We start from the raw sequence: 72,089 nt of genomic DNA on the forward strand, positions 1-72,089 counted from the left end.
GGGTTGGGAAGGCTGAGAAAGGAAAGTGGGTCTGTCTCCTGCAGGACTTCTCAGGGCCTTTAATAAGGTAGTGACAGACATCTGTATCAAAAAGTGTTGGAAGCTTTCCCTCAGTAGCACACATGAGAAGGGGCGTTGAGGCTTGGAGGTACAACTCAGGAGGCCCAGGTGGCTCCCGGCCTTCACCTTGGCCCTGTCTGTTCCAGCCACACTGTCCACTGGTGGCTCAGGAGGCCAAGGCAGAACCAAACCTCCAAACTCCCGGAAATCAAAGGTGGGACCTCTGAATGGCAGAGTGTTTTCCAATCCTGGGAGATGATTCGCTGAGGTGTCCTCTCTGTCTTAGGGTGACTGCGGCCTTGCACCAGTTAAGAGGTTATAGGTAAATTTGTAGCTCTGTAGCTGTGTGACTTTGGAAATTGTATTCAGACTTTCTGCGCCTGAGCATCATCCAGACTCACAGCCTAATATTGAGTACAGTTTCAGTTAATAGATACAAAGTTTGGGAAAATCTTAAGACTTTGGGCCAAGTTATAAATGGTTCCCTTACACATATGTAGAGTTTAGGGTGTGTTCCATTTGACTATCTTGAGGGACGGGTCAGATCGGTGACCCTGTGGTACACACAGAGAACCTGATATCTCTGTCTCTCTGTCTCTCTGTCTCTGTCTCTCTGTCTCTCTCTCTGTCTCTCTGTCTCTCTCTCTGTCTCTCTCTCTGTCTCTCTCTGTGTCTCTCTCTCTCTCTCTCTCACACACACACACACACACACACACACACACACACACACACACACACACACACACACAGAGCTGAGATGCCCATTTCTCCAGTGCACTTTAATCAGTGGCCAGCAGATGGCAGAAGCAAGCCAGGAACGAGCCGGCCCTGCCCAGCTGGTAGGAGAAATTGGGAGGTTTTCTGATTGTTAGCTTTATCAACTCGATACATCCTAAACACTCCTGGGAAGAGAGTCCCAGTGAAGAATGGATCGGGCTGGCCTGTGGCGAGTCTATGAGGGATTTCCTGATTGTATTAATTGATGTGGGAAGACCCCACTGCGTGGGCCGCACCATTTTCCAGGCAGGGCTCGAGGCAGGGAAGAGCACCACCAGCAAGCGTCCCTTTTGTTTCTCTCTAAGGGCGACTGTGGGCGCGATGTGAGCAGCTGCTTCACGTTTCCGCTCTGACTTCCCCACGACGATGGAATGTAACCTGAAATTGGGAGGGGAAATGAGCACTTTCCCCCTAGTTGGTTTTTAAAAGATTTACTTACTTTATGCGCACGGTTGCTTCTCCTGAATTGTGTCGGTGTGTCATGTTTGCCTGGTGCTGTGGGGGCCAGAAGAGGGCGCTGGATTCCCTGGGACCCGAGTCACCGGCAGGAACCTGCGAGTGTGAGCTGGGAATCAAACCCAAGTGCCCGGAAGAGCAGCCCGTGCTCCTAACCACTGAGCCATTTTTCTGAAGCCCCCCACCCCAGGTTGCTTTTGGGCCGCAGTCTTATCCCGGAAACAGAAATCCCACGAGAGCAGCTGTGTGGAGACCTCGCGTGGAAGAGCCAGGCCCCGGCCCCAAGGGCCCATGACCGGGTGTGTCCTCAGCCGGCACCGACGCGCGTGTCAGTCATGGCTCTGCGTGGGCCCGAGCGCAGACCTGTGCTTCTCACACTGATGAGCCTGGGTAGAGGAAGAGCCTGGAAATGTGACCGAGAAGGAACACAGGGGTGTGTGTGTGTGTGTGTGTCTGTATGTGTGTGTGTGTGTGTGTGTGTGTGTGTGTGTGTGTGTGTGTGTGTGTGTGCGCGCGCCAGGCTCACCCAAGGCAGAGCAGGTGAGAGAACCCTGTCTGGAGGGAAAAGGAAATCACTCGACAGTCACACAGAGCCTGTCACTGAGGGTTTGTTCCTGAGCCCGGAGGATTTCCCAGAGGCCTTTGCGGGGTGGATCGGCAGCTGGAGCACTGACGTCACGTTCCCTGCACATGCCCGGCCCTCGTGAAGTTGCACTCCTGCCTCCGCGTGTCCTGGCTCCTCCCAGGCAGACTTGACGTGTTCTCGACGTCCCAGCAAACAGTTGTGAGGACGATTCCTCCCAGGCTCAGGTTCAAGTCCTTGGTGAGTGGGGGGTGGGGGGAGATGTCACGTGAGCAGCTGTCATCGGTTCCATCTGAAGCCTTTTGGGGGTAGGTGGGGAGGCATGAAGAAGGCATGTGAGGGCAGAAGTGAGGTGGGGTGAGTCTGGTCGGAGTGGGGGTGGGGACGGGGACCAAGTGTCCAGACCAGGATTGCTATAGACCCTGGTTTCCTGCTTGAGTGACTCGGACCATTAGTGCATACACACAAACACATGCACACACAAAAGTGCACACATTTAGACACATAGACAGGTACATGAGCATATACACTGATATACATATGTATGTACACTCGTGCCTGCATATGTACACAACACATATATACACATAGATATGTGTACAGGCACACACCAATGTCATATATGGATACACATGCATACACATGCACAGGTACAAGCCTGGAGCTATTGCTCAGTAGTGAAGCACCTACTTGCCTATATCCGTGATACCTTAGGTTCCATCTCCAGCACAACAAACAAACCTATGTGTGTGATCATGTAGATCTAATATTTACAGATACGCCTGCCACATACATGTGTGTGCACACAGGTCTGTGTGTGTACGGATGTGCATACTTATATCACATGCTCTCATCTACTGCTGCACTGTGTCACATACACATATATAGTGCAGACTTGGCATTCCTGCAATGTGTATGCACATAGCTGTACATATCCACAAAGATACATGCATGCACGTGGGCATGTATGCTTTAGTACATACATTTTCATGCTTACACACGCTGCTACAGTTTGGATGTGTATGTCCCTCCACAATTGAACCCTGATATGATGGTGTTACAAAGTAAGGCCTGAGAAGGGGATTGAGTCAGAAGTCGGGAGGGCAGAGCCCACAATGATGGGGTCAATGATCCCACGTGAGCTGAAACATCTTGTGGCTACCTGACATGTGCGGACACGGCACTGGCCACTGAGGAGGAAGCAGAAGCAAAGGCCATCTTGGATGATGGCTGCTCTGGCTTCAGCGTCCAACACTCAGAACTGTGACATGTAGGTTTCTACATCCATTATGTGTCTATTGTGTTACAGCAGTGGGAAAATACCCCAGCGATCATATTGGGGTTCAGTTGCATACAAAAAAAGCATGATTCTCACCTAATTCTGTTCTACACACCCCGTCCCTGTGAATTTGCTCGATGCAGATGAAAGGCGTTTTAAAGGCCTGCATTTCACAGAACTTTTCTGTGTGTTACCAATGAGTGTTCCGGAATGCTTTGGTGACAGTTGGGAGTCTGGCGTGGCCTGGGAAAGTGTCATTGTTCTACCACACTGCAAAATGGAGCCGGCTGTCTGCTTTCTGAGAATTTGTTCTCTGAAGGGTTTCTAGGAACTGGAGCGCTTATGTAACAGAGGTATCTTGGCCTTGCTAGCAGCTAACTCTAAACTCTCCTACAAGCTAAATCTAGAAGAATTTGAAGCCACATAACTCTGCAGGCACTAACAAAAAAGACAGACAAGTCCCAGGATGCAGCCTAGTGAAAGGGTGGAGAAGACCCTGGCTGGGAGCTCTGGGCTGGAATGCAGCAGGCTGCCTCTTGTGTGACACTAGCCCTGGTGAGTACAACTTGTGATTAATTAAAACCACGGCTGATGGGCTTTCTCAGGGCTGGTGCTGGAGCAGTGGCTGGGAGGCCTGTGGATGTGTCTTGCCAGCGTGCTGGCTGGCCTGTGTGGATTTCTCTGCAGTCTTTCCTGAAGCAGGCAGAATGTGTGTATCACTCATCTGTCCAACTCCACAGAGCTGAACCTGCCAGCTTTAGCCCAAGTTCTGCCAGAGGATGGGAGGATGCTTCAGCGCTGCTGGCCGAAGCCGTGTGCATTCTCCACTGAGCGGCAGGCAGCTTCTGCTGGCAGAATCAAGGCAAACACAATCTGCTGGCTGCCTCCTCGGTGATCCTCCTTAGGCCTGCCCCGTGCGGCTGCCAGGAGAGGAGCTGGCGAGGCTGTTAATTAAAACTGTGGCACTCTGGGCAGGGAAAAAGTTTAAAAGTCTGAAATCATTTTCCCTAATAGAAATTGTGTTTGGGAGGGACTCAGGAAGGTTAGGCCAACCAGGAAAACCCGAGTGAGTCAGGTTTATTTAATTTGTTTAACTTTGTGCCTGTAGGCAGGGTGGAGAGCAGGATCTGCCATCAGCCTCAGGCTGCAGCTGCTGTCCTCATCTCCTGGGCCCAGGGGTTGGGGAGAGAGAACTGGACTTTTAGAGAAGCATCTGAACTGCTGAATAGATGCTCTGAGATTTGCTGAGCAGGCAAGGGTGAGCACAGCTCTGAAGGCAGTCACCTTATCTAGCGATCTACAGTCTCATGGCTATTTTGGGTTAGCAATACAGCGGGGTGTGTGTGTGTGTGTGTGTGTGTGTGTGTGTGTGTGTGTGTGTGTGTCCCTGAAATCCATCAGTACGGAGAGTCCCCTTCCTCTTGCTGGCTTTCCTGGCCAGAGCTGCTTCTCAGGCCACACCACACAGACTCCCAGAGAGAGGGTGTAGGAACTGAAAAAAGGCATCATGAACATCACCAGGGTGAGAGCAAGGCTGCAGCTGTGAAGCCCCATGCCAGCTTCCCTCAGATATCCAGGCTTTGCTGTGGTGGAGCTGATGCTCTTAGGGTCCTGGGATGATCTGTGAAATTATAGTTTCCCACAGGGCAGAGAGCAGAAGCAGGGTAGTTCCTTGGCTTGTGGATCGACTCTGTGTAACCCAAATTGCATCCTCTCTCCTTTCGTGGCCACTGGAAGCTTAAGGGGCGGGGGTGAGACATGAGAAGGGCCTGCAGTTGCTGTGCAGACATGCTACCTGGCCTCTGCTACAGTGCCCTGGTTGTTGGTATTCCTATTGACCTACAGGATCTGGAATCGTCTTGGAGATGAATCCCTCAGCATGTCTGTGATGGCGTGTCTGGATTGGGTCCATTTTAAATGTGGGCAGCACTGTCCCATGGGCTGAGATCCCAGATTGGGAAAAAAGGAGAAAAGAGTTGAATACCATTGTCTAGCTCTCTGCTTTCTGACTGGAGGCAACCAGCTGCCTCAGGCTCCTGCTGCCTGGACATCCCCAAACTGTTCCTTGTTTACATCGCTGTTTGCCAGGTAACAATCATAGACACCACAAGCAACCAACACTGGGTTTCCAGAGTTAGGGGTTTGGAGTAGACCCTACTCCCTATGCTGGTTCAAGGCCTTGTCCCACTCCTTTGCCTTTGAGCTCATGCCTGCCTTTGGTCCTGAAGTCAGGTCTGCCCCATAGAAACCCAGGAAGTATCTGGATACTTGGTTGTCATGTAAGCATGTCATGTAAGCATGAACTCATATATATCTCCTAGAATGTTCCCCAGTTCTGCAATTCAGCTTCCATCATGTCCATATTGACTTTGTTTTACTCCTGGAATCTTGGACCTCTGGCCCGGAGGGGGCTTCTCATATGCCTGGTATAGTTTGTACCTGGAGTGCCCCCAAATCTCAAGTGCTGAAGGCTTGCTTGGCCTCCAGCTGTGGTGCTGGCAGGGCATAGAAACTTCAGGAGGGGGCTGTGCTGAGGAAGGCGGGTTACAAGGGGTGTCCTTGGCTGGGGGTGTTAAGACCCCTGCCATTTTTCTTCTCTGGTTTTTGCTTGCTGGAACCATGAGATGTGCAACTCTGCTTTGCCACATACTTCTTGACATGATGTTCTGCCTTGATATAGACCCAAGGTGACAGGGCTAAGTGATCCTGGACGGGAGGCTCAGAAAAGCTGATGGACATGGTATTGATGGGCCGCCTGGAGTTGATCCTGCTGTAGCTCAGGGTCCATTGTTACCAGCATGGGTCTGCTTCCAAGTCTCCCAGGACCTGGCTGGTCTTTGCCCCTGGCTTCTGAAGCCTCTGTCCCCTAGATCTTCTCTGGGGACTAGAGTGTCATTGTTATTTCCAGTGGTTACTCAGAAACCACGCCTGCATGTATACCAATGGGTTAACTTCAGATGGGAGTGTGAGCTGAAGTTCCCACGCGTGCATCAAAGGTTCCCGAAGGCTGAGTGGCTGCTTAGTGCTGTGGCTGTGGAGAGTTGGAAAGTTGCAGGACAGGAGGCAGTGTCCTGGGGCTGTCTGTATCCTCCTTAATAGCCGTTTTTCCTCACAGCTGTGCTTTACCGCTTCACCTATCATCCCTGTGGTTATCACATAAACCCTAACAGATCTCCTGGTTCCCACGGACTCAGTGTCTAAGAACGGCATCACAGCACACGAATCTTAGGGCAGAAGTCCCCTGCTAGCTATAACTCATATCTCTGATGTGCCTTGATTTATAACTTTTCTTTGTTCTGTAACCATAAAAATTCCGAGAAACCATTACCTGTTGGAGCATGGCATGTAGGCGACCTGAATTTACGTTCCTGGGCCACTCATGTCTGGCTCCCTATGAGGTCAGAACTGCTTTTGTGTGAACCTGAACTGGTCAGGGCAAAAAGTCTCAAGCAGGCCACTAGGGGGTTGATGCTTTGATACGGGGTGGTAGGTGGTAGGAGAGGGAATGGAGGAGGGATTTTATCTCAATGGACAGCTCTGGGTTCCAGGCTCAGGAGTTTCAGGTTAGTGAGTGAGTGAACATACCAGAGGGGTGGTGGGGAAGAGAAGGCATGAAGATGATGTAGGGGTAGGCGCATTGGGTTGAGGTAGGGGTAGTGGGGTATGAGGGGGAGGTAGGGGTGGGATGTGAGGGTGGGAGCTTCTGACCCAGGAGCCGTGAAGCCCTGTGGTTGGCCCCATATAACCCCTTTCATGGTCCTCTTTACCAAGTAATCTGGCAGATTACTTAACCCAAGGGGATTGTGGGGCTTTAAGCCAGATGGCCTGGGAACCCTGAATTGAGGCATCTTGGGAAGACCATGCCCCAGCTGTGGCTACTGAGCCGATCACCTGGCTTCAAGCATGACAGGATAGCACCCTGAGCAGCATGTGATGGAGAGGCAGCTGGTATTTTTGCAGGCCTGCACCCTGACTCAGAAGTGTCCTCCATGTTGCAGGGTCAACTCGGGGGGGCCCTAGAAACAAGAGATGCTAGGACTCTTCTTGAGAAGCTCCAATGCCACGGGCCCCTTCTCTCCCCTCCTCACTTCTCTCCCTCCTCTCCCGTTCCCTCTTCCTTCTATCCATCCCCATCTCCTCTTCCCAGTTGCCCACCCTCTTCCCCCACCCTCCATTCCTTTCCTTCCCTCCTCTCCTCTTTCCTCCTCTGCCCTCCCCTTTCCTTATCTTGGTGGCACTGGAGATTGAATCTAGTACCTCCTGCACGCCAAGCAAGCACTCTACCCTGGAGCTACATCCCCAACCACCTTTTTAATTTTGAGATAGATTGACTCTGAATTGCCCAAGCTAGTCTTAAATTTACCCTGCAGCTCAGGCAAGCTTTGAGCTGGCAAGCCCCTGCCTCAGCCTCTCAAGTCGCTGTGATTCTAGGCTTGTGCCTCCCTGCTCAGTGGGCTTCTGTATCTACAAGAAGCAGATCTGAGGACGAATCATGTTTGAGACTCATTTTCTCATACACACATCCCAGGCAGAGAAAACAGGCGAGGAGGGAAGAGGCGGGGTATTGACAGTGTCCATAGAGCAGGGAGCAGGGAGCCAGCAGGAAGACCGCTGGGACCTGGGGAGATGTACCAATAAAGGAATTACGCGGCTTCCCCTCCCTTGCTGGGAGAGCCAGGAAACTAACTACTCTGAGGAGACATCAAGCATAAGCTGCTAATTACTCAGGCACCATGCTGCTGGTGGCTGTGTGTGTGTGGTGGTGGTGGTGGGGGCGGACTGTAGCCCCTAAAACACACCAGACACTAAACAGAATCTCTGCTCCTCCCATGTTGTCTTAGAAACCCAGATGTTATAGGCACAGCCACAACCACTCCACAAACAGTACCCAGCTGCAGGGACTGGCTTCCCTAATTGTCCCCTCAAGGGTTGTCCTGGACCGGGCTTCCACTGCTGCTGCTGCTCTTCTGGGTCAGCAGAGGGAGGTGACAGGCAGATCAGGCCAGCAGAACTTCCTGATGGGAACACACCTGACCACAGGTCTGTGGAAACCTTTGCCTGAGGACTTGTCCCGTCAAAGGTCTCTGGTCCTGCAGGGCTTGTGAGCAAGAGGTGAGGACACAAAAGGACTGAAGTGTTGAGCTCCCACACAGTGAGCTGCTGTGAGAGAATTCAGGCCAGTCAGCATGAAAAGTAAGCCGGCTACTGTCTGCTGCCCACACCCTGAACCAGCCCTGAGATGGGTCTTGGCATGGACTATGACTCAAAGAGGGGGGGGTTCCACTTTCCTCATGAAGCACATGCTACTGTGGTCCCCATTAGCTCATAGTGCTCAGCCCCCAGCTCCTGGTGTGGGTCTGAAGATGGTAGGGACTTTAGGGGACAGAAGTGGAACACAGGTGTGGTTATTCCTGTCTCTGCCTCTGCCTGTGGCCTCTGAGTCCTGCCTACTGCCCTATGCGAGTCTCCTCACGGGCACTCAGTCACCATGGCCGTGCCCTCCCCCTAGCCAGGCCTCCCTACCATGGTGGACTCAGATCTCTCTGAAACCCTGAGCCACACAAGCCTTCCCCTGTCTTAAACAGTTTCTTCGAGGTGGTCAGACACGGCACAGGCAGGATGTGAGTTTGGAAATGCCTGTCACTATTTCCTTCACACTTCAGGCTGGTCTTTCCTCTTCACCAACCCATTTAAACTCAGTTTTGGAAAACAAAGCCGTGTTTGCATTTCAACTACTACCAAGATTTTGGCGTTTATTCTTCTAACTTAGAAATGACTACAGGCTTATAAGTACCACTCACCCGCTGTAAGCATTTCAAGCAACACAAAGGATGGAACCATTCCACAGCTCACAGGGACTTCTTTGAATTCCATCCCAGGAGAGGGCATCTTAGTGATGCTTAGGAGTGGAGAACTTAGGAACTCTCAGAGAACGACTTAGTCACTTGTCTCCTTGGTGTAACAGAACTCCTGACAAAATCAAGTGGGTTTGTTTTGGCTTACAGCCATGGAGATGGAGGAGGGGGGCAGGAGGGCAGGACAGTGAGGCAGCTGGTCACACCCCATCAGGAAGCAGGGGGAGATAAGGCTGCAGCTCACTTTCTCCTTCTTATTCAGTTCAGGAACCTAGCCTTTGAGATGGTGTCACTAAAGATAAGGAGGGTCTTCCCACATCATCGAAGTAATCTAGACTCCTCTTGACATGCGTGCACAGTATTATTTCCATGGCGATTCTAGAGCCTATAGAAGTGACTGTGAAATGTGTGTGTGTGTGGGGGGGGGTGTTCTTAGCTCCCGGGGGCCCTGCAGCCCTTTGACAGGATGGGGACTCAAATTTCTCCAGTGGCCTGGCTTCTGTTACATTCCAGAACACCTCTTTCCATTTTTTCCCCAGAGTTCTGAGGGGTGCTGTTTTTTTAAGACTGCATTTTCCAAGTGGCATTTCCGAAGCATGAATTTTGAATTTGCTTGATCAAATACCCTGGAAGCTCAAAGGTGGAAATACTGGTGGTGGCCACCAAGAAAGAAGGGAGGCCTGTGTGGATACTTCCAGAGAAGGTCCTTGTGGTAGTGAATCTGAGCCATCCAGGTCAAGATGGAACCCCCTGACATACAGACACAGATCAAGGTGTCCATGTACAATTTTACATCTTCGAGGTCGTAGCCAAGGGAAGCTATATAAACCCTCCACCTTCATTTGCTCTGAGCTGACTCAAAGATCACCCATGTGGGGTCACAGTAACTTGTTAGCTGGAAGCCTGGAAGCCTCTGCCTCTGGCTTACAATAACAGTTGCCTGGGGTATTGGGGGGACTCTGACTCTTCCCTGGTGGCTTCAGGTGTGGCCTGGCATATCTGTCTTCACATCAGGTCCCCTTTGCTGCCTTGCTGGTCTGCATGTAGACATGTCCTCAGTTGGGGAACGTTTGTCCAAGGCCGCACACATGTTCTCACAGCCCACTGCTTGTAGAGCAGATGACTTCTCCTCACACCCTGCTCTGTCTCACTTCAGCAGCTTCCTCACACCCTTCAGCCTGTCATCGGGTCCAGACTACCCCCAAGCCCAGCATTTTGTGCAGGGTTACTCAGCAGTTTCCCGGACAGCCTGGCCGTCTGCCTCAATTGACCCACCTGTCACTCAGGAGGCAAAGCATCTTTTGAAACTGCTCTCAGCCAGTGGAAATAAGCAAACTTCAGCCCGTGCAAGTCAGTCAAGGCTTTTCTCTGCCGAGAGCGGCCAGATCTCTGACTGCTGCCTCCTTCCGGTTCTACCTGAAGATGGACCACTTGGGCCAAAGTCGCAGTAAACCCTTTCCTGAATTCACAGCTCTTGACTCTGTCTTGTTATTGTTCAGCCAATCAGTTAGGAAGAAAATACTTAATTTTGAGATATTCGTTGAATCTTTGGCTTAAAGATGGGCCACTGTCTTTCATATTCTGTCTTTTGGAAATGGCTGTTCAGAACCTTTACCAACTTCTTCATTGACATATTATTTTCTCATTGATTTACAAAAGCTCTTTTGTATATTGACAATACTAGCTATCTGCGATAGAACCATGAAACTGTTATTTTTTGACTCTGTGAATGGCATTTGAAAACATTCTAGTGGTGTATTTTGTATCATTCTATTTATAGCTCTGCCTTGTGTTTTCTGATTCCTGTGTGTTCAAAATGGCAAATGTATCTCACACTGTCAGGAGTGCAGATATTCTCCTGTTTTCTTTAGACTTTCACTATGTAGTGAAAGATGGATTTGCATCCAACTTTATATTTTAGACATCTCATTCCTGGTGCTTACACACTAGGAATGGTCACCGTATGGTACGCTAAATATCTCTGTTTGGGGGACCAATCCTAGCTGGTATGATTTCTTTTCCTCCGGCTATTTTTTGATTATTTTGTCAAACCATACTGCTTTACTGAACTGTCACCAACTAATACGTTTTTAACGTCTGGCAAAACAAGTTCCTCAAAATTACTAATCAAAGAACTTTCTTGACTGTGGTCAGTGGTTTATTTTTCACATAAATTAAATTGTATAAATTACATTGGTTTATGTGTGTGTGTGTGTGTGTGTGTGTGTGTATGTGTGTGTGTCTATGTGTGTATGTGTGTGTGTGTCTATGTGTGTCTATGTGTGTGTGTCTCTACGTGTGTGTGTGTGTGTCTATGTGTGTGTCTGTGTGTGTGAGTGCGTGTGTGTGTGTGTATGTGTGTGTGTGTGTGTGTGTGTGTGTACGTGTGTAGGTGCATGCGCGCACCATGGCATGCTTCCAGAGGTCAGAGAACAACTTGCAGAAGTCAATTTTCTCCTTCCATCATGTAGGTTCTCGAGTCAGGTCCTCAGCCTTTGAGGAAAGCACCGTTACCTGCTGAGCCATCTTTCCATCCCTCCACATATGTTTAGATTCTCTCCCTGTTTCCCCAAGTTAAAATATATTCCACAATAGGATTTTATTGAATTCATAGACCAATAAGAAAAATTATATTTTTATAATTTTAGTCTTTGGATACAATAAAGTAGACAGACATTTTTATTTATTGAAATACTTAAAATATTATTATTAATATTATTTATGTCGATGTGTGTGAGCGCGCTTTGTGTTCGTGAGCACACCCATGCATGTATGTGTGGAGGTTTGAGGTCAAATGTCTGCCCTCTCCACTTTATTTTTGAGACAGAGTCTCATTGACTCTGCAAAGTGGCTTTTGTAGAAAGACTGGCTGTCCAACAATGTCCCAGCCTGTCCCTGTCTCTGTGCAACCAGCCCTGGGCTACAGTTATGCACTACTGGCCAACTTGTACATGGCTTCTGGGAATTCAAATTCAGGTTCTCACTCCTGCATAACAAGTGCTTACTGTGGAATCCATTCAGACTTATCTTTGGCCTCATACATGTCCTGAGTTTTATTGTTACGTTTATTTCTAGGTGTTTTAGGGCTCGAGCTATTGCAACTGATTTTCAAAATAATGTTTTCCCCAACTTCTTATATTATGTATGAGAAAGCCATTGATTGTTGCAAATTACTTAAAACTGATTAGACTTCTGTGTATTTATTGTTTTAATATTTTCTGTTATTTTGGTTTTCTCTGGGAAAGCAGCCTTATTATATATAAATTACGATTGTCCCATCTCTTCTCATATCCTCAGCAGCTTTTACACTCCTGTCTAATTGCTTCCCACACTGCTCTATTTCACAATGGTGGCAAGACGCTCTCTTAAACTGTTTCTAATGGGATGCCGCTAGTATTTTTACAATTAATTATGAAGGTAATTTTTGGATGGAAATGTGTATTTTTTAAAAATCCTACAAGGAGGTAACCACCCATTTGCAAGCCTCAGAAGTGGATATTAAATTTTTATTAAATGTCTTTATGGCCCATAAAAGAGACTTAACGGCATGGCTCGCCTTCCCTCCTGTGCTTGCCGTGAAGGTGGTTTTTAGCTCCTAGACTGGAGCTCTTACAGCTTGTGAATTCGAACTCCTCATCATCCATCTCAGTGTGAATTGGCTTCTAGCTGCCAGCATTTCACTTGTGCATTTGCATAACCCTTTTCTCTAATTATTGTTTCCTAGGGCCTGTCAGGCGCTGGCACCTGGTTTGTGGTGACATCATAGAAACAGTCAAGAGCTTTTGTCTTTCTCCTGGCACCAGAGCTGTTTCCATTTCTGTGGTACAGGAGTGATCAGTGCCTCGAAGATTCCAAAAATTAAGACTCTGGGAGCCTGGCGCTCTGTACCTGGGGAGAGTAAATGCTCTTTATCGCGAGAGGACACAGCCCAGCTCCTCCCTCTCCTCACCATGCACAAGGAGGCCAGGGGTAGAATTTTCACTATCATGCTCATTTTACTGGTTAGCAATTCAGAATTGACCAGAATGTTCTTTAGTGGGGGAAGGGATGAGGTGATTTATGCACCTCCCTACTTTACAGCCTTTTTAATTAGTCCCATCCTACAGCACCTAGTCAGCTTCAGCTATCAACTGGACACAGCCTAGAGTTATCTGAGGGAGCTTTAACAGGGGGATTGCCTTGATTGGATTAGCTTGTTGACAACGTCTACGCAACATTTTCCTGATTTCCAGTTGACATAGGAGGGCCCAGAATAACATGATGATATATACCCAAACAGACGGTTCTGGACTATGTAAAAATGTGGAGCATGAGCCTGGGAATAAGCCAGTCAGCAGATCCGCCATTGTTCCTCCTTCAAGCTTCTGCCTTGGCTTCTCTTGTTGATAGACTGTGAATCAAGTAACTCTTTTCTACCCTGAATTCCTCTTGTTTATGGTGTTTATTACAGCACCAGATGGCAAGCTAGAACTCCCCATCAACCTGGAAAATTCCTAACAACTTAAACTAGGGGTGCTGATAAGAAAGTGAATGATTGACTTGACTGCATGCTGCCACGTGTGATGACCTGAGTTCAATTTCCAGAATCCACACGGTGGAAGGAATCCTGCAAGTTGTCCTCTGTTTTCCACACATGCTCTGTTCCAGGTATTCTGACTTCCAAGCACACAGAGATAAACAGACAAATGTAATAAATTTTTTTAGAATAATATGAATGAGAACATTTTTATCATGAAAGGATGAAAATTTTTATGAACCAACATGTCCCTCATCCATACACATACTTGAGCAGAAGCACACTAGGGAAGGTGCTTACCACCATCAAGGGTCAGCAATGAGGATCAGCATCCCACAAGCACCGAGGTGGGGAAGAGAGGGAGAAAGGGAAACAATTATAGTCACCGGATGTGGTGTCTTAAATGGCTCTGATAGGCTCATATATTTGAATACTTGGTCCCAGTTGGTGGACCTGTTTGAGAAGGATTAGGAGGTGTGGCATGTTGGAGGAGGTGTGTCACTTGGGGTGGGGCGTCTTTGAGGTTTCTAAAGCCTAGGCCATTCCCAGTTAGCACTCCATACCCCTACCCACCCACTATGGCTTCTACTTACAGATAAGAATGTAAGCTCTTCACTGGTGCTGTAGCACCATGGCTGCCTGCCTGCTGCCATGCTCCCCACCACAATGGGCATGGACTCATTCTCTCAAACTGGAAGCCCCAATAAACTCTTCTATTAGTTGCATTGGTCATGTATCTTTTCTCAGCAATTAGAAAGTAACTAAGGTCGGGCAGCGCAGTAAGTAACTCAGGAGGCAGAGGCAGGTGGATCTCTGTAAGTTTGAGGCCAGCCTAGTCTACAGAGCAAGTTCCAGGACATATGGGACTATAGAGAGAAACCCTGTCTAGAAAAAAGAAAGAGAAAGAAAGAAAGGGAGGAAGGAAGGAAGAGAAGAAAAATAAGTAAGTAGGACAGAAGGCAAAGGCCTGCTGTAAATGGAGGTAGGGTGTGGTGCTTTTAAAGACCTGGGTGCAGGCATTCCATTTCTTCAGCCAACCACTTGCCACACCCTCTGCAGCCTGTGCTAACTTTGATCTGGGTCCTCACTCAGGGACTCAGTGGCGGGTTCTCGAGTCTTTTACTTCTTTCTACCATGTCTGTTTATCTTGTGTAGTGGAGGTGGATGCTGGGTCTCTTGGCTCAGGCAGCACAGTGCCTGGCACACAGCAGGTGGTCAGTATTCTGGGGTGGCATCTGCAGGATTCCCATCTGAGTGGCACAATGGGCATGCTTGTCACCTGACTCAAGGAACCCACGTTTACCTGTAGATGTTTGGATTTCTTTAGCTGTGGTTCTGGACTAGGGATATTTGGGGACATTTTGCTGTCATACCTGGACCTGGACAGAGATAGAGTGGGAAGCTGCTCTTCAGTCTGCAGGACCCAGCACAACCTCCCTCCCCCAGTGGAGAATAATGCTGCTTTATCCTGTCATTCGTTAACATGTACTATAGAAACATTTTCTTGAAATCAAGAGATGGGCTTGGGTCTTTGTCCTGATATCTTCTGTGGTGGTTTGAAAGAAAATGGACCCCAAAGTGAGGGGTACTAGGGTGAAGAGTGGCCTTGTTAGAGTAGGTATGGTCTTGTCAGAGGAAGTGTGTCACTGTGGAGGTGGACATTGAGGTCTTATATATGCTCCAGCCATGTTCATGAGCCTGACCACTTCCTGTTGCCTGTGATGTAAGAACTCTCAGTTCCTTCTCTAGCACCATGGCTGCCTGCATGCTGCCATGTCCCGCCATGATGATAACGGACTAAACAAACCTCTGAGCTGTAAGCCACCCCAGTTAAATGTTTTCCTGTATAAGAATTGTCATGGTCATGTGTTCATGGTGTCTCTTCACAGCAATAGAAACACTAAGATGTCTTCCTTCATCTAAGCCTTCATATTTAGTCATTATTATAGAGAACCTGCTATGAGCCAGTGATGGTCCTCTTGGTCACAGGAACTCAGTAAGGAAACATGTAAGCACACGTGCCTCAGGGTTGCCACCTCAACTGTCTTACCTCTGTTTCTCTTTTCATTTTTCTTTTTGTCTAAAAGAGCAGTTGTGAAGCTGGAATGGCTTCAGAAACTTCACCCCAGCTGTAGGCTGACAGGAGCATTTGAGGAAGCCCCCCCCCACACACACACCATAGTGCTCACTCTGAGGGTCTGGAGGCCACAAGCTCAGTGTTTCTGGACCTTATTCCTGCTCCTGGAATGTCTCCTCAGCTTCCTCCTCAAGGCTGTGGCATTTACTGTAGAACTTTCTGTTTGGTGCAAACAGATGGTGCGTCCACCGTTTGATTTCCTAGAACCTAACAGGATGGCGCACATGAATGGTGCTTATCAGCTTTTGGAAGACTAGAAATGCCCAGGAAAGCCGTGGTTAAGGCTCCTTAATCCTACTAGTGTGTCTGGCCTCATCCCTCTCAGGAAGTGCAGCCTCCATGTGCTGAGGGTCTCAGTGGTATCTCTGCCCTCTGCTCAGTGGGTGATGGCAGCACTTTCCCCATGGTATTGCAGTGTCTCTGGAAGGCTAGATGACAGCTGGAGGTACACTTGCCTAGGAGAGACACTTTAGAAAGAGGATAGCCAGAGCAGGGTCTTCCCACAGCCTGTCTCTGTGTGGGGTGGTTAGCCTAGCAAGAACCAAGGTGAAGGTTGAGACCTTCTGAAGGCCATGATTACAGATGACCCAGAGCAGGACTCCTGCCCTGAGCTATTCCCTCAGTGATGGGTAGTCTAATTCAGGGCCTGTACACTTTCCTGATTGTAGATTGTCATAGCAGAAGGTTCTGAAGGTGGGTCACATGGGGCCAAGGGCCCTGATGGAGGGTCACCTGGGGCAGAGGGCCCTGATGGAGAGTCTCCTGGGGCTGAGGGCCCTGATGGAGGGTCACCTGGGGCAGAGGGCCCTGATGGTGGGTCCCCTGAGACAGAGGGCCCTGATGGAGGGTCACCTAAGACAGAGGGTCCTGATGGTGGGTCCCCTGAGACAGAGGGTCCTGATGGTGGGTCCCCTGAGACAGAGGGCCCTGATGGAGGGTCACCTGGGGCAGAGGGCCCTGATGGAGGGTCACCTGAGACAGAGGGCCCTGATGGAGGGTCACCTGGGGCAGAGGGCCCTGATGGAGGGTCACCTGGGGCAGAGGGCCCTGATGGAGGGTCACCTGGGGCAGAGGGCCCTGATGGAGGGTCACCTGGGGCAGAGGGTCCTGATGGTGGGTCACCTGGGGCAGAGGGTCCTGATGGTGGGTCACCTGAGACAGAGGGTCCTGATGGTGGGTCCCCTGAGACAGAGGGTCCTGATGGTGGGTCACCTGGGGCAAAGGGCCCTAATAGTGGGTCACTTGGGATAAGGGTCACCATTCATAGATGGCCATCCTCTGCCACATCATCATGCCCTGAGATCCTTGAGGCCCTGAACTCCTTTAAGGAAAGGGTGTGGCCTCAGCAGATGCTTCTCTCCTATTGACCAGAGGCTTCTGTATAATTTCCTTTTTATTGTCTTGTCTCTCTGGAGGCATTGATGGCATTGGGATGGTAAGATAAAGTCTTTGAAAGCCAGCTGCATGAGCAGCCCTCCCCTATGCAGGGGGCTGTACAGGTGACATGCTTTTGATCAGCACATGACAACGGTCTGACTCTTCCCCAGAATTATCATTTAGATCAGTTTAACTGATCTGTCCCCATTTGTTCCCCGTGCCTTCGGGTCGCTGTTTGCAGGGAGGAGAACACCCATGCCTAAGGTGCACAATCAATCAAGAACAAGCAATAATGACCCAAGGGACAGGTGGACTTGGCCTAGACAGCTAGCTGCCTCTGAAAGAGGCCCTCATTACGCAGTCACCTGTGAGCAGGCCCAGAGCCATAATTGGCACATTTGACTGAGTATTTCTGGGTCCTTTCTAATATCTCCTCTGATGTGATAAAATTAGCTTCAACCACAAAAGAGAAATGAATAGACTTTTTAAGCAAATGTGTAGAGAAGGCCCCTATTTGTCTGGATCAGTTGAAAGTGGCCCCATCTGAAGTCAAGGGTGCACACTGGGTGACCTTTCAAGGCGGCATCCAGACTTAAGATGTTACATTGTCTCCCTTTAGATTGGAGGGAAAGGAATAAAGACATTGCACATCAGAGTGAATTGAGCACAAAGGGATGGGTGGAGGAGGGGAACTGAGCTGAGCTCTGACCCATGGGGCTAAGGCGCCCAGGATGGGAAGGGGCAAGTAAATGGATTGTGGTACATAAGAGACCCCATTTTATCTAGTGAACCTCACCTTTCTCATCTCCACCTGGGCACCACCTGAGAGGCTCACCCTGGTTTCCCCTGAGAGTCTTTACTGCCTCATCACGGAGGAAGTGGCTGCCTGGGGTCCCTCAGGGTGCAAGGGAAAGAGACCCTGGCTTCCCCACAGCCATGTTCGCTAAGCTGTACCCAGACCATGAGGCCAAGGCAAGATGACTCTTGTTTTTCCTTCTCCATCAAAGCACACCCCAGAGACTACATGATCTGTTGGAGGCTACAGAAGTGAACTAAAGGAGGCGCTTCGGAGTGGACCTGGACTCAGTCACTGGTGGAAGTGTTGCCCTGTTTCACTTGCTGGGACAGGCCCTGCCCTGACAGACAGGTGTGACAAGACCACAGAGGACATGTTTATGGACTCCACTAATATTTCAGTGGTGAGCTCTGTGCTCAAAGCAGCACACAGAGAAGTGAGACAGTGGACAGCACTTGACTGTATCCTACTTGACTGTACCATGAGCCACCAGTGAAGGGGTCAACCATGTGGTGCTCACAGTTAATCAGGTCCAGTGAAAGACCTGCCCACTCCTGGGACAGTCCTTACCCCATTCTCAGGTTCAGCGGCTCACCAGTGAGGGAGCTGGCCTTCAGAGCCCTGACCAGATGCTGTGCTGTTTGCTATTACAGTGGGATGGCTGCTGGGTCATCTCAACTTCCAAGCTCCAGTTTCCTCATCCAGAAAACAATCGAAAATAAAAATCAAGCTCAGTAGGGTGAGGAACTTGCCACCACCTCACCACCAAGCCCAATGACCTGAGCTTGATCTGTGGGACCCAAAGTAGATGGAGAGAACTGGCTACCAAAGGAGCACCAAGGCATGTATGGGTGTGCACATACAAATAAATACTAAAAGTAGAACAGGCGAGGGCAGGATTCATTCTCGCTGTGAGGTTGGCAGGGACACAGAGGACCAACAGGTGACTCCTTCAAGCAGGCCAGTGAGCTCGGCTCCTGATGGCTGAGCTTCCTCAGACTGAGCCTCCTCAGGCTCCCTCCACGCCGGCCCTCCAGCTGTAGGAAGGCGTTGTCACAGTGATCACCTTCTGCTCCCCAAGGCTCTAGGACAGAGTTGTGACAGTAAAGATAAATAAACGAAACCAGTCAGTGAGGGAGGCATGCTAACAGGCGGCCTACAGAGCAGTTTAATTAACTGTTTCCATGCCGTTGGCTCGTTCAATCATAATCTAATGTGTATGCGATCCAGACTCCTTTAGAGTTAAGCAAAAGTCATCTGTGGTTCCCCTCCAATGAGAGGTCAGCTGGAAATAGAAATTAGTCTGACAGAAGCTAGCCCTGGCAAGTCGCATACAGGGGCTGTGGAAAGGGGCTGTCTTCCCCAGCCTGGTGGCCTCTTGCCCTGCAGTCTATGGTCCCAGTCTGCCACTCACACCATGAAGGGTGTGTATAGAGGGACCCTTGGAGGACTGAGCATTATGCAAAGTTGATCTTCCTGTCTGGCTGTTGGTATCGGCAGCCATCTTGAGTTGCAGTTTGGGACTGAGTGTGGTGGGTAGCACTTGGGATTTGGGCTAAGACTCCTCTTTCACATTTGCAGGGAGTAAGTGAGGTGGGGGTAGGGGGTCAGAACCTTGGAATATGTCACAGTCAGGAAGTGGGGAGTATTCTCTGGGGTCTGCAGCAAACTCACTTGGACCCTGCCTTTATCAACGAAGAAAGGTTCTGTAGCATAAAGGTCATCGAGAATGACCACAGGGTCAATGATACTGAGACTTTCTGGGGCAGCAGCTATCCATGTCCACTCATCTCTGGAGCCCTCATGTCCTGTACAGAGCTCAGCACTAAGCAGGTGCTGACTCTACTAGAACTCTCTCAGGATTTCCATGGCTGATGTGTTGTGTCAGCCATGCCCAAGACTTGAAATTCCAGTATCCGGAGCCATCAAAATGGCCCAGAGGGTAAAGGAGCTTGCCACTAAGCCTTACCACCTGAATTCAATCCCTTGCGACCCCCATGGTAGAAGGAGAGAACTGATTCTCAGACTCCCACACTCTAAGTAATAAATCCATGAGCAGATGTAATTTTTATTTTATATATTCTATTCTTTTAAAGTGTGAGTATGTGTGTCTGTGGGGACCAGAGGAGGTTGTTGGATTACTTGGGATGGCACATGGTTGTGAGCCGCTGGTGGGGTGTTGTTCCAAACTCAGCAAACTATGAATCCGTTCACATTAAAAGAAGAGTGAACAGGCTCAGGGACCCCCAAGCCAGTCTTTGAGGTTCTGAAGAACGTTTAGGTTTAAAGGGCAAGAGGCCTGCACAGCTAAGGCATCCTGGTCTAGGTGTGGTCCTGCCCATCCCTGACCCATTATTGTCTGAGCTCCACTCTCTCCTGCAAGGGGATCTGACAAGATGTCAGACTGTGTGGATTCTTTCCAGGAGGCAAGTTCCCTCTCTGGCTGACACAGGCTCCAGCCTTTTCCTTCTCCCAGCATGAGGCACCTAGAGGGATTTTAATTTCTTTGGGATCCCTTGTCTCAGTGGGTGGACACAAGTGTCTGTAGAATATCTTCACTCCTGCTGGGACAGTGGCAGGTTGTCCATCCCTTGGCTGGCCTGGTGCTGGCCCGAGGCTGCAGTTTTGGTTTGCTGGACCCACAAAGCTTTTACTGTCATGTGACTCCTGTTTTCCAGGCCCCCTCATGACCACAGTGAAATCTGAAACCCTCTTGCCAAGGTTCATATTTTCTCTGCCCACCTCCAGCTCCATATGGCTCCTCATCGCATCCTCCCCTGGGTCCTGCCGCAGGCTCTTGGCACATGTCACTTCTTCCATCTGAGATGCTCACATCAGGTAGTTGTGAGGATCTTCATTTCCTTGGGGTCCAGCTGAGGGTAGCTCTTGGTCAAGACCCTCACCATCCTGGTGGATCACTAGGGAAGCTTAGGGAGGCATGTGGGGGGGGGGGGTTCCTGCCTACTCTTCTCTGGCCCTCAAGTTTGGAGGCTGACAGAGGGCACTGGCTTCTCCTCCTCGAGGGCATCTCCCTGGTACCATTGGCATCTGTCCCTGGTGTCAACATCTCTGTGACCTTCACTATGGCTGGGACGGACACTTACTGCTTTTGGGTCACTTGCTCTAAGAAGAAAGTCAGATGGCACGTGTGCCCTACGCCAGGCCAGTATAGGGAGGCTGCTTGGTGACATGGAGGAGGAAGGGTGAAGATCCAACACTGATGGCACGCACGAGCTATCTTTGTAATAGAGAAGTTATCCTGTATTTATAGGCTTATAGTTACAGCCCAGAATTTTGTTAGTAATGAAGTTATATAGAATTCTGAAACCTGCTTATAAAGCCACTGTGTGTTTATAATTCTTCTGATGCTAAAAAGGTGGCTTTTATGGAAAATTTAGAAAATACATTTTGTGTAATGAAAATAAGAATCACCTGTAATATTTTTTAAACATTTTCATTTACCTCATTTAAGTGAGGCAGGTTTCTGACCTCTGGTGTGTTTTTTATAACACAGAACATGATCTGCACCATCTCCACTCACTTGAACTGGGGCTAGACGGCAGGCAGGAGGAACAGCCCCACTGCTGTTTCATAGATTTCTCACCCTTTCATGTTTCCATCTCATTGGAGCACAGCGCAGCCTCCATAGAGAGAGGGGGTACATAGACTCCTAGCTGACTTGAGCCTGGCCACAGCAAGATGAGACACAAAGTGGGACTGGGCCAGCAGGCATGACTGGGGGGGTCTTCTAGAGGCTACTGGTGTGGAAGAGGCTGCCTCCCTTTGATCTCTCCATGCTCCAAAGGCCTGGCCTCAGGGCTAGCTTCTGTTTGTCTGTTTTTTGCAACCTGTCTTCCCAGCAAAGCAGACAGCCCCTGTGGTGTCAACCATGAGAGCAGGCTGGGAGTCTGATCTGGTTAAACACAAGGGTCAGGTTGGTGCTGTGAACTTACCTGAATAGTGAGTCAGTGGGGACAGTGCAGGAAGAATAGGGGTCCTGTCCATCTTACTTCAGCTATCCATGTCTGAGTTGAGGAGTAGGCATGAAACACTAGCTTTTCCGGCGACTGGCTGTGGTGTTCTAAAGAAAAAAAAAAAAACCAAAGGGAGTGGCATTATTAAGAGGTGTGGCTTTGTGGAGTAGGTGTGGTTTTGGAGGAAGTGTGTTACTGTGGAAGTGGGCTTTAAGGTCTTGTATGCACTCAAGATACTGCCTAGTGTCTCAGTTCACTTCCTGTTGCCTGCTCCAGCACCATGTCTGTCTGCATGCCTCCGTGTCCCACCATCATGATAATGGACTGAACCTCTGAACTGTTAAGGGAGCCACCCCAATTAAATGTTTTCCTTTATAAGAGTTGCTGTGGTCTTGGTGTCTCTTCACAGCAGTAGAAACCCTAACTAGGATAGTAATCCTCCTTGTGTTCACAAAGTCATGTGACACCTCTCCTCATCCTTGTTCTTCCCTCCAGGGAAGACTGAGAAAGAATTCTGGTCTCAGTGATGTCACCTTGCACCACTGACATCAAATCCCTTGCTGAGGAGGTGGCACTCATACCGTGAGAACAAGAAGGGGGCAGCAGGGTGAAAGCCGGAGCAAGACCCAGCTAGGACAGACATGTGATGGAGAATGACGAGAACAAATGCCGGTGTTGGGGCCAGGGTCCAGTGTCACCTACTGGAACATGCCCCTGGGGTACCAGGCTGCATTTTCATCTAGAATGGCCCAAAGCAGATGAGCAAGAGGATGTGCTGATCAGGCAGTGATGTCTCTGGAGGCTGGCCTGGCCCCAGGTCACCTTGGTGCTCTGACCAGGGTGGTTCCTCTGGTGTAGGTGGAGTCATGTTTGCCCTGCTGCTACCACCTTGCTCAGCAGAGGGGTAGGAGCCCTTGGCCCCTTCACACGAGAGGACACATGCTCGATGTCTCCTTTTGAATCTCCCTTCTCTTGTTTTATATGATGCCATCCAGTACTGTCTATTTTCTGCAAATGGCATGATTTAATTTCTCTCTCTCTCTGAATTATACTCCATTGTGTACACTTAACACATTTGCTTTATGTAGATGAATTTCTAAATGTTCTTATTAAATAACAAACACACAGAAATTTGGGTTAAAGTCTGAGAGAAAGATCAGAGGACTAGCACAAACCACACCAGCTCCACAGTTTCCAAAGAGCGTGACTTCCTGTCTACTCAGGCTCATATGCCTGGCTGTTCTGCCATCTGATTTGCTCTGTGTCTAACTACATTATTTCCTCTTCCTGGCCAGCTCTGTCACTTCCTGTCTGTACAGGCCTCCAGGACTCTATGGTTGGTACTGGGATTAAAGGCGTGTGTCACCACACTTGGCTCTGTTCCTTAGTGTGGTCTTGAACACACAGAAATCTTGCCTGCTAAGTGGTAGGATTAAGGGCAAGTGCTACCACTACTTGAATTCTCTGTGTACTTAAAAAAGCTTGCTATGTCCTCTGATCTCCAGGCAAACTTTATTTATCAAAACACAAATAAAATATCATCACATTTCAGCACAAATAAAATATCACCATAGCTCCACCCATTCTTCTGTACTTGGGCATCTCAGCTGACTCTATGACTTGGTTCCTGTGGGTGTTGCTGAGATGAACAGGATGTACATTGTCTCCACTAGATGTCCATTATAGACCACGGGCACAGGCCACAGGCAGAGGCAAGCCAAGCAGGACCTCTGAACCCACAGGCCGCACACACAGACACAGCAGGCTTCCCAGCATTGTCTTGAAATGAAGAAACTGATGTAACAATCTCTGTCTTTTGTCCATGTAATTCTTTAAGTCATACTCTTCCACTCTGTTCCATCCAGAGCCTAAGAGAGGCACTAGCCACAGGGGTGGGGCATGGAGGAAACGGCATGGTGCCAGGACTGACCACCTCACAAGGCAGGGTGAGTGGGTATCACATTGCTGCAGGACAAATGCCAAATCTCAGGGGTGAATCTGTTCCTTGATAGACAGTTTTTTTTTTTCTTTCTCAGTTATTTTCCTAGGATGTCAATGCCTATCACCATTCCGTTTATTTTTTGCTTCTGTCTGGATCCTCAGAGGGGCTGATGCTCTGGCCAGTGGTGGCTTTTGTATTTCAATTCACCAGTTTCTCCTTGCAAGATAGTCAGGTGGCAAGTGGAAAATGCTCTCAGAAGGCTGAGGCCAGTATCTACCCTCACAACTACCTCAAAAGCCTTCCAGCCTGCAAACTCCTGCCCTTGGTGCCAGGGAACTAACTTGATCTCATGAAGAACAGGGTTGGAGGGAGCTTGCTGAGTCTCAGGAAGTCAACTGGATCTATGGGCTCCCTGGAGACCATAGGTTACCCTGGTTCCCAAGCCCTTTGCAACACTGAGCATGTGATGTGAAAGGAAACGAGGCACTCCCAAGGATTTAGAAGCCCTTCACAAATCCTTCCCTGCTGAGGTGGCCATGGTGGGACCAAGAGTGTCACTTCACTTTCTTATGACAGAAACCATCACAATCATGATTGCAAGTTTCTTCACCTTGTCATGCCTCCTTGGTGTGAGGCTCAAGGGTCCTGGAGCATGGCCATGGCTAGCAGATGGACCATGAGTGGCACAGCAGGTGCAGTCCATGCTGCTGGAATTGCTGCTGCAGCAGCCAAGGGTTATTTATAGAAGCTGGACCCTATCAGCAACAAGGTATATAATGGGATTTGAAGCTCTCGTTGCTATCAGTCTTTCAGTTATCCCCAGGAGATTAGTGAGGGAGTTGTGCTGTGGCATATTAGTTTAAGATACGTTACATGTATTTATGCTGTGGAATAATTAATGATGCAAAGATGTGTTGCTTTCTTTTATATTGCATTTGTTTAACTCTGTAAAGGTGTGTTACTTTGCCTGTCTAAAACACCTGATTGGCCTAATAAAAAGCTGCCAATAGCAAGGCAGGAGAGAGAAATGGGTGGGGCTGGCAGGCAGAGAGAATAAATAGGAGGAGAAATCTAGAAAAGGGGGGGGGGGGGAGAGGAAGGGAGAAGAAGGGGAGGAGAGAGAAAAGGAGTCAAGGAGAGAAGGACACCTGGGGCCAGCCACACAGCCACATAGCCACAGAGTAAGAAGGAAAGAAAGATATATAGAATAAATAGAGGTAAAAGCTCAGAGGCAAAACATAGAAAGGGAAATGGGATAATTTAATTTAAGTTAGAAAAACTGGCTAGAAACAAGTCAAGCTAAGGCTGGGCATTCATAAGTAAGAATAAGTCTCTGTGTATTTATTTGGGTACTGGGTGGTGGGCCTCCAAAGAGTGGAAAAAAAAAAAAAAACTACAGAGGTGTGGAATTCTAATCGGGGCAAGTACAGCCACTGTGAAGAGATGCAAGGCTGGCAGTGTGCTTCAGGAATGGGGTTCAAGGCTCTTCCTCCCCAGAAGCCCCTTAGGGAGGAATTTCCCAGAAGCCTTTTAGAAAGGAATTTCCCAGAAGTCCCTTAGGAAGAAATTTCCCAGAATCCTCTTGGGTCTAGAGTAACAGTGCCAGTTCCCCTGATCCTGGTTGTGGAGAGTGTCAGTAGCTCAGTTCCCTTTAATGGTAATTTTGGCATGAGCTTTGGTAGTGTTCTGGAACTTTCTGACCTATGCTTGGTTTCCATGAGATACAGAAAAGCTGTGCCTACTGCTATGTGTCTTCTCTCCTCAGCTGGGTCTCCAGAGCGCTCAGGACCCATCCGCATGTCATTCTGTCCTCCTGGCTGTTTGTAGACTGGTTCTCAGGACCGTTCTTCCTCCTTCCTTCCTGCTGGCACCTGTGTCGTGGAACTACATTTGCCAGCCTCCTTTGCAGCTAGCTGCAACCACAGGGCTGCAGCAGTGGAAGGAGGAGAGAGAAAGAACAGAAGACTGGTGTTTCACTCTTCTTCACGTGTCCTTGAAAGGGGATCTTCTGCCCAAGGTGTGTTTCCATGATGGTGCAGGTTCTCTGTTTCTTCTCAGTTGCAGCTGGCATATCCTGGCCATGGGTCGTGCTGCAGGAGCATAGTCTTATCCACTTACCTCCCCTAGTACTGCCTGATGATGGGAGGACAAAGAGGAGACCAGAACAGTGGGATAGTGGAGCAGCTCAGAGTTTACAAGTGCAGGTGATGGGTCTGTCTTCAGGACTGACCTGACCCTCTCCGTGGCAGTGGTAGGAGGGTGACAGTTCCTCACTGTCCCTATGGACCAAACACCTAGGTGTACTAGGTATCTAGTTACATATTAACAGGCTTGGAGATTGCTGTTGATGGACCCTTCCTCATTATCAGCAGCTAATAGAGCTGAGAACCACAAACCACAGAACTCTGGCATCTGATCAAAAGAAAGGAACCTCAGTTATGTCTTTGTCCCTGGGTAGAGACACAGCATTCTGAGACTCCCCGAAGATCATCAGTAGACAACTATCTAACCCTACAAGATCACTACCTTGCTGGGCTTTCTAGTGAAAAGCAGAGACAGAGCACCATCTTCTCCCAAAGAGTCAGTTCAAATGGGCCTGTCAATCATCTGGACAGGAAACTGCCCTTCAGTAAGGCTGTTCTAGAGAGGCAGGTTAAAGTAGGGGCCCCTCCAGCCACCGTCCAGCCTCAGCCCTTGGAGAATGTTCCGCTTAGCTCTGTCACAAGCCCTGCTTATATAGTATATGATTCTCTGTGTATCTCATCTCAAAAGATCCAGGAAGCAAGAGTGAGATTCCCAAGGAGCACAACAGCTGACTAGCACCACAGCCCTGGTGTGGTGATATATTGTACACCCCAATATATTGTGAACCCTAATAAACGTATTTGGAGATCAGAGGACAGAGACAGCCACTAAATTAGACATAGAGGTCAAACAGTGGTGGCACACACGCCTTCAATCCTGGCTTTGGGAGTCAGAGATCTGGATCTCTGTGAGTTCAAGGCCACACTGGGAACAGAACCAGGTATGCATTTAATTCCAGAATTTGAGATCTCATGTCTTTGCCTGGGAAGGACACAGGTCTTTAATCCCAGGAAGTGATGGCAGGAAAGCAGAAAGGTATATAAGGCCTGAGGACCAGGAACTAGAGGCTTTTAAGCAGTTCAGCTGAGACCCTCAGGGGTGAGGACTCAGAGGCTTTCAGTCTGAGGAAACAAGATCAGCTGAGGAGTTGGCAAGATGAGGTTGACTGTGGCTGTTTCTCTGGTCTTTCAGCGTTCACCCCAATATCTGGCTTTTTTTTTTTAATGAGACCATTTAGCAATTTGTGTGTTACACCCTGGGATCTGGAGACAGGCTAAAAGCTGTTAAAATGATCACCAGGTTGACCAGCAGCAAAACCTGAACAAAGAAAAAAACACAAAACAACAAAAAGTCATTAACAGAAGATGAAGTACCCAGGACCTGTGGGCTGCCTCTTTAGTGAGAGCATGGGCACGTGTGCGGAGCATCTTATGTATGTTTTTTTGTTTTCTCTTGCCGGCATCCCATGTTTATTACTATTTACAGTTTTAAGAGCCACATGACAAAGCATGCATAAATTTCAATGTGAGGCAGGTAACCAGCCTTTCACTGGGGTAGGGGCCCTGGTTCCAAGTTGCCTCACTTCTCTGTTACAGAGACAAGGTTTCAGCCAAGCTTCAGCTGTGGAAAATGGGTCCTCCCATAGTTCCCATTTGGGAAGAGTAAAGAATCAAGTTTCGTGGGATTTAAGGTTTTCCCCTGGGCCTGGTAGAGTTCTTATTTGTAAGTCCATTTCTTTGATAGGTAGAACACAGCCTGTTGTGTCTTCTCTTTGAAGGTCAGCTCCAGCTTCAGTCCCCTTAAGCGCACAGAATTTTCTTAAGGGAAGAGTTATACCGACTCACACTCGAGAATTCAGCCCATCATGGTGGGAGGATGTGGCAGTGTGAGGCTGCTGGTCACTCAGAGTCCTGAGGATGTGGAGAGATGAATGCTGGAGTCCACCTGCCTTCCCTCTTGTCTTTTTTTATCCAGTCCAGGCTCCATCACCGTGAGTGCCCGCCATCCCTCCTCAGTTAACCCTCTCTAGAAACACCCTCACAGACATGTACAGGCATGAAGCATATTAATTTTGAAAGTGTAAATAATTAAATCATTTTGGTGGGGTGAGACACAGGTACTCCTCTTTAGAATTCCTCTCCTGTCAGAGCTCCAGTGTGAGGTGGGGAAAGCAGGGGATTCAGGTCAGGGTCTGATTCTCGGGCCCCGAAAAAGTGAGTGTCGCCTTGGGGCATGCCCATTGTCCTGTCAGAGGTGGCCTTGGGGCATGCCCATTGTCCTGTCTGAGGGGTTATCTTCGTTACCTTGATATGGGAAGATTCATCTTAGTGGTGAGTGGGACCATTCCTGGGCAGGGATCTTGCAGGACAGAGATGAGAAGTGGAACTGAGGCATGCACCCGCCCCTCTGTCTCCTGAGGGTGGCTGGCTATGACGTGACTAATCTTCATGCTCCCATTTCCTTGACTTCTCTTCTGTAGCGGATGGTGCCTCGAACTAATACATTGTGTTTATCACAGTAAAGGAAAAGACATGAAGACCATATTCCAGACCCATGCTTGCTGCTGGAATGTGACCCCACTGGACCTCTCTGGCAATGTTGAGCCAAGAATCAGGAGGTGGGTTCTGGTGACTGCCCTTGGTTCTGAATGCAGAGGGGGCAAGACAATTCTGAGTCTGGCAGGGACAGGTTTACTTCCTGCCTCCCTGGCTGATGAGTTGAGACTTTCCTGAGAGTCTTATGTTGCCCCTTTGTCTCCCAGGAACAACAAAGCCGTGGGCTGATGGCCTTCAGCAGAGCCCAGTGCCTCAAGTGCTCTGTGAACAGCATGGATATTGTTTCTGTTATTCTTACTGTTGTTACTTTTATTAAGAATTTGCTGTTCTGCCAATGTCCTCTTCTGTCCCCCTGGCCTACAAGCAGCCCTTCAGCAAGCACTATTCAAGGGATGCAGACTTCGAGGCAGGCCCCATTCTCCTCTGTTCCCTTTCAATTGCCTTTTAATGGGCAAGAGATAAAATGAAATTACAGCCTTGGGTAGCAGCTTGCCTGGGCGGTTGGAACGATCTGGCCCTTTGTATCATATACTATGGCTGCATTTATGGTCCCCAGAGCAAAGACAGAGCACAAATCAGACCCTTTATTGTTTCTGCTAACTCAGCGAGGAAAACAGTCCCATGGGGAAAGAGGTGGAGGCCCTGGCTGTAGCGTAGCACTTTGCTCCCAGGACTGCAAGACTCAGACCCAGCTCTCCAGTGACAATCGGCTCACACAAGCAATAAATGATGACCAACATGTACACTATTGGTCTCTCTCTGCTATATCTCTATTCGTTCTGCCTAATCAATTAGCCTGTGTGTAAGTTTGGAAGGGTCTTTAACCAATAATCTATAAAAATAAAATTCATCTTGCAAATCAAACAAGCAAACAAAACTGGTTGGAAACACAGGGAGAAAACTAGGGCCTTGCTCATTGTCTGCAATGCAGAGGGTTTCCTCATTTGCTTTTTAGGGACACTTTAAAGTCTTTGTCATAAAACAACAGCTACACCACACCAACATTGGCCTCTGTGAGTGACTCCCCTAGGTGACTGCATACTGGTCATCAGCCTCTGAGTCCTGTTTCCATCTTATGGGGAATAATGATATTTGAACTGATGAGATTTAGGCCACTGCTGTTATGGCACTTTTTCTTGTGAGGCTCTTGATACCAGACAGAGGGGGGCACCTACAGACCAAAGGAAGGCTTCTGTCCATGTCCAGCTCAGGTTTACTGGGCTTAGCTGCAGGTGTGTAGAAGGCTCAAAGGCAGCTACACCTCCCAGGAGACTTCCACTATGGAAGAGTTCTAGAGCATGGATGATCAGAAACACCCCACACTGAAGAGACTCCTGGGTGGCATACCAGCACCCATGCTACTGAAGTCCACCTGAGTCTACTGTTCACTCCTTATACAGCTTTGGCTAGGAGAGGTGGCCCATGATCATTTCATCCCCTCCACAAGGGAAAGTTAATAGGCCAGGTCTCATGAGGGGCTCCAGTGAGTCCAGTGAGTGATCACAGCTTTGCTGCTGAGATGGTCTTATCCAACTGGAAGGAAACAGCTGCATAACATAGAGACCCACAACAATTGTGGCCTAAATCTCATAGGTTCAATTGTCAATACCCATTACACATAATACCATATTATATTTCATATATCCTATAACATATATCTTATTAGCATTATGTGTGTATATTCATTAAATGTGTAATGTGTGTAGCATGAATCTTAAAGGTACTTATTAATAAAATCAAACCTGAGGTCAGTAATTGGGGTGAATGCTAAAGATCAGAGAAGCAGAACAAGCCACAGCTTCCTCACCTCGCCAGTTCCTCAGCTGATCCTGTGTCCTCAGACTGCAAGCTTCTGAGTCCTCATCCAAATGAATCTCAGCTGAACTGTGCTGCTCAAAGCCTAAAAGCTTAACCAGCCAAATGCTGCTAATTCCTGGTCCTTTATATATCTTTCTCTTTCTTCTGTCACTCCCTGGGATTAAAGGCTCACTTCTTGGGATTAAAGTCGTGTGTCACCACGCCTGGATGTTTCCAATGTGGCCTTGAACTCAGAGATCCAGAGGGATTTCTGCCTCTGGAATGCTAGGATTGAAGGCATGTGCTACCACTGCCTATCCTCTATGTTTAATATTGTGGCTGTTCTGTCTCTGACCCCAGATAAGTTTATTAGGGTGCACAATATTTTGGGGAACACAATACCACCACAAATGTGCATGTAATATTTTATATATATATATACACACACATACCATAACCTGTGGCTCCTAACACCTGTGAACAAGAAAACATGATTCTGAATCAGGCCCAATAACAGTAATTCCATCAAGACACCTCATAAGCACGAGTTACCTGAGGCTACCACGCATGTAACATGGCTGGATGTTTTATAGTAAACTTCTTTTTATATAGGTACAAGAAAAGTCCTCTAAAATGATGGCAAGGTACAAATAATAACAGGCGTTTATGGTCACTATCAGTATTACACTTTCTGTGCCTCATAGGGCAGTCACTGGACCAGCTTCACAGCAGGTATATTAACCAGGACCACCACAGACACTGAAGGTGTGTGCAGGGCTGCAATGCTGAACTGGATACAGGGTCACTGGGTCACGGGACTTCTTCAGATGTTTGAGCATAGTCTCATGTGACCAGTGTCTCGTGTGTTCCCTCATCTGCTCAAATGTTGTAGGTGTGGTTGCAAATAAGACCTTTTGATGCTGTGGTGTGATGCTGTCATCGGCAAAGTTCATGGTACAGAATCATGCAGTTGAGGGCTGGCAAGATGCAGGATAACCACAAAAGCCTGACCCTGTAAGTTCCATCCTCAGAACCCACATGGTAGAAGGAGAGAACAGACTCCTGAAAGTTGCCCTTCAACCTCCTCAGGTGCAACATAGAAGTATGAGCACTCGCATGCCTCTGCGCATGCACACACACATACACTAAATAAATAAAAATTTTAAAAATGTTTAAAGAGAATCATTCAATCAAATTACAAAATATCTAATGTTTTAAGTTTATGGTTTTTAAGTTTTTAAATGATTTTTATGTGACTGTGTTGGGCCACATTTAAGCTATCCAGGACACATGTGACTTTTGGCCACATTTTAGATGGACCTGGATATCACTCAGTGTGGCAGAGCTGCAGATGCCTGCTTCTCTCGTATATTGCTGTGGCCATCTCTCATGGTTGCTGTGGAAATCTCTCATGGTTGCTGTGGTCATCTCTCATGATTGCTGTGGCCATCTCTCGTGGTTGCTGTGGCCATCTCTCGTGGTTGCTGTGGCCATCTCTCGTGGTTGCTGTGGCCATCTCTCGTGGTTGCTGTGGCCATCTCTCGTGGTTGCTGTGGCCATCTCTCATGATTGCTGTGGCCATCTCTCGTGGTTGCTGTGGCCATCTCTCGTGGTTGCTGTGGCCATCTCTCATGGTTGCTGTGGCCATCTCTCATGGTAGCTGTGGCCATTTCTCATGATTGCTGTGGCCCACCTCTCATGATTGCTGTGGTCGTCTCTCATGATTGCTGTGGTCATCTCTCATGATTGCTGTGGTCGTCTCTCATGATTGCTGTGGTCGTCTCTCATGATTGCTGTGGTCATCTCTCATGATTGCTGTGGTCGTCTCTCATGATTGCTGTGGTCGTCTCTCATGATTGCTGTGGTCATCTCTCATGATTGCTGTGGCCATCTCTCATGATTGCTGTGGACATCTCTCATGATAACTGTGGACATCTCTCGTGGTTGCTGTGCCATCTCTCGTGGTTGCTGTGGCCATCTCTCGGTTGCTGTGGCCATCTCTCATGATAACTGTGGACATCTCTCATGGTAGCAGACTCTGCTCTCCTTTACTTTTTGGCTCAGTTCCACAGCTGAGCAGTAACTTCAGAAACCACCTACCTCAAGACCATGCTCCATGTGACAGGAGAGCAGTCCCCACACTGTGTCACATGCTCCATAAACAGTGGCCAATCCTGACGGAACTGCAGGAGACTACAGTCCCAGCACCTCCCGAGAGGGGATCTGCCACCTTCTGTTCTAATCCGTCCTGCTTAGATGAGGGACTCATTAATGAGCATATTAAGCACTCCAAGATTTGTGTGCTACATAAACAGCAGGGCAGGTATCGATCTTCCTGTTTCCAGAAGGGTGGCCCTTCGCCTTTCCTGATGGATGAGAAATGGCTCCCTTAGAACTGTTCTTGCTCATTCCAAAAAGTGGAGCCTCCCTTGCCGCCCTGTCTGAGGGTCACTGGAAGTGTCGCTTGTGCAGACACTGAGCCTTGCTCTTAGGTCTGCCCAGGCTTGAGCACCTAGAGTCTCACTCTGGTGCCAACACCTCTTCCAGACCTGTTTAGTCTGGATGGCTTCTCCTTGAACAGGAAGTTCAGACCGGAGGACCAGGGTCTTTGGCAAGCCATGGTATTCAGGATGAATTTACTGATTTCTTTTTATTTTCTTAGTATTCATTTGAAAGGATTGCTATTTGTGAGTTGTGTTTTTTAAGTTTAACTCTGAGAAGTGAAATAAGTTGAAGGAAAATATGGCTAAGCTTTGTGGTGCAGATGGGGTGTGGTGTCCAGACAGTACACTTGAGAGACACTGAACTCTGCATGACAAGAGTGTGGGTTTCCTGTTAGGCAGAGAGCAGGGCTGGGAGTAAGCTTTAGGGCAAGAGACTGTGCTGGGTGCCAGATGTCCAGAGCTGGGTGAAGTATGGCTGTCAGGGATTGCCTGAGCCTCAATCTCCCCATAGTCTAGGCTCCCTGATAATTCGGGATGTGGAAGGCAGCAGGCCAGGAAAGGAGGAGGAGTGGTCCATAGGCTGTGGTCTTCTGAAAGGAAGAGGAAGTTGGGCTTCCCCGGGCAGACCAAACCCCTTGTGCCTGACTTCTACTATTTGATTTCCTCCTTTCTGGACAACGAGCCTCCATCTTATCTTGTGGAAATATCTCCACTGGTGTCACATGGACACACTGAGCCAGGCTAAGTGTTCTGTTGTTCCCATGTCTGGGTCAAGGCTGGGCTCTGAATCCAAGGCAGTTCAACAGGGAAGTCAAAATGCAGGCACTGGCTTCCTGCCTGCCAAGTTTGTGGGGCTGGCAAGGAGCTTGCTCTGGGCTCTTTCTGAGAAGAGAGGACCTGACATGGACATCATCTAGGACTGTGAAACTGAGGGGCTGGGGAAGGGGTAATCATACCCAGGGACCAGGTGTGAACCCAGGTCTAGCCAAGACTGAATCTTTCACCTGTGGGACCCTGTGAACCCTCTTCTCTTACTCTCTTTTTTGGAGCCCATTTGAGTTGAGCCTTTATTCTCTGCAGCTCAGAGTCCTAATGTAACTAACTACTCACCTACATGCAAATCTCCTGGGCTCTGGATTTCCGGACTCAGAGAGTCTTAGGCACCTAGGCCTAAACCTGTGGTCTAGTTCCATGTGAGCTGCAGGGCTCTGAGCAAGTCATTGTTCTAGTTAACTGGCATAAGGCAGTAGAATTACATACACTAAGGCCTTAGCTAAATGCTGGCACAGAGGTCCTGTGTCAACAGGACCTGCTGCTAATGGCAAGGGTGGCTGAAGTCAACTTATCTCCAGTGGCAGCTGCAGCGTTGTTCTGGGTGGAAAGATGACCTTGACTGTCTCTGTCTGGGGGGTCCCAAGGCTAGAGTGGCAGCTGAAAAACAAAGATTTAGTCCGTATCTACACCACAGAGCATGCCTTAATACTATGAGCTCCCAAGCCTGCAACCAATCCTGTTCCAAACAGAGGCCAGCACACAGGTTACAGAGACCCACAGAATCACTAGTGCCAGAAGACTGAGGGATCAAAGTGCCTCGAGGCCATCTTGCCTTCTCTACACTGCTGGGTAAGTTTAGTAGATCAAACTTGGAGAAAGAATTCACCTATCAGCCATTCTTCTCACTCAGCTGCCCCGCGGCCTGGCAGCCTAGCTGTAAAATGTCTGCTGAATATTCCATTTTTGGAGGATGCGCAGCCCAGATTCATGCGCACCAAGCCACCTGTCAAGAGCAACCTGGAGGGAATAACAAAGGAAGCCAGCAAGAGCCACCAATCAAATGTCCCACACTGTCACCTGCCAGAAGTCACTTGGCAGAGAGCATCCTCACGCTGCACCCCATGCAGGGCTTTCTGAGCTGCTAAGATGCCCAAGTAGTCTACACTCTGATCCAGAGAGCCCCAGGGCTCCTCTGCCCTGTTAAGTTTGGTGATTTTGTTAATTCTTAGCCCCAGGACTGAAGCCAGACATGGAGGGGCAGCTGTCTGTGAATACCAGGCAGACATATCTGATCACACGGACTGCTAACCTCGGCTGAAGAGTAAGATGAAAACAACTTACCTGTGACCACTGAGACACCATCAAAAACAAGTTGTGGAAGCCCGTTCTGCTCACCTGGAAGAGGTTCTGAAGGAAGAGTGGACTGTGACACCCCTCGTAGGCTTCTGTGTGTTGCTTGTTACCCAGCTCAAGAGCCGTGACTGACTGCTACAGTGTTTGCTAATGATCAGTAACCACAAGCCCATGTCATGCAGCAGCTCACTGTGGCAGGAGCCATCCATTGTTGGCTGTTCAGTGTGGGTCCCATGTGGGTGATGCACAGGTGGATATAAATGACATGGAGGTCCCTTTTCATCTCATCCCCAGACACTGGCGATGACCTTGTATGACATCTCCCTGGGCACTGGGCTTCACTTCCAAACAGCAAGGCTCAGAGGCAATGTCTCTGGTGATTGACCCAAGACCTGAGTGACACTGACCATAGAGCTCCATCTACTTTAAAAATAGTGTTAGAACACCCCTAGGGGTGGAAACCGCAGAATGTTTCCTTCCTTTGTTTCCACTGTCTCCACCAGAACGGTGTGTTTGTTACATGGATGGACCTAGGCCAAGTCATCCCCAGGACTAGAAGTGTGGAGTTTGTACATGACACTGTCAGTTTCTAACCCTAGAGGCTGGAACAAAAGCACCACAATATGTGGTCCCGGTGTCACACAGGGACCCTCTATTGTCACGAATGCCCTCTGCTCTCCCCTCCCCACGCCCACCCCTGCCAGGCTGGACACCTTTGCTGTCTCCCCTGCTTAGCCTTTTCTGGGCTGTGGCAGAGCTGGAAGAGATGGCCACAGCCCTCCAACTGGCCTTGATCGTTCAGTCACATGTCCCTTTGTCCTTTTGGAATCTCTTTTCTTCGATTTATCTACATGTTTGAAGGACATGATAGCCCACTTCGTGTTGTCTTTTCAAGTGTGGTTTCCTCGGCTCCTGTGTTTCAGGATGTGTGGCAGTCCTGTAGCAAATGCTACAGGAGTTGAAGCATTCTTTAAATCCCACTAAGTTCGGAAGGGAGGAGCCTTAAGACCAGGAAGTAAACCAGCCTCTAAGAAACAGATCATATACATAGCCCCTTCTTTCCCCAGGTGACATACCTGCAATTCCTATGCCCTCCACCTCTGCTGGTCACAGTTGTAAAAATTAAAGTCTCAAACTTGTCTTTGTTCCCTTTTTAGAGAAACATCTGGGCACAGGGTCCATGTGTGTGTGTGTGTGTGTGTGTGTGTGTGTGTGTGTGTGTGTGTGTGTGGTGTGTAAGCATATTTGAATGTGTATGGGTACACACGTGTATGCAGGTACATGTGGGGATCCAAGGTTAGTGCTCCAAATCTCTCCCATATCTCTCACCTTATTCATTAAGGCAGGATCTCTCTATTGAACCCAGAGTTCATTGATGTGGCTGTCTCCCTAGGAGGTTGCTCTGCCTTCTGAGGCTGGAATTACAGGCAGGCCACCACATCCACCTGGCAGTTACAAGGGTCCTGAGGATCTGAACTCTGTCCCCTCTCTGTGTGATCACAACTTTCACTGCTGGGCAGAGCCAACTTTCTAGTCCCAGGGTGTACTTTTTGTGGCCTCCTTTATGACATTTCTGATGTCGAGGGTTAAGAATTTCTCATGGGGGGGCAGGGGAATTCATGGCTGATATGTAATTATAAAATAAAAAAAGAATTTCTCATGAGCAGACAGGGGAAAGGACTTTTACAAACAGGTTTCTGGTGGAGATAAGGAAGGCTCAGCTGGTGCAAGTGGCGTCCAGTCAGCCTTTCATCCAGCTAGACCACCACAGCAAGGGCGTGGGTCCCCTGGGAGCCTCACGCCAGCAATTCATTTTCCACAAAAGATGCAAAGCCCATCTTCCTTTTCTGTTTTTCTTTTAGTAAAGAAAGGGTATGATTAGTTGGCCAGAGCTTAGCAAAGGATTAGGAGCTGGTTGACTTTAGAAAATCCCTAGGAGCTTCCTGTGCATACACTTGAATTAACAATGGTAAATAGTTAGAAGGGCACCCTGGGTCTATCTTTGTGTGGTCCCGGTGCTCCGTGGCTTCCTTGGAACCCGTGATTTGGGTCTAGCTTCCAGGAAGCAAGGATTCTTGGCTCTGGAATTTGCCTAGGTGCTATGCAGACAGCTAGAATTTGGGGTAATTTTCCCTAATGACAGAGTTGAATAAGGGCCCCGTTCATTTTAACTGCTACACTGTTATCTCCAGCTACACAGTCATGGGCAAGACAGACTGAAAGAACACAAAGGTTGGAGGACAGGGAGGAAGCAAGCCCTCTGCCATCAGGTGCACCTGTCAGAAGGGGCCACTCACAGGGAACAGCGCCACTACTGTGGCTTTTCACCTGCGTAGTTAAATCTAACTCATAAAGGCTGGGAGGACTTTGAGGTTGATTCTGCATCACAGCAGAAGTCTGAGCTCCTTAGAAGGTCAAGGCCTTAGAATTCTCCCAGGGGACATGGCGCAGCAGCCCAGCTCACAGAAATGCCTGTGTGTCAAGTGAGCACCAAAACTTTCGCTCTTGAGGTTGTTTACAAGTGTTCGCAGGTTGTTGAAAATAATTAGTCTGAAATTGTTTCCTAAACTGTGGGCTGCAGTGGTTTGTGCCTTGTCAAGATCAAAGGACATCTACTGGCTTCTTGTAAATCCAAACAAAGTTCCTCTGAAAGGAATTCTTAAGTAAACTCTGGGAATTATCTGTGGCTTTGTGGAGCACCTGGAGCACTGATAGCAGGGTAAGGGAGCACCAATGGCGGGGTAAGGGAGCACCGATGGCGGGGGTAAGGGAGCACCGATGGCGGGGGTAAGGGAGCACTGATGGTGGGGTAAGAAAGCAGAAGGGATATAAGGCGTGAAATCCAGAAACTAGAAGCTTTTGGCTGGTTAAGCTTTTAGGCTTTTGACCAGCAGTTCAGCTGAGATCCATTTGGATGAGGACTCAGAAGCTTCCAGTCTGAGGAAACAGCATCAACTGAGGAATTGGCAAGGTGAGGTAGCTGTGGCTTGTTCTGCTTCTCTGATCTTCCAGCATTCACCCCAATACCTGGCTCCAGGTTTGTTTTTTATTAATAAGACCTAAGATCCCTGCTACACACACAAATAACTCTTTCCTTTGGTGACATACCAATTCTCTTCCCCGTGTTTACTGCTGCCATCTTGGCCAGAGCAGTGAAACCTGAAGACTCAGCCTGCCCTTCTCTTTGGAGTCTCCTTCTCCTCCTCACCGCCTTCCATCCCTTTCCTTGAGTTCCTCCCATGCTAGCACCGGGAGAGGGAGTGGACCCTTCATCAGCCTCTCTTCCTGCCTCCTGTCACTGGCCCTCACCTTCTTTCCTCACTGTGTGCAGCCCTGGTGTGTGCAGACAGAGGCACGGGCAGCCTTTGGCCTGGACAGGAGAGCCAGGCACAGACAGGTCTTCAGGGGGCCCAGCTAAGCCTCACCCTTCCTGGTGCTCCACAGAGGACATTCTCCCTCCTCTCCCACACTTTTGGGGGCTGGGTCTTTGAGAAGCTTGAGTGTTCAGGTGATGGGATGGGCCAGCCCTCCTGCTCTCCTAGCAACATGCTCCAGACTCCCTTTATGTGACATGGTTGCTCAAGATGGGAAGCTAAGGTCTCCAAGAAGAGGAGAGTCAGCTGGAGACCGCCAGGGCAGGCGGGCCGAAGATGTGGACCCCAGGCCTGGCTGAGGGGTGTCCATGTGCATGCCTGAGACCTCCAACTCCTAGAAGCTGGAGCTAGGGCTCAGTGAGGGGTGGACATACTTGACTCTTGATGCAATCCAGAACAGTAAGATTTAGATAAAACCTGTACTGTCATTCACTAAAAGCCAGCCCAACACTCAGACGATGCCATCATGACTCAGGCCCCTAGAGAGCTACCTGGGACAGTGTTGTGTGCCTTTTCCTGGGGAGGCAAGAAGTGTGTGTTCACCCCAGATAGAACAGGACCCAACAGCGCACAGAAGAGATCCCATGCACATCCAGTCTGGTGACCAAGTGAGTTAACTGAGGCTGCTTACGGGAACATGGGCTTCTCATAGCAGCTCCACTACTCAAAAGTCCTAGTCCTAGCAGTGTGGCCCAGGAAAAAGCCTTACCATCTAAAAATCCCCATCCCCAGGAACTTTCCACTTCCTGTGTATGCTAGCACCCCAGAAGACCACATCCACAGACAGGAGGGAGTGATGGTGGGAATCTCAGGACTTCCCCTTGCTCTGCAGCACCCTGCTTCTTCCATGAGAAAATGTTAGCAGCTTTCTGATTGTTGCTATAGACTCAACCATATCATTCTGCTCACTTCATTTCCATTACTGGGGCCAGAATCTCCATCACTAGCCTTGCTATAAAACGTGGATTTGGGATAGGCTGTCCCCAAGGGCATAGTCACCCAATTTTTCTCTGATTCACGATGGCTACCTTGCCCTGCACCAAGCTTGCAAGACATGGGGATGTTCTTGCATGTACACTTCTTCATTTGTACTGGCATTAAGAAGGGATCTTGTGAACTGAGAGAAAAGAACTCGGCTACAAGAATGGGAAAACTGCACTGATGGGCCTGGCTTTGTTAGTCACGTAGCAATCACCAAGCTTCCCCAACAGTTCCAGCAAGAAAATCCCAAGTTTACGGCAAGCCTCTGAGCAATATTGAAACTGCTCACAGTTTGGCACGGGGGACTTAATATCTTTCTATAGTGTGTTTTCTTTCTTCAAGTGGCCTGATTCTTTTCATCTCATCCAGGAGCAAGCAGACATGCCCTGTCTGGATATTTCTAATGGGCTGTCTTCCTTCTTCCTTCAGAATGGTCCATTCATGAGATTAAGAAATTATACCATAAGGGCCTTGTTTCAAGTATAGAGATTAATATTTAATTTAGCTATCAGTATGTGAATAATCCTTGTGAAAGGAACGGATGCCTTATAGAGGTCAAGTCTGTTGGTCAAGCCTTTCCCTCTGCCGTCTCCAGTCTTTGGGTCTCTTTGTAGTTTTTCTGTGTTTACATTTGGAATCATCTAGACAGACAAGCAGACACCTGCAGAAAAGGTGTAAAGTTGGGTTATTTTCATATGAAAGGATGCTTCAATAACATGGCTCTTCTTTCTAAAATTAAAGATGCATTTTGTTTTAAAATTATGATTATTCATGTATGTCTGTGTGGGGGTATGTATGCAGTTGCCTGTAGACACAGGAAGATGACATTGGATGCTTTGGAGCTGGAGTTACAGCCATCTGTCCTGCATGCTGGGAACTGAGTTCAGGTTCTGCAGCACTCTTAACTGCTGAGCCATCTTTTAACCCTTGATTTTTCTTTCCTCCCACCTCATTGCCTGGTTATCCACATAATCATTTCTGTTCACAACCTTCCAGCCATTGTCTGTGAGGAAGAGTTGATGCTATATAAACTGTACAGGTATTTTGCAGCATCCATGGGTCCTAAGGATGGTTGGTGGCATTTACAAGTTCACAATAAGTGTGGTGGTGACCCTCCTAGTGTGGTGGTGGCCCTGCTTGTGTGGTGGTGGCCCTGCTTGTGTGGTGGTGACCCTGCTTGTGTGGTGGTGGCCCTGCTTGTGTGGTGGTGACCCTCCTAGTGTGGTGGTGACCCTCCTAGTGTGGTGGTGGCCCTGCTTGTGTGGTGGTGGCCCTGCTTGTATGGTGGTGGCCCTCCTAGTGTGGGTGGTGACCCTCCTAGTGTGGTGGTGGCCCTGCTTGTGTGGTGGTGGCCCTCCTAGTGTGGGTGATGACCCTCCTAGTGTGGTGGTGGCCCTGCTTGTGTGGTGGTGACCCTGCTTGTGTGGTGGTGACCCTTCTAGTGTGGTGGTGACCCTTCTAGTGTGGGTGATGACCCTCCTAGTGTGGTGGTGGCCCTTCTAGTGTGGTGATGACCCTCCTAGTGTGGTGGTGGCCCTGCTTGTGTGGTGGTGACCCTCCTAGTGTGGTGGTGGCCCTCCTAATGTGGTGATGACCCTGCTAGTTTTTAGTGACCTTCCTTTTATGTGCTTTCAAGAGTACAGGCCACTTGCTCAGGTCCTGGGAGATACTAGGGGCCTAGAAATACCATGGAAAGTAAAAATTCTTCACCCACATTCCGGTTCAGCCATATCAATGGGCTGCATGAACTACAAGGGGTGAGCCAGGGCCTGTCTATCCAGACACACCTGCCGGGTTGACCCACCTCTAAAACCAGCCTCTAGGCAACAGCTGATAGTCTGCCTCTAGCTCCGGGGAGGTCATGGGGAGTTTCTACATATATTTTTGCATCTTTAAAGTGAAGGATTTTTAAGGCAGTCACTCAGGGAAGGCCACCCTCTCAATGCCTCTGACCAGGGCTTTTCTGAGCCTGTGGAAACAGCTACACACAAGTTGCCACCCATTAACACATGCTGGGCTCTGCTTGGGGTTGGTCACATCAGTCAGCAGAATTCACATAAATTGGGATTTGATAACTTATTTTTACACAATAAATTTTATTAAACCTAAATGGGAATCATTAGTTGAAACACTTAATTAAAACTATGGCCAAATTAGATGAGCGCTAAGGAGAGTTCTCTAAATTTATTGCTCAATGATCTATAGGCCTGTTCAGTAATATACTTTCAGACCCGCCTTAATGAAGCTATTAAGTGCATAAATATCATGCGTGCCAAATGGTGAGATTTACTGGGGATCTAACACAATTTATTTGCTAAGTAAATAAACCCTGTTCACAGAAGCCACTAATTTACACCAGTGAAGAAGATACAGTGAAGAGAACCTCACCTGCCCGGAAACAAACCTTTCATAATAGCGATTTATTTCATCAAAGCCTGGGGGTGGGGAGACTGGACTTTCTTCGATCTGTTTCTGGAATAATCTGTGTGTGTGTGTGTGTGTGTGTGTGTGTGTGTGTGTGTGTACACATGCATGCTTGCACAAGTATGTACGTACCAGAGGACAACCTAGGGTTTATCTTGTGTTTTTGAGACAGTGGTCTGAAACTTGCCAATTCAGCTAAGCTGAAGCTGGCCAGCAAGTCCCAGTACCAACCTGGCTCTGCCCCCGAGAGTTGAGATTAGAAGGGTGTGCCATGTTGCCTGGTCTCTTACATGGGTTCTTGGGATCACACTGAGGTCCTCACAATTGCTGAGCAAGCACTTCATGGACAGCTTGCAGAACAAATCCGTGGGGGGCGGCGAGGGGGGCGGAGCCTTCTTTGTTGGTGAAGAGGAGGTTCTGTTAGCTGATTCCACACTTGCACTGGCTGTGTTTCAGAGGCCTGGGAGGGCTGCAGATGTGGGTTTGGAAGCATTGGTCTCCCCACTGCTTCTACCTTCAGATCTCACTTGTTTCAGCTGCCACAACTTCCTTGCAGATAGGTGGACCTCAAGCACTGCTGTCAGCAGGCATTTTGGGATGGGAAGGTAGTAACCTCAGGGTGGCGGGCTGTAACTGGACACTATGGGATCAGAACTCCCCTTCCCTTCTATCCACTTCTGCTCCTGTCCCTGCCACTGCTCAACACTCCAGCTGTACCAGCTTCTGATGCCCCCTTCCATGGCAGAGGCCTGGCCCTCAGTAATCACATGATGTGCCCTCTCCCACCAATGCCTGGCATCAGCTCAGCTCTCACCATTGTTCAGACAGGATCCATATCCTACATGCTCTCACCCTGGCCTTGCTGCCCATCACCCTTGACAAGTCTCATATTTATCCCTCTAGTGCCCATGGAGCCAAAGGAGGTCCTATTTTGTACGCTGTCCCTCCAGGGCTAACAGTGCCTGGCACATGGTAGACACTCATGATGTAATTCTATGGGTCAGTGAACAAGTGACTTAGCAGTGGCCACTTGGATCCACACTGGGCACCAGACTCTGCACTAGCAGGAGACCTGCACCTGCCTATTGACTTTGGAGATGAGGTCAAAAGGGGTCACAGCAAATGATGTTGAACCTTGTGAGTGTGGGATGTTAAATCTGAACATAGCACATGGAAATGTGTCTGCAACATGGGCACTTGGGCCTCCAGAAAAGAGAACGGAGCCTGAGTCTGTATCCTAATGTTTCACACATGGGGAGCACAGTGTGGTTAGTTTGGAGACTGCATGGTGGGCAAAGAAGGGGAGAGAGAGAGTGGCCTTGGCCAGGGCCTGGGCCACTGGGTCCCTGTGTGATATCACTCCTCTTTCAACCAAGAGAGCTGATGCTTTGGGTCCCGCTGTGGCACCAGGGCTGCCTAGCCTTGAAGCCCAATTACTGTGCGCCCCAAAATACAGGCACCTTGAGGAGCTGGTTGGTGCCAAGGAACAGTGAGGTGCTTGGCCAGGGTGTCCCTGAATTTGCAAATCTCTGTCACCCTGAGAGCAGAATGAGGGGAGAGGCTTCCCTTAAGGTCACAGAGGCGTGGCTCTCACACTTGAGTGAGAAGCCCTGGTGGGTGTCAGTGCTTCCCTCAATGCATGAGTCACTGGCTTTCCTGAGACTATTGTGTGATGCTACAGGCTGATGGTCTCCATGTCTCCACTGGGCTGGCTACCATCCCCCCAAATGTGGCCATATTTGGAAAGAAAGTCTTTGTGGGTGTAGTCAGTGAAGAAGCTGTGCTTGGCTAGGGCTGATCCTGGGATAGTGACTTGTCTTTACACGCACACATACACATACACACTTACTAATGTTTTTAAGAGTAGACAGAGACCAAGTCTAGCACCCTCTACCCTGATAAGAGTCTGTCTGACACACAGAGAATGTCATGTGAACAGGTAGTAATGATCCACCCTCGGAGGAACCAGGACGATGGCCAGAAAACACCTGAGCAGGGAGAACTGGGCCTTTCCTAGCACCTCAGAAGGATGTATGGTCCTGCCAACACCTTCAGCAGAAATGTGTGGGGATAAATCCAGTTGTAAAGCTACCTTGCCATAGTTATAATCTCTCTCTCTCTCTCTCTCTCTCTCTCTCTCTCTCTCTCTCTTCCTCCTCCTCCTCCTCTCATCTAGCTTCAGAATCACTGTGTGTATCAAGGATGACCTTGAACTACTGATCCTCCTGCCTCCACCACTGAAGCTGGAATTCCAAAGGTGTACCACCACACCTGGTTTATGTGGACCTGGGATTGGAGCCCTGGGCTCTGTGCATGCTCAGTGAGTCACAGCTACAGCACTGTGATGGTATGTGGAAAAAATGCATGCAGTCACTTTGAAAACTAATCAGTTGGTAATTGAGAAGATTTTCCCCAATCTGGGAAACTACGAATATTTTGCCCATTTTCATGATTTTGTCCACTTCTGAAACCACATGGTAAAAATATGAGATCCTAACAGCATTGGCTCATTCAATATTAATCATAATTAATCTTTTTTAAAAGCAAATGACCAGTCCTTGGATACACAGAAAATAGAATATTTTGTTTGAAAAAGGTGTAGTGAAAGCAAGCAGCAGGACAGGTCGCTAACTCTAGATGTATCCGAGGGCAGGGGCCTGGCTGGGTAACACCCCTTGGTGCATCCTCATCTCTGTTCACTACAGCCATAGAGGCATGCAAGCATATTTTCAGCAAACCAGCCCCGCTCCACCACGAAGGCAGATTTATCATTCAGATCCATCATTAATTTCCCGGTGATGTTCTCCCTCGCCATAAAACAGACTTAGACCTCTTTATGAAAATTTTATTCCAGAGAAAACGGCCTTGGAACATGGTTTGTGCTGACCTCTTTTAACCTTTGGTTCCTTGTGTTATTATTATTAAGTAATAACGCCGCTTCCTGCCAACATAATTCTTCCCTCTTTGTACTTCAGAAATCCCTCAGTGCTTTCTGACATAGAGGACAACTGTCACTTAAGTCACTGCCGTGCGCCCCTGGCTAGTCCCTGGACACAGCTTCGATGGCAGTCTTACATCATGTTTTATGAGTACGTCAACTTCTTTGCAATTAAGTTTAGATTGTCTAATAAAATCTGGTGACATTTTAGCTTACAGTTTATGTCCCAGTAAAAGGCTCCAAATGTTATTGCCATAAGACTCCGTGGCGCAGCCTCACATAAAGCTTTTATTTCTGGCTGGACAGCTGCTGGTGCATTCAGACATGGGTCAGGGGTGTGGCCACCCCCCAGGGGTTTTATTTTGTGTCAGGTTCTCCTTCTAAAACTCAGAAACTTTGAGCACTTTCCCATGCTGAGAACTTGGGAATCCTCAGAGTTGCCAACAGGGGTGGGGGGGGGGGGGGGTGGGGCAGCTTGGATGTTGGGTCTGAGATGTGGATTCTGATTAACATCCTCTCCGGAGACACAGAAATGATCTTGTTTCTTGAGAAATTATGCATCCAACTCTGATGACCTCTGTGACAGTCATGGTGTGACATGTGGCCACTAACTAAGCTTTAGCTCAGAGTTTTCCTTGGTGGGGAAGCTGGTGGTGACTGGAGACATGCTGTTTATCAGCCTCCAGGAGGAAGCTACTGTCATCAAATGGGTGCTGTTACCATGACAACCATGGCTAGGTGGTCCCACAGCAGGAAACAATCAAGTATCAACAGCCCAAGGTTTAGGAATCCTGCTGACCTGAAATCTTACCAGGGGCAGGCAGCCTGAGCACTGAGCTGGAGCAGCCTGTGTCCTAAGCTTTTATCTCAGGAAGGTGGGTCTGCCGAGTCTTTGAAAGTGGCAGGCCTGCTCTACACACAAGCTCTGGCTGGAGTAGAGAGGACAGACCTGCCAGCTTCCAACCTTGGCCTGATGGTGGCACATGGTGACAGGCCAGCTCAGGGAAAGCACCATGTGGTTTTTGGAGATAAGAGATGCAGAAGCAGAATCTGGGTCCGGATTTTTGGAAAGAGGAAAATGAGCCCCAAGGACTTGTGTCAGCCTCCTCTTGAAAGACATGCAAAATAGAAGCTTCATTTTTAAACAGAAAGTGTGTCCTCTGAGAAAAAGAAAAGCCCAGTGTATTGTGGGAAATGGCCTTCCAGAAGCCTCAGGGTTGATGACCTCAGAGTACACAGCTGGGTGCTCCCATTGTCTCTCGAGGCACAGCATGGATGAAGTGTGGAATAGTTCATGACTCTTAACTCTGGAAACCTTACACATTCCAGAAATGAAACTGGCACATGCATACCAAACAGCCTCTCTAAGCACAGCCGTTTGTGTGCTCCCCTGAGTGGGTGTCAGGCATGGAAAGCACATGGTTACACTAGGAAGACGTCAGCACGGGAGGGACACCTTCTCCTCAGCGCCTGCCGAGCATGGCTTGCAGACTCTGTGAGTCTTCTCACAGGTTCTGAGTCCCCAGCTGCCCAGGGAGATGAGCCAAGCTCTTCCACTGGCGTTCTTCCAGACAGGTCTAAAGGCACTGCAGTCCTCAACGTGAGGTAACAGTTCTCAGTTAAGGAACGTGGATCAGATAGAAGCTTGAAGCTGAATATCTGAGCCGACAGAAGACGAAATCCAGTGAGTGGCCTCAGAGTACTTGCCAGACACCTAAACTCCCCCAGACCCTGGTTAGGAGACGCTGAGTTCTGCCCACTTTGAATTAATGAGAAAGGCAGAATACTCTGAGGGCTGAGCTCCCCATGGTGTCAGAGCTCTGAGGAATTTGGGGGAGTTGCTTTGCAGAGGTTGGGGAGCACCTGTGTTCTGCCCCCTTCCCTCCACTCTGTTTTATGTTTTGAAATTCTAAATAGTTTTATGGAGGGAAAAAAAGACTTGTTTATTTAAAGGGGGCACTAATTCAAACCCTGGCCTGAATTATCTCATCTATCTATCTATCTATCTATCTATCTATCTATCTATCTATCTAATCTATTTTTGAGACAGAGTCAGTCTGTGTATCTTGGGCTGGCTTTGAACTCGGGATCCATCCTTCTGCCTCAGCTTCCCCATTGCTCGAGTTCCCAGCCTTGCACCAGGGCTCTCTGCTCTGAACCTACTTCAAAGGTTAAGATGATTGCTCTGGAGTGTGGAAGAGGCTTGTAGAGTGAGAAGAAAAGGGCCTTTAAAGCCGGGCGGTGGTGGTGGCACATGCCTTTAATCCCAGCACTCCAGAGGCAGAGCCAGACGGATCTATGTGAGTTCGAGGCCAGCCTGGGCTATAGAGTGAGTTCCAAGAAAGGCGCAAAGCTACACAGAGAAACCCTGTCTCGAAAAACAAACAAAAAATATTTGAAAATTTTGGTTGAGGATTTAGCTCAGTGGTAGAGCAATTGCCTTGCAAGCACAAGGCCCTGGGTTTGATCCTTAGCTCGAAACCAAAACGCAACAAAAACAAAGTAAAAAAGAAGAGGGTCTTTGTAGTTGCACAGCCCTCGGTGAAATCTCTTAACAGGAGCTGGCTGTCAGTTTCAACTTTAAGGAGACAAGGATCCAGTTTTCCAGGGGCATCATGAGAGTTGGGGACAACACTCTGTCCTGAAATCCTTTGAAAGAGAAAGCTACAGGGAGTCTCGGCAATGGGCCTATTTGAAGGACCAAGTGGGTGAGTGATGGGTAGCAGCCAGTTGGCCAGTCAGAGTCTGTCTTTCTCTACTCCCTGCGGACCTTCCTGAGCCCAGAATCCTGCCACTGATGGGAAGGAGAGCCCCCTGCTTTAAGCAGCAATGGCTTGTGTCTGAAGTTGACAGGGTGGCTGCTCCACGGAGTCAGCAGGAATTCTGGGGAATGGAAGGAGGTGGGAGCTTCACAGAGCTAAGCAGTTCCACTGGACTCCAGCAGGCATCTCCAGACAGGAATCTCTCTAGTTTGTTTGAGCTGAAAGCCTGACCCTTGGGGGTGGGATGGAGGATCAGAGCACTTGAGGAGAGACAGGCACTGACACCCAGAGGAGCACGGTGTGGCTCCTGGCTGCTGCTAGGAAAGGAAGGGAAGCTGGCATCTTGTCTGTAAGTGTGCAGAGCAGCTTGTCTGCCCCCAGCTCCCTGCACCCTGCAGCCCCACAGCCAAGCCTCTCTCAGGTTTTCTTTCTTAAACCACCATCTTCTGCCAGCTGGGGAGAAAATTATTGTCAGTTCCAAGTCAGCCGCCCCGGCTTGTTTATCTGAAGTGAGGATTCTGCAGAAGTGTTGCAGCCACTGAGAAGGTCCCTATCAACAGGCAGACAGACGAGTGGCATATGCTGCCTGCCGGCTTAGGGAGTCTGAGAAGCTTGCTAATGATGTGCTCCAAAAACTTGGTCTTAGATCTCATAAGTTTCCAACTTAACTAATAACCAGGGTCCCGGAAGCACCAAGAACAAACACAGCTTCATTTGCCTTCGGTGGGCAGGCAGGCTCTCCATGTTTGGGTCTCATGAGAACGGAAGAGATGAGTGGCCATTTGATACCCAGCACCTAACCCATGTCACCGCCTCTTTGATATTGTGGAAAAATGCTTAGCTTTGTTCCAAGGTTCTCATTCTGTAAGCTGATGTGACGGGGGGAAAGAAAACACCCAGCTAGTACATGCATGTCAGCCAATTTGGAAAGAAAGGAAGGAAGGAAGAGAGAGAGAGAGAGAGAGAGAGAGAGAGAGAGAGAGGGAGGGAGGGAGGGAGGGAGGGAGGGAGGGAGGGAGGGAGGGAGGGAGGGAGGGAGGAAGGAAGGAAGGAAGGAAGGAAGGAAGGAAGGAAGGAAGGAATGAATTTGCAAAAGGGAGAACAAGAAACAGCCCCAGCCTCACTCTGGTGAAATACTTATTCGGTGGCAAGGAAGACACTGGAAGCTGGACATGAATTTAAGGAAGTAATCACTTTTAACCCTGGCCAGCTCCATCCAAAGGCCTGAGGTAAAGATCTCAAATGGGTTAGAGCCACACATGCTCTTCGAGGAAACGAAGGATGGATCAGGGAGGCAGGCTGGTCGAGGCCCTGCAGAAGAGCTCCCATGTGGAATTTTCTAGAAGATGCTCCTTCAAGGTGGGGCAGGGCTGTGACAGGGAGGAAGCAGGGCTGCAATCAGATGGTGAAGGAGGAAAGCCGTGAGTGGCTCTGTGGAGAGAGGAGATGCAGCCTTCCTGAAGAGATGGGTATACAATGCGCACATGTGCAAGAAGAAGGGGCATGTCACTGATGTTGATAAAGATCTTTAGAATGACATTAAAATGGAAACAGACTCAGACGAGGCACCTCCTGGGAATATCTGTAGTCTTGTTACATTTGTTCTTCGTCCTGTGAAAATGGCTTTATCTTCTACGCTCCCCGAGTACAAAAAATAAGGTTTACCGGAGAAGGGAGTGATTCTGGTTTTAAATGAATTCTCTAGAGGCGCTCTATGCATGTCATACATGCCATCCTTTCAGAGCCATGTGAGTGCTGGTCCCCCGGGGATATGTTTGTGTTCCTACAGCTTCAGATTTTTAAGCCTTTCCTTGAAAAGCCCAGGGTCTGTTTCAAGCTTCTGAACCAGCGTCCAAAGAGCCCCAAGAAAATCTACTCAGTTCTGTGGCGATGTGTGGCTCATACCCTGAGAGCTCGCCTCTCTGGGCCCTGCTCAGGCCTGGGTGAAGATAGCCTGTTGGCTTCAGAGGGTATGGCAGGGACTGGTGCTCTCTTGCTCCTTCCTCCCTGCAACTCCCTCTTTTATTTATTTATGTTGTTAGGAGTCAACCCAGGGTCTCATGCATACTAGTCAACATCTGTAGTACTGAGCTGGACACTTCCCGGCTCCAAGTGTGTGAATGTGTGCATGTGTGCGTGCATGTGTGCGTGCATGTGTGCATAGCCAGAGCACAACTAACTTCAGGTGTTGTTCTTCAGGCACAATCCACTCTTCTATCCAAGACAGGGTCTCTCATTAGCCTTGACTCAGCAGTCAAATGGTGAATGAGAAAAGTCACAGGCAGCTCTGAAGAGAGAGGAGATGCAACCTTCCTGAAGAGATATGTCTATAAGGCACATGTATGTAAGAAGAGGGAATATTCACTGATTTTGATAACATAGATTCATAGGTTTGATTCCCCTGTCTCTGCCTCCCCAGCTCTGAGTTTATGAGCATGCAAAACCACTGTCTTAAAAACAAACAAAAACAAACAAACATTGTTTCTGGGACCAAAGACAACTTCTTGAACTTTCAGGGCACATACTCCACTGTCCTGAGCTATCTCAGGACAGATGCTTCCTGACTTGAGCTACTCCCTGGCCTATTGCAGGGTCTTACTCTGCTGTCCAGGCTGACCTTGGACCTGTGATCCTCCTGCTTCAGCCTTTCCAGTGCCGGGACTGCAGGCTCTACAGGAGTATAAGCTGACACACCTGGCTTTTGGAAATTTTATACTTTTCATTAATTGGTGAATATGAATTATAAATATTGGTAGTGTACAAAATAGTGCTTTGAAATCTGCATACTTGTGCAGCCTACACTGCTCAGCACCTTCATTCCTCATGAGTCTGTCTTTGTCTGTGGCAAGAACCTATGATCTGTGCTGAGCAACTTCTAGGCTGTGACCATGGTCACCAAACTGAGACCGAACGGCTCTCAGCTCTGTCAAGGAACTGGCCTCTCCTTCACTGTTTCAACCCTGGGCATGTTAGGTTGAGGGCCCCAGGGCAGGTTCCCTTCCTTGAGAGCTGTTCTCGGGGGAGAATATTCTATAAATTCCCCTTCTCTCTCTCTCTCTCTCTCTCTCTCTCTCTCTCTCTCTCTCTCACACACACACACACACACACACACACACACACACAGTAGAAAAATGTAATCCCATCTCTTCCTTTCGTAAAATCCCTAAAATACTTTCTTACAACTCAAATGGCATTTCTAGAACACCATTCTTGGAGGTTTTTTTTTGCTAAAATCCTTGAAGAAAAAGAGAAAATGGGAAACAAACACACAAAAAATGAAACAAACAAAAACAAAACCAAACAAACCAAAATGCCAAATCCCCTTCACCTCCCTGGCTCAGAGGGAAAAGAAAGTCTCTATGCCAGTTACAGGCTCCAAACCAGAACAGTGGCCAAGGCATCACCCGAAGGGGGCGGAGACTAGCCTTGGCCTTTGCAAGTGCAGCAATTTTGGATACCTAGAGTGTGCTTTGGATATGTGAAAATTGTAGTGGACAGTTCTTTGAGGCTGTCTTCTGGAACTGCTCCCCCTTCAGCTGGCAGAGAGCGGTAATGTAGAGTATTCTGAGTATGAATGCTGGGCAGGTGCCAGGTACCGCGAGACACAGAGCGGTCTCTGTGCTGCAAAAGTCAAGGCAGTTCCCACCCAGTGGCTCCTGGTACAGCAGCTGCAGACTCCAAGCAAGAAGGAGCTCAAGATAACTGGGCAGTGCAAGGTGGTGACTGAAGGTCAGGGGACCGGAGTCGGATGCAGTGCCCACCATGGGAAACGTGGAAGACACAGGACAAGCCCCGGTAGGGTTCTCTCATCTGTCAGAAGTCCTGCTGTGTCAGACACCCTTGGTATATGGGCACCTTCCACACTGCTTGCTTAGGTCCTGGTCTACCATGTTGCCAGGCAGCTCTGAGAACCTTTCACAACAACAATATTTCCAATGACTGGAATGACTTCCCCAAAACCTGGGTACCCAATTCACCTTTCTGGAAAGCTCCCACCCTCCTGTCCCATTTCCTGTCCTGACAACCTCAGCCATTGTCCTCAGGGGCATTTTACTCTGAGACCTTGGGCACACTGCCCCAGCTGACTGCTCTGTATGTGTTGTGCAAGTCTGGTTTGTTTGTTCACCTCCATCCTCTTTACAAAGAAGATGGGAGAAGACCCCTATTCTCCCCTAGTGGATGTGACAGCTCTGCTAACTGACAGTGAGATGTAATTAGCAGCTGAGTCCCACTGCCTGCAACCTTTCTGCACAGTTCCCACGTTCCCTGTCAAGCTGGGCTCCGAGGCACATAGATAATTCATGGGTATGTTCTGCAGGCAGGCAGAGACTGTTTGGGCTGCATAGAGGAGGGGCTCAAGCTGGAGGGTGGGCAGCTTTCTTTCAAAAAATGAACTTTGTCCCTGGCATAGCTGACTGGTGACCAGTCAGACAGACACTCAGAACCCCCAGAGATGGTCCACTGATAGCCTGTACCATTCCCCCAAGAAGAGCTACTGTGTTTGTGAGGCCTTATCATCTGTAATACTGGGGTAGCTTTTTAGGCACTGGAGACAGGACAACAATAAATGGTGGGCTCCACGATCACCTGCAGTGACAGGGTCCCTGTGCAGATAATATTTAGAACAGAGATATTTCCTGATTTCAGTCATTTCCCTTCTAACATGCAGGGCACAAACATTTGACAACATGTCTCAGAAAAGTGTCCCATCTCTCTTTCTCTGTGTGTGTGTGTGTGTGTGTGTGTGTGTGTGTGTGTGTGTGTTGCTCTGTGTCTGTGAATATATACATACCATCCCCATGTGTCTGTGCAGATTCATCTGGGAAATCACACTTTAGTGTGTAAGCATGAATGTGTGTACACATTTGAGCATGTTAATGTGGGTGTGAGCACACACGAATGAGTGTGAGTGCTTAAGTATATGTGTGTTTGTGATGCATGTCTGACTACATGTGTGTGAACATGAGTGGGTACTCTGTGTGTGTGTGTGTGTGTGTGTGTGTGTGTGTGTGTGTGTGTGTATACACATCAGTATGTGAAGTTGTGTGGGTAAATGGATGCCTATGATTATGTGTATGTACCCGGGTATGAGTGGACACAAGCCTCGGTGTGTGTGTGTGTGTGTGTGTGTGTGTGTGTGTGTGTGTATGATCTTTTTGACTGTGAGTGTGTGCATGGAGCTTTGCATCAGTATCTACTATGAGCCTTAAGCCCTTGTATCCTGTCACACAGCAGGAGGCTAACTGGTGACTTTATTTCCAGCTCAGCTCTTGTTCTCTCCCTCCTCACTCCCTGCTCTAGAATCTACACGCTTCCCAGGACCTTCTGACCATCCACTCCAACATCATCTCTTCTTTAATTCCTAGTTACTGGGCCTCCCATTCCTTGTGAGGCAACTGGCAACCTGTGACCTGACCCCTGCAGTGGTCTGCTCTAATACAGTGGTGACCATCAAACAGCAAAGATGCCTTTGGGAACCTCCTTTCCTGTGGTCTCTTGAAGAAGGCTCCTCGTTTTCTTCAGGGTTTAGAAGATGGAGGCCATGTAGTTTGGGATCACAGTGCCATTGCAGCATGAAACTAGGACTGGAATATGGGGTGTCAGCTCCATAGCCAATGGCATTCCTGATAGTCTTTGGAGCCTCCTACAGGTGCACGGCAGTCATTCAGACATCTACTGTGCAGAAATGGATCTGAGATGCTGGTCACATTTCTTGTAGGAATTGATGAGTTTCCCAACAAAGAAAATAATGGTAGAAATGAAGTGATTCCTATGAAAATTTACTTGAGATAAACCACATAAAGCATTGCTTTCAGGTTCAACTGGGACCCAATTGCTGGTCCTGCAAAAGCACTGGCTCTGTGCTGGGCACTGATGGGACCTGACACTCCGCCACTCAGCCCAAGAGGGGCTGTTGCTCTGTGCTTGACACACAAAGACACCAAGACTGTGTGAGCTGACATTGTCCAGGTCTACAACTGACCCTTCAAGTACCAATGGCAGGGCTGGTAACCGACCCTTAGTCTCCTCCAGCTTGTCCCTCGATGCAGCAAAGTGATGTGCTGCAAAGGTAACTTCAGAGCACAGCACCTTCACCCTCTCTGAGGCCAGGCACACTCCAGATGCTCACCTGGTGTGACCTGACAGTGACCCCTCCCAGGTCAGCACTCTGTGTGGAGGCCAGCTCTCTTCAGGAAGGTCCTTGCTGTGTGCTATAACCACAGGCTACAGGTCCCAGTGGTTATATTCTGCATTCCAAACCCGTGAGTAGATAGAACAATTCAGAAATGGTTTGTGAGTTTACCACCCACCCACCCAGATGAAAGCCAGGTTTTGAGAGCTGGGAAGACAGAACTATAGGCAGAGTGCTTTGCTGGGCAACCATGAGGACATGAGTTTGCATCCATAGCACCCACATTAAAACCAGATACAGTGGTGCATAGACATGCACCATAACCCCAGCCCTGGGAGGGTCAAGACAGGAGAACCCTGGAGCCCACTGGCCAGCTGTTCCATCCAATCTGTGAGCTCGGTGAGAGATCCTGACTCAAACAATAAGATAGAGAGTGACTAAGGAAGACACCCAGTATTGTTAACTCACACACACACACACACACACACACACACACACACACCCCAAATACACATGTACACACATATACATGCACTCATACACATAAACACACACATGCACTCACACACACAAAACCAAACATACATGTACACACATCATACACACACACTCACTCACACACATACATACACACAATGCACTCACACACACAAAACCAAACATGCATGCGCACACATATACACATACATACACACACTCACACACATACATACTCACATGCACACAGATGCACTCATACACAAAACCAAACACACGTGCACACACATATACACACACATGCACTCACACACATACACACATGCACACACACCCACACCCACCCACCCACACACACACACACACACACACACACACACGTTGTGGCAGGTTCAAATGCCTTTCTTTCTCATCTCACCACCTCCCGATTGATTGCTGCTGAGATTTTGAGGGTTGCGGGCAACTGTATCCTTTATTCCTCTTTTTTATTTAAGCACAGAGTCTAAGGTAAATTTCTCTGAAAGATCTGCAGCATTGTTGTCTCACCGTGGGAAGGGTTTATCTTCTTATTCTCTCCTAGACAAGCACCCGTGAGGGAAAATGTGCAGAAACACATTTCTCCTAAAAATTTTGTAGAGTCATGTCAGCTCATTCCCAATGAGCTCAAATGAAACTTTGTCCACAGAATGTTCCTGCTCATTGCTTGTTATTTGGAAGAATAATGATGAGAATTTGAGGAGCCTTTCAAATGGAACTCAGGAGTTCATGTTTAATATTTATGGTGTAGAAAGGTCTAAATTGGAATCTCCAAAGTCGGGGAAGAGGGGAATACGGAAGCAGGTTCTGGGCATCGCTTAACCTCATGCGAATCCAACAGGCTGCTTGGCTTTAATTGCACATTATATAAAAGTGGAGGCAACTCCCAGAAAATCAAGAATGCTCACCTCCCTGGCTGATTTGAACAATGCATTTCATTTATTTTGAATATTACAGGAATTTGATGCATGGAATGGCTCACATTAAGCTTGTGCCTTGTATCGCCTGGTATACATTTGTATTAGTTACTTTCTGTTGCTGTGATAAAATATCACGACCTAGGGAACTTGTAGAAGAAATGATTTATTTGGGAGTAAGCTTCCACAGAGATAGGAGTCCATCCTGATGGGCAGCAGGCAGCAGGTAGCAGCAGGAAGGTGAGGGCTTGCATCTTCAAAGGCAAGCATGAAGCAGAGAGTGGGAGGGAAGTGGTGCCAAGCCTTAGACTCTTGACACCTGCCCCCAGTGACTACTCCCTCCAGCAAGGCCACACCTCCTATCCTGCCTCAAGCAGTACCACCAACCAGGAACTAATCATGAAAATAAGTGAGCCTGGGGGACATTTCTCATCCAACTACCACAGCGTTGTGTGCTCCAGTTGATGTCATGGAGTCCATTGCTGAAGTGATGGGCAGAAGCTAGGCTTCAGTTCCTCACAGCTACCACACAGGGCCTCACTGTGCTGTGGTTTGGATGGAAATGCTTCCACACGCTCATGGGTTCAAACACTTGCTCCCAGGTCAGAGTGCAGTTTGAGGAAGTTGTGGAACCTTTGGGGGATGACGCCTAGTTTGAGAAAGTGTATCTCCAGGGAGGCCAGCTGAGATGTTATATCCTTATCCTGCTTCCTTCCTCATCTTTGACCTGTCTGGATGTGAACAAACAGCTTCATGCTCTCACTTGCTATGGTACCCACCCCACCACGACAGACCATACACCCCCAAACTGTGAGCCAGTATAAGGCCTTTCTCCCTAGTTGGGCATTTTATTTGGTCTTAACAATGAGGAAAGTAACCAATACAGTCATCTAGTCCCTCAGTGTCTTCCACCACCTGGTGAGGTGTGTCTAACCACATCACACCCATAGGGGTGCACGTGCATCATGCCCAACCCCAAACTGGGCCTGAATCTAATTGTTGTTATTATTGATATCATCATGCTGATGAGCTGTTGAGTTCAGACAGTAAAGACGTGGGTCACAAAAAGTCAGTGTGAAGGGGTCACCTGTGTGAAGATGTAAAAAGAGACTTCCCTAGAGGCGAGTGTTTGCAGAAGCATTTGAAGATCAGATGACATTTAGCCGATCAGTCAGGGTGGGGTGGGGGTGAGGGGTGGGGGTGGAAGCAGTGGTGTGTTGGGAGACAGAGCAAGCTGGAGGTTGGGGAAGACTGAATGTCTGTGGGACAGCATGGCTCATTTGTGTGTGTGTGTTTTCAGTGAGGTGCACGGTCCCTGTCAGACCTGCACTTGGAACACATCCTCACTCTCTTATGTTTTATCCATGCTCCAACTCCGGAGGACTGTGCTGTGTACCAGTGTCCCACGAGAGCTTGCCTGGCACCTGCCTGTGAGGTCAGTCAGAAGCACAGGGGACAGTGGCCTCCATGGATGGAGAAAGCATAGGCCATTGGCTGCAGCTGGAGCAGGGGCAGGGAGAAGAGAGGCAGGGTTGGGTGGGTCCTCTGCTCGGAGACTGTTTGTTATTCATAGAGGAAGGCAAAATTTTGAAGAAACAGGATAAACGTTCCATGTAATTGCACAAGTTTTCTTGTCAAATTAAAAACATGAACGGCATGGCAGCAGTTTCAGCGTTTTTCTGCTTCATGGTTCTACCTCCATCAAAAGTGGGGAAGAAGAAAGCGGAACTGTGGAACTCACGTGAGGCTAAGTGTGTGGCTTCCCAAATCAACAGACTACTCATGGGCATGAGGTGTGAGGGGGTGAAGGAGCTCGTGAAATCTTTGGATACCCCAATAACAGTCGTCACTAATTTTTTTGTTTTGTTTTAGGAACACTGGAGGTTGAACCCAGGGCTTTGCTCATGCTAAGTAGTCATTACAGCCCTACCACTCTTTGTATTTCAAGTAAGAGTGCATTAAGTTGTCCAGCCTGACCTTGAACTCACTCTGATGCACAAGCTGTCCCTGCACTTAGGATCTTCCCACCTCACCTCAAGAGTAGTTGGGATTACAAGCCTGTGCCACCAAGACCAGATCTCTGATCTTGTCATTCAACCCATGGAGCAAGAAAAATGGAACAGGGCCTGGTGGTGTGGTTCAGTGGCTAAGAGTGCTTGCTTCAAAATCATGAGGACTGACCGGAGTAGATCCTAGCACTCACATAGCAAGCCAAGCTTCCCTCGAATGCCTGTGACCTTGGCCAGCTCAAGAGGCCCTCTCTTTGCCTTTGGCGGAGTGCAAAGTGTCTAAATGCAGACCACAGCCCAGATTTCTGGTGTTATTCTTCTGGACATCCTAAGTCTTCACCCCATAGAGCTGAGTTCATCACATGAGACCCTGCTACCTGTGAATGGGGTGTTGTGTAGGGGGGGGGGCGTTGACATTTGCACCTGAGTTCCTCAGAAGCTGCTTGTCAGGAAGGGGAAGCAGCAGCAGCTTCTCCCATAATTGGTTCTGCGCCACATCTTACAGTCACAGGTCTGAGCGTGACCAGGTGCAGTCAGTCTCACATTGGCCTCGGACAGAGTGCAGCAGCAGAGCTGGCACTCTGAGACCCAGACCCACGGTGGCACGATGCTGTCAGTTAGGGCAGTGTTGGCGGGGAGACCTGACGGCTGTCTGAGGGAGCAGTGAAGTCACAGTGGCACCTGGTGGCCTTTGACAGGGATACAAAAGTGCCTTAAAGGACAAAGGCTATTTTTCAGGAAATGACAGCCATTTCTGGAGGAACATGCTTGTCATTCCAGCTCCTCTGGAGGCTGAGGCAAGAGGATTGCAAGTTCAAGGCCAGCCTGGGAGATGGAGTGAATTCAAGTCCAGTTTGAACAACTTAGTGAAACCCTGACTCAAAATAAAACAATAAAATGCAAACAGGGCTGAGGGTACATATAGCTTAGGGGCAGAGCACTGGCTGGCATGCACTAGGCTAGCTCCGATGAAAAAACTGAAAAGTGCCAGAACAATTTCACAGAAAAAAAAAAAAAAAAAAGGAAGAGAAAAAAGCCTTGATCTTAGCCTCCGTCCTTACATGAAAACCATTTCAGCTCAGCTTTTCCAGAAAAACGGATGAGGTAACTGGTCCTCAAGAGGCGCCAGGCCACGGCAGCACTTGAGGCTAGGGATGCAGAGACCCAGAAGACATGCTGAGGACATAGAACAGGTCCTCATCACAGAGCTGCATGGCCAGCTGAGGGCATGAAGACATACCCCAGGAGACAGACCCCTGAGCCCTTGATTGTGAACTTGATGGGATTTGGAATTAACATGGAAGCACACTCTGGGGTATACCTGTGAAGATGTTTCCAGAATGATTTAACTGGAGAGAGAAGAACCATCTGAATGTGGGCAGCACTTTCCCACTAGCTGTGTCCTAAACTGAATGAAGAGGAGTCTGACCTGAGCATCAGCATGCTTCTCTGGCTGCTGCCTGACTGGTGCAATGTAAGCAGCTGCTTCTGCAGCCATCCCTGCTACACCTTGCTGGGCAACAGGCCACTGTGCCGGTGGCCTCATCCATGCCCCCAGGCACTGGATACTGTCTTGGACCCGAAGTCCAAGAAGCTGCTGCTGTTGGCTAGTACTAATGACTGGCCCACCACAGCCAGAGGCTGCACAGTTACATGGGCAACTTTCCCACAGACACTTCGATGTCATGACTGAAGCCCACTGCTGTCTGAACCCCAACTTCCAAGGAAAGGCCACATTCTGTCTCCCCATTGGGATTTCATTGACCAGTTCATGATGACCCCCCCACACACTGCGGCCCTTGCAAAGACCTGGGGTTCATGCTGCAGCCTCTAATTGGAGTTTCCATATGAGAAAAATAAAATGAATTAGGCCTATTTAAAAAATTAACTCAACATAGGTTATAGGACCAGACCGTTCATTTAAAGCCATCAAAATTCTACAAAAACATAAAAATAAAATTAAAAAAGAAGATTATGGGAAGGGTAGGAAGACAAAATATTTTTTCTCTCATGTAGAATTGTAGAATCTAGATTTAATTATATATACATATACATAATGCACAATGTGTGTGTGTGTGTGTGTGTGTGTGTGTGTGTGAGAGAGAGAGAGAGAGAGAGAGAGAGAGAGAGAGAGAGAGACAGACAGACAGACAGACAGAATGGAGAGATCTGATAGGATAAGGAGTCCAAGCATATGAGCAGGAGGGACAAGAGCTGGTAATAGGAGATGAATATGAACAAGGTACAATGATAAAATGAACACTTCATAGTCAAACCTAGTCTTTTCACACTAAAATTTTAATTAGAAAATAAAGAACCCCCTCAAACCATTATTTTCCATGGCGCCGTACAAAACTCTTGGAGCTAACATAAGAAGTGCTGAGATGCCTGTCCTGAGAAAGGAGAGGACAAAGACAGGTACATGGCCAGTGAAGGATCAGTGCTTGGAAACTTTAAAGAATTCTCAAAACTCAAGGTTAAAATAACCAAACTATTTTTTTAGCTCAGTGGTAGAGCACTTGCCTAGCAAGCACAAGGCCCTGGGTTCGGTCCTCAGCTCTGGAAAAAAAAAAGAAAAAGAAAAAGAAAAAAAAATCAAACTATCAAAAAGATGTGCTACATTTGTTTATGTTGTGGAATATTACTTTAACTAGGCAAAGATGTGTTGCATTTGTTTATGCTGCATTTGATTATGTAAAGATGTGTTGCATTTGTTTAATGGTGTAAAGATGTGTTGCTGTTTTCCCCTGCCAAAGGCACCTGATTGATCTAATAAAAAGGTGAATGGCCAATAGCCTGTCAGTAGAAGGGTAGGCATGGCTGGCGGGCCGAGAGAATAAATAGGAAGAGCAATCTAGGCTTGAGAGAAGAGAGGGAGAACGGAAGGAGAATGAGAAGGAGACACCCAGAGCCAGCCAGGCAGCCGCCAGACAGACAGACACAAAAGCAGGGAGGTAGGACACACAGAATGGAAGAAAGATAAAAAGCCCCGAGGAGAAATGTAGATGAGGAGAATCAGGCTAATTTAGGTTGTAAGAGCTGGTGGGACAAGCCTAAGAGAGGCCGAACATTCATAGTAATATTAAGACTCTGTGTTGAGGACACACAAATGGTAAATAAGCAAATAGTGAGAAATATGATGTCGTTAGCTGTAACACCGAAGTGCAAACCCTCAGGAGCAGTCTCCATGTACCATCACCACAGCGGAAAGAAGAAGCTGAGGATACAGAGGTGTTGGGCCACTCAGTGTTGCTTGTGGGCATCAAATATCACAACCACTCTGAATAGTTTGTCAGCGCCTCATAAAATTGGATATTGCAATCGGCAGGCAACCTAGCAATTGTTATCTTGGGCACATCTTCCAGAGTAGTGATAACTTATGTTCACACAGAAACCTGTACATGAGTGTTTATCACAGCTTGATTCATAACGATCCCAAGCTGGGAACAACCCATGTGTCCTGTGGTGGGTGGGTGTTTGAGCAAGCTGAACCATAACATGGAGTAGTACTTAGCAGTTAAAAGTAACATATATATATATATATGTATGTGTGTGTGTGTGTGTGTGTGTGTGTGTGTGTGTGTGTGTGCGTGCGCGCGCACGCGCGCATGCAGGTGCCTGTGGAGGCCAGAGGAGGCTGTTGGGGCTTCTGGATCTGGAGTTACAGGCAGTTGTGTCTGCAAGAACAGTATGCAAGCTCAACCACTGAGCCATACTTCTGTGCTCTTGTTCACCATTTCTGTAATTTTAACACTTGAAAAGTTGATGTAAATGGGATCACTGAAGTGAATGGCCTGTGAATTTGCCATTTTCACTCATAATTCCCTTGAGATTCATTCAAGATTACATGTGCTTGTTCCTTTTAATCTCAATAAACTGTGAAAAACTTGATTGTTTTTCAGTACTAGGGCAATCCAGGGCTTTGCACATGCAAGGCAGGTGACCAGCCAAAAAGCTTCTTCTCAAGGTGTTCAGGGTGTGGGTGAGAGATGGAGTTGGTTGCTGAAGGGAAGGTGTAGTTGTGAGGGAGTTGTTTTCTATGGTGACTGCTAGTAGACACATGAGTCTACATACACATGTGCTGGAATGACTGAGAGCTAAACATGGCATCATACAGGTCTAACAACCACATGCGAAGTGAGCTCTGAACAGAATGGGCCTTGGGTTCCTCATTTTTCTGGCTGCATCATTGACTTCATTTTGTCGAGACCATGGGAGAGATGAGTAAAGGCTGCCTGGGATTCCTTTGCATGGTTCCTGTAATTATCCCCCAAATTAAAAAAAAAAATCTTTAAAAGGGCATTGAGACTTAGGGAGAGTAGCCACCTCCGGGGTATGTCTTGGTAGATATGTCTGATTACGAGAGGACAGAGTAGTCTTGGGTGCTCTCATGCCCACCTGCTTAGTGTCCCCTAAACAGGGACCTTGATCTTGTTAAGTTTAAATGCAATAAGAGAAAATATTTACAGAAGATAAAAAGTAAATAATTAACTTGTATAGAGGAAGACTGATACTGTTATTCAAACATTTTGTATCCTGATACCTTAAAGCAAACCTTATTGTTGACATTTATTTCTTAGTATTTTTGTGTTGAAAAGATTTATGTGACAATAATGTGGGTGAAAGATACACATTCATGGAACTTTCTTGGGATGCGCTATTTACTTATTTAGTCAGGGTCTCACTATGTAGTTCTGGATGGCCTGGAACTTGCTATATAAACCAGGCTGGCTTTAAATTCAAAGACCAACCCACCTGCCTCTGTCTCCCAATTGCTGGGACTAAAAATCTATGTCACACTCCTAGTTTGCACTTCCAGCTTGATGGTTAGTTTTTAATTGTCAACTTGTCATAGCCTATAATCTCTTGAGAAAAATTCACTTGAGAAACTGTTTAGATTGGACTGCCTGTGGGCATATCTATGAAGTATTGTCTTGGTTATTAATTGACCCAGCCTGCTGTGGGCAGCACCATTCCCTAGGTTAGGTCTTGAGCTGTGTCAGAGAGAAGAAAGCTGGCTGATCCAGCAAGCAGGAAGCATGGGTGCATTGATTTCTCTCTGCTTTAGACTGTGGATGTGGTGTGACCAAATGCCTAACTCCTGCAGTTATGGGTTGTCACCTGGGATTGTAGGCTGAACAAACCCTTCCCTCCCTGTGTTGCATTTGGTGAGGATGGTTTATCACCGCAACAGAAATGAAACGCAAACAGGAAATAACCTGACAGCGTGAATAAAAAAAAAAAAAAAAAAAAAAAATCTGAAAATAACCACAACAGAAAATCCCTTAGCCCAGCAATCCACCTCTAGGAATTTATCCTAAGAAAATAATTGGACAAGCGTGAAAAGATGCATGTGTGTGCTTACTAATGAGTACTGTGTACAGTAGTGAAAATGGAGGAGGAAGCAAAACGTCTGAGACAGAAAATTGGCTAAACAAGTTGTGGAAACAATTGAGACAGATATGGCCATTAACACTGCTATGGCCGCCCTGCTAGAAGACGGTCATTCTGAAACTGTAGGCTTGTGCTTTGGCACTTGAATGAGCAGTGTTTCTTTGAAAAACATCAAGGCTGTGTGTGCATACATACAGCAGGATGGAGAGAGGCTCAAACTCTAACTGGCTTAAGTGTGAGTATTTCAGCTTATTATGCAGTAAGAGCTGTACCCCTTTGGGTATTTGTAATTATTTTCCATAATGATTACTTATGAACATAAAGATAATAAAGTCTCTTGAGTTATTGGCATGAGAGAATCTTATTCTGTTATCATCTAAATTTTCCAATTTTTTTTTTTTTGCATGAGAAACAGGAATGAAAGGAGAAGCATTGAGATATAATGATGATAGATAACTCAGTTCCAAGCACCAAATGAGATTACCCTACATTCAGCTCCTGTGTCTGCTCCTGGCAGAAACTCAGGGTGTATGGGAGGGCTACACATAAAAGAGGCCATTGGACCCTGTTCCAGGAGGTAGACATTGAGTTAGGCAGAAGGAGGGCATTACCGTGTTGAGTTAGGTCAAGGGCTGGGCATTGCTGTGTGCTCTCAGCGGACAGGGAACACGCCCACTCCAGCCTGTTGTATTAGTTATTGTTCATTTGCTGTGATAAAATGCCATGACCAAGGCAACTTATAGAAGGGACCATTTGGGGTTCAGGTATCAGAGAGTTAGGATCCACAATGGCAGGGACATTATGGCAATAGGTGGCAAGCATGGTAGATAGAGACGGGAGCCGAGGGGTAAGGGCTCACATACTGAACTGCAAGTAGGAAGTAAAGAGCCAGAGCTGTGGGTGGTATGAGGCTTTGAAAACCAGCCAAAATTGTGTTTGCCAGAGTGAGAAGCCAGCTCTCCCCTCTCTCAGAGGTGACTTGGGGGTTCCCCCTGGAGAAGAGGTGGATAACTGTTCTTAGCCTTCAAGCCCAATGTGATCTCTGGTCTTGAACTCTCAGAACCATCAAGAAGGGGGCTCCAGGGTGCAAGGGGTGCCATAGGGGGAGATTCAGTGTGGTTGAGCTTGGCCATTGATAAGCTGGAATGTCCTGAACCTGAACTTGAGGAACTATCCCATGCTTCTTGTTTGTGCCAGGATTTCTGTGAATTGATGGCAGACACAGCAGGATAATGGCCACAAATGATTGCCCAAGAGGAAATCCTGCTTAATATTTAATAATTTAATATCTGTGCTGTTGCCTTATGGGCCACGTGGGCTTCATTGTAGGAGCTCCAGTTTGGTAAGGAGATCACTGCAGCCCTGAGCCCCTCTAAAGGCTCCTTATCCCCAGCAAGGCTCCTGTCCGGTCCTCTCCATCTCTTCCTGGCAGGAGTGTGCTTACACAGCCCAGTCAAGAGCACAGCACTGTGCATCCTGCTCCCAGCCCCAGGGTTCTCAATGATGGAATCTTTGCTTCAGGCTCCAGGTCAAAGCCACTGGACACCGGCTGCATTTCCCTCAGTGCTCTGTCCCACCACAGAAGGATTTGAGCTTGGCTTTGTTCAGGAGGAGCTGGCCTTCCTGAGTTAGAAATGGCCCAGCTTACCAATGTCCTGTTCCCACCCCCAATGACCTCAACAGAAAGCCGGATGCTCAGCTGCACACTCCCTTAATCCAGGATCCCAGCCAGGAGAGTTGAAGACCTGAGCTTCTGGCTGCTTTGCCATTGGGCCCTCTGTAAGGATTTGTGTTTGGTCAGGTTCTTCCTGGGGACTCTGTGGCTAGGGCCACACTTCCCCTGAGACTACACTGCAGATCCTTGATCTCAATAAGAAGAGATGCCTCTCCAAGTGAGTGGCACTGTCCACACAGAGCAGAGGCAGCATGAGGGGGAGACACACCTGTGCCCCCACCTCTACATCCCCTTTCCCTCCTGCATGAGCTGGAGCACTGCATCTGAGCCTCGCATGCTCAGACCAGCACATACAACAGGGGCTCCTGTGCTTCTCGGGCCTGAACTTTGAGTGAATCAAACACCAGCTTTCCTTGGTCTCCAGCTGCAGGGGGCACATTGTGGGTTTCATCAGCCTCCCAGACTACAAGAGCCAATTTCTCCTTTTTTGTGTGTCTGAAGCATTAATCTCATTAGTTAACCATAGAGGTCTGGAAGTCTGTATAGACAGGAGACAGGAAGTGATATGTCTGGGTGGAGAGAGGAATATAAGGTGGGTGGAGACATGAGCTCGGCCCTTTTCCATCTAAGAAGTGTGGAGGTGAGAGGTGACTGTGCCTGTTCCTTACTTCACTCATCGTTCAGCATTCACCCCAATATCTGACTCCACGTTGTTGTTAATATAAAGACCAATTAGCGTTCGCGCTCCATCTGCCCCCTCTTTCTCCTCAGTTATCTCTCTGCTTCCCTCTTTCCTTCTCCCCCACCTCCTTCTCCTAATTCCCAATCATCTCTTTCTCTGCTCCCCTCTTTCCTTCTCCCCCACCTCCTTCTCCTAATTCCCAATCATCTCTTTCTCTGCTCCCCCCTTCTCCCCCACCTCCTTCTCCTAATTCCCAATCGCTTTCTCTGCTCCCCCTTCTCCCCCACCTCCTTCTCCTAATTCCCAATCATCTCTCTCTCTGCTCCCTCCCCTTCTCCCCCACCTCCTTCTCCTAATTCCCAATCTCTTTCTCTGCTTCCCTCCCCCTTCTCCCCCACCTCCTTCTCCTAATTCCCAATCTCTTTCTCTGCTTCCCTCCCCCTTCTCCCCCACCTCCTTCTCCTAATTCCCAATCTCTTTCTCTGCTTCCCTCCCCCTTCTCCCCACCTCCTTCTCCTAATTCCCAATCATCTCTCTGCTTCCCCCCTTCTCCCCCACCTCCTTCTCCTAATTCCCAATCATCTCTTTCTCTGCTCCCCCTTCTCCCCCACCTCCTTCTCCTAATTCCCAATCATCTCTTTCTCTGCTCCCCCCTTCTCCCCCACCTCCTTCTCCTAATTCCCAATCATCTCTTTCTCTGCTCCCCCCTTCTCCCCCACCTCCTTCTCCTAATTCCCAATCTCTTTCTCTGCTTCCCTCCCCTTCTCCCCCACCTCCTTCTCCTAATTCCCAATCATCTCTTTCTCTGCTCCCCCCTTCTCCCCCACCTCCTTCTCCTAATTCCCAATCATCTCTTTCTCTGCTCCCCACTTCTCCCCCACCTCCTTCTCCTAATTCCCAATCTCTTTCTCTGCTTCCCTCCCCCTTCTCCCCCACCTCCTTCTCCTAATTCCCAATCATCTCTTTCTCTGTTCCCCCCTTCTCCCCCACCTCCTTCTCCTAATTCCCAATCATCTCTCTCTGCTCCCCCTTCTCCCCCACCTCCTTCTCCTAATTCCCAATCTCTTTCTCTGCTTCCCTCCCCCTTCTCCCCCACCTCCTTCTCCTAATTCCCAATCATCTCTTTCTCTGCTCCCCCCTTCTCCCCCACCTCCTTCTCCTAATTCCCAATCATCTCTTTCTCTGCTCCCCCCTTCTCCCCCACCTCCTTCTCCTAATTCCCAATCTCTTTCTCTGCTTCCCTCCCCCTTCTCCCCCACCTCCTTCTCCTAATTCCCAATCATCTCTTTCTCTGTTCCCCCCTTCTCCCCCACCTCCTTCTCCTAATTCCCAATCATCTCTCTCTGCTCCCCCCTTCTCCCCCACCTCCTTCTCCTAATTCCCAATCTCTTTCTCTGCTTCCCTCCCCTTCTCCCCCACCTCCTTCTCCTAATTCCCAATCATCTCTCTCTGCTCCCCCCTTCTCCCCCACCTCCTTCTCCTAATTCCCAATCATCTCTTTCTCTGCTCCCTCCCCTTCTCCCCCACCTCCTTCTCCCAATTCCCAATCATCTCTTTCTCTGCTTCCCTCCCCCTTCTCCCCACCTCCTTCTCCTAATTCCCAATCATCTCTCTCTCTGCTCCCTCCCCTTCTCCCCCACCTCCTTCTCCTAATTCCCAATCATCTCTCTCTCTGCTCCCCTCCCCCTTCTCCCCCACCTCTTTCTCCTAATTCCCAATCTCTTTCTCTGCTCCCCCCTTCTCCCCACCTCCTTCTCCTAATTCCCAATCATCTCTTTCTCTGCTCCCCCTTCTCCCCCACCTCCTTCTCCTAATTCCCAATCTCTTTCTCTGCTCCCCCCCTTCTCCCCCACCTCCTTCTCCTAATTCCCAATCATCTCTCTCTCTGCTCCCCCTTCTCCCCCACCTCCTTCTCCTAATTCCCAATCTCTTTCTCTGCTCCCTCCCCTTCTCCCCCACCTCCTTCTCCTAATTCCCAATCATCTCTCTCTCTGCTTCCTTCCCCTTCTCCCCCACCTCCTTCTCCTAATTCCCAATCATCTCTCTCTCTGCTCCCTCCCCTTCTCCCCCACCTCCTTCTCCTAATTCCCAATCATCTCTTTCTCTGCTCCCTCTCCCCTTCTCCCCCACCTCCTTCTCCTGATTCCCAATCATCTCTCTCTGCTCCCTCCCCCTTTTCCCCCACCTCCTTCTCCTAATTCCCAATCATCTCTCTCTGCTCCCCCCTTCTCCCCCACCTCCTTCTCCTGATTCCCAATCATCTCTCTCTGCTCTCCCCCTTCTCCCCCACCTCCTTCTCCTGATTCTCAATCATCTCTCTCTGCTCCCCCCTTCTCCCCCACCTCCTTCTCCTAATTCCCAATCTCTCTCTCTCTCTGCTCCCCCCTTCTCCCCCACCTCCTTCTCCTAATTCCCAATCTCTCTCTCTGCTCCCTCCCCTTCTCCCCCACCTCCTTCTCCTAATTCCCAATCTCTCTCTCTCTGCTCCCCCCTTCTCCCCCACCTCCTCCTAATTCCCAATCTCTCTCTCTCTGCTCCCCCCTTCTCCCCCACCTCCTTCTCCTAATTCCCAATCATCTCTCTCTGCTCCCCCTTTCATAGCTCTACCTCTCCCAGCCTTTCAGTCCGATCAACTTCCCCCCATCTCTTTCTTCCTCTCTCCCAGCCCCTGCCCCTCTGTTCACATCTGTCTTACTCTTCCCTCCCCTTCCCCTCCCCATTGTCATCTACCTCTCCCTCTTTCTATCCCTCCCCCTTCTCTTTCTCCAGTACGTGTGTGCTTCTCTCTCCCTCTTTTTATTCCTTTTTTTTTTCCTGAAAATTCTGAATAAGGTCACTCCCAGCAGGAATTGATAGCAAACTTCCTGCCCGTGTGACTTCCCTGACAAGCATGCTTGTGCCCGGAGAGAATTCAGCCTGCAGTGCTAACAGGATTAGTGCATGGTGGTGGTTAGCCTTTCCCATTCAGAGTGCAGGTCTCTCTGAGGGAAAGAACTTAAAGAAGAGTAGGTTCCCAAGTACATGGGAAATCCTGGTCCACAGAGAAGGCACTATGCAGCAAGCCTCTGCCCTGCATATTAATATGAAACAAGAGTCCTCTTGAGTATCTCAGTACTCAATAACCCGTTTGATGGAAGCCTGTGGACCAGCTCTCGGAGCAGACATCTTCCTGGGAATCTGTATCTAGGTGTGACAGAGTTCTGGCTCTCTGCCAGGATAGATCAGTGACCAGGACACAGCCCTGCCTGAGTGACTGCTTTATGCCTGATGCTGACACACGTGACTTCCAGCCTGGAGAATCAAACTGAGCTATTCCAGGAGAGTTTACTGGCCTAGGAACCAGAGCATATAGAGAAGTACTAATGGCCATGGTGGCTAGCCTAGAGGAAGGGTTGGGACACAGGGGATCTTGGTGCTCTTCGAGGCAAAGAGTGCCTCTCAGGGACAGAGAATCCTTGTAATTACACAAATACATTCAGATGGCATCATGCTACCAATCAGAGGACAATAGCATCACTGGCCTGGTGATGCCTGAGAGTCTAAGTCACCGTCCTTGTTGCTTTGTCTTAAATGATTTAAAACTGCTCTCTTCTCCTCAAGCAAACAGCTATCTCTGGGTTCAATACTACTCCTTCCAGCCAGTTCTGAGCTAAGTAAATGAGCTTGCCTTGGGTGTGTGGCAGTGTGACAGGGACATGGGGGGCTTGCTGCCTTGTGAGCCCAGGTGAGGCCAGGGCTTGCTGATCAGTGTTAGGGTTAGGACAAGACCAGCCCCAGCTTCTTGTGAAGACGCCCTGCCACCCCATGCAACATCAGCACCTGAAAGCCAGGATGACAGAGGCAAGCAGATGTGAGGAGTGAACCCAAGGGCTTTCAACCTGTGATGGGCAGTGGAACAAAGGGAGCAAAATAAAGACTATGAAATGACTGTCCCCAATCTCCTAAGAATTGCTTTGTCATCAAAGCTCTAGGAATTAAATTTGGGTATACCGCCACCAGGTGGCATCATGCTCTCTCTTAAAAATATGCTCTGTTCAAATCTATACTGAGTGTGTGGTACTCTGGGCAGAAAAGAGACTGAGGGTCCCAGGCATTGTGGAGTTGTGGAGCTCAGAGGCTCACTGAGTGACAGGAGTTTACAATCTGTCACAAGGAATAGGTCGCTTCAAATGATGGAGAGATAACTAACAGAGAAAAACCACCTTATCTGACACAAACCTCTAATTCTCTATTATTATAGTTATTAAAATTAATGAAAATAAATGATAAAATGACTGTTAAATAAGCAAGAAATAATTTTATGTTTAGCTATGAAATGAAGCAAAGGTTTTCAAATACCTTTTAGCTTGTGTGACCAAAATTGCAGGAAGATGCAAGGGCCCTGTACCCAGAAAATGAAAGAGCTTCTCCGTTTGCCATGGAAATAGGGAACTGTGAAGGCTGGAGCAGGGCTCCACCAGTACCTCCCCACATTCCAAAGGCTTCAGCTGTTGCTTGCCATGAGGGAACCTCATACACAACACTCTCTCCAGGTTTCTCAGGCACCAGGGACTCCTCTCTTGTATTCACACCCTCCCACTCTGTGTGCTCTGAGTTTGAGGACCATAACTACCCAAACTGCAACCTGAGGCTGCCTGGCAACCTTGGCATTAAGGGCTGGAGAAGGGAGAGTGTGGACTCAGCCTCTCACTCTACACATGGCCTCTGGCCAAGCAGACCTGGGGCCATGACATCTAGGGATGTTCAGTTTCCTGCAAAAGCAAAGTCAGAGGGAGAAGCAGTTGGTATGGTGATGAGCGAGGGAGACCCTGCGACCTGGGTGTCTGCCCTCAGCACAGCCAGCTCAGCCTCACCCTCTCTCAACACTTACCCATCACACAACATGGAATCAACTTCTCAGCATTTGATATTCGGAGAACAGGGAGAGAAACACAGCCAGGCTATCTTGACGACACTGCTGCTGCACTGTCTTGGGTCTGAGTATTTTCCCCAGCTCTCTCTCCTCTTGCTGCGTCTGCTGTTGTACCCATTCCAAGTGCTGCTATTTAACCAACACATTTTTAAGACATTTTTGTCTTCAGGTGGCTGATATTTGCCAGAAAATTCATGTTAATGACTTCTAACTCCTGAGCAGTAACGTCCATTTCCATACCCACACTCTGACATCTTTATTGCGTTCATTGGCAACAAACCCAACCCAGAATGTCACCCCCTTCTGCTGGAAGTATCATTGGCAAGGACAGCTTTCCACAGCCCTGACTGCCGGGCCCAGCAGCACAAATGTTTATAATGGCTCATGTGTTGACGGATGCTTTCCAACTGCACATTATCCCCATTTGCTAGTTTGCCAGATGCTTCCAGAAGTGTATGAGAATGCCAGTTTCATTAGGGTGCCGCTTGCACTAGGTATTTCCACTAAACGCATTTTAATGCTACTTTAATAGGCAAAGGGGACCTGCTGCATGACTTAACTTCCATCCATCAGGTGGAGTGGCCCAGTCTCCAGAAACAGCAGGAACGCCATGTCTCATGGAGATACCCAACAGCTGTCTCCTCTAGGGAACACCAGGTGCGGCTCTGCTTTCTCCACTGGAAAACAGACTTCTTATCCCTTCACCTCCACAAAGGAGACTGCCTGCTATTGGCCTGTCTCCCAGGGCAAGCTCAGCTGGTGACAGTGGCAGCCCCTCCCACTCCCTACCTGCTATGATGCAACCTTGTGCATGCTTCAGAGGCTTAGAAAGCCTGAAACCTAATAGAAGTACTCCACAATGAGACCCAACAGTTTCAAAGCCAGGTGATGAACTAAGAACAAAACTGTGTGACACCTCAGCTCTTCCTCATTTTTTTCATGTTCCCAAGTCAAGCATGAAGTGAGCCCATTCAGCTGGAGTTGCTCAGAGGTCCTGCAGATCCCCAGGGAGGAGTTAGTCACAGGATCTGTCCCTTGGCACATCATCAGACTCAGAGAAGGGAGACACCACACAGTGGAGGATGAAACAGGACCCCTGTGCATTCCCAGTGCCAGTAACCCTTTCTAAAGAGTAGGAAGAAATGGAGAGAGCACCCTGGGGTACCTATTAAAATATATCTCTGAATGACCTTGAAAACATATCTAACATGACTACAAGTTTGCTTCTTATAGATGACTAAATACTAACCTATATTTCTTTGCCATACCTTAAACAAGAGTAGAAACATATATACAATATAACAAAATTAACTTTAAATTTGTATCAATATACACAAATCCATACCAATGTAAAATATTTGAGACTACTGGTTGTTCAAAGTTTGATTCAACAATCTACCCTTTTATTCCATCATTTCTACGTTATATCCCTCCCTTCCCCTTTAGAAAGAGATCTCTGAATCTAATCTTTGTTTAGCTTTTTCCCTGACCATGACCAGTAGCAATTTGTAACCAATCCCCCTAAATAAGGACAAATATCCACAACCCACCCCACCTCTTGGGAATGTGAGCATGTGTTCTCTAGACTGCTTCCTGTTGTCTGGGGGCGACGGCATCTTTAGAGACCCTGAGAAAACTGAGACAATGGTCAGGTCCTGGGAAGACTAGCCATAGCATTTGTTGTCCAGTCTCTGTGCAAAGAGAAAACACACAACTTACCTACAGCCCTGGCTGGAATAGTCTGTGAGGCTGGACCATCTCAGCCAGCAGCCTTGAAGCTGTTCTGGATGCAGAACTCTGAGAAAACTACAACAGAGGCACTCTGAGAGGCTGGATCACCTGGACCACCTACTTTCATTGGTGCTTGTATCCCTTGCTCTGAAAATACACAGACTTTCAAAGATAACATACTTGTCTGCATTAACACAGATATGGAATATGGCACTGCAAGATAGCCAAAGATGAGTTTTTGTTTTATCATTGAACAGGTAAAATATACATCACCTGTCTTGCAGTTTTTCTAGGTTTATTTCTTTATATCTGTAGTCAAACTTTTTAGGTCTCCCCCAGTCAAATATGATCCTCTTTAATCTTGAACGAATGAATAATTAGCCTTTCAATTCCCATGGAAACAAAAGCATGACTTCTTCCCCAATGCAATACACTTTCTGACTTCCTTTTTAAAGTATCCAGGCTGGTTTAATCCCACAGTCCTTCTTATAATCCTGTGTCTCTCAGCATCTATCATTGGATCATCAGCAATCAAAAAATTTAAAGTAAACAAGACACCATATGTGGTTCAGACTCTCTATGTATTTTCCATCTTTATGTGGCTTATCTTTTTCATATTATTTTATTCTCTCTTTAAAAACTTTATTTTATTGTTTATAAACTATTTTTCTATAACTGTCTTTACTCATTTACTTTTCTTTTCTAAGCCTGCACACATTTTTAAGAAATACGCTGTAACCATTTAGAGTTTTGTTTTTGCTTTTTTTCCCCATCTGGATCTGTCTTTACTGAGTACCTGTAACATTCTCTGACTGTATTAGACAAATTTTAAACTACCATGTCAGCTGCCATGGGTCTCAGCTTAGCATATGGTGCTGGCACAC

Source organism: Onychomys torridus, chromosome 4 (assembly GCF_903995425.1).
Source record: "Onychomys torridus chromosome 4, mOncTor1.1, whole genome shotgun sequence".
NCBI lineage: Eukaryota > Metazoa > Chordata > Mammalia > Rodentia > Cricetidae > Onychomys > Onychomys torridus.